Below are 72089 nucleotides of genomic sequence, written 5' to 3'. Positions count from 1 at the left end.
GGAATAATTTGAAACATAAACCACAGGGAGGACACTCCCACTTGTGGAAAAAGGCTGGAGTCTCCCCAGTAAATCCACACAAACATTCAGCTACAGTGAGGAGAAGGAAAGATATGAACAGAGCCAAGGGGAAAGTTTCAAAAGCTGATATACTGAACAATTTGAGGAGAGACTGGCTTTTCTTTCGCATCCATCCCTGTTGCCACAAAGTACACAAGACAAATTGTTTTCAGAAAAGGGAGAGATCCAGGACCATGCCTTTTCCCACCACTTAATTCATTTACTTAATTAAGAATTAATATCTTCATATTTCCATTATTTCGAATTTCCAAGTTAGCAAAGCCTGTGAGACTTCGCTATTAAGCTTGTCCATACTTCAACATGTACATTTGCATCTCTTTTTCTGGTACATTATTCATTAGCTTATTTATCTATCTTTTTAATTTTTATGCCCATCTGCTTAATTATCTTCTTAGAGAGATTATCAATGCCTTCCATTTTCTTTGATGTCAATTTGAAAAGGGACAATGAGCTTAGAGACAACCATCATTTCAGCCATTTTGATGACATGCCTTGTCCTTTGACCAGCTTGGCAATCATCTGACCCCCCTCCTGACCTTTGCATAATTACCTATCCAATTTCCTTATCACTATTCTCCCTTTCAGTTCCTAAAAGCAATATAGCTGTGGTCACTGTCAAAGTCATGGTGACCTTGTCAGGAATCCTTCTATTGCTCTAATGAGATAACCAATTAATCACTTATTCCTTTATCTCAATCTCAAGTAATTTCTAAAACTCCTGTTATGTCTTCTTTTTTGTTTTGACTAAATGTTAATTAACTTGACCAACTTTACCTCTTTTGCATTCACACTTAAAACAATAAAATATATCTGAATAGATTTATTCCTACATTTTCTCCGAGTGTTCAGAAAGATCAGTTACTTTCCAGATTAATTTTCTTCCTCTACAATGTACTCCTTAAATAAGCACAAAGTCTCAGGAAATTTTGTGGAAGAAAATTCTGTGAAGCTAATCCACAAATAATTTGCAATAGAAAATACCAAAGTTTTTTTCTGAAAAAAATATGTTTTAGCTTGCTTTCAAGTTAAGTTGGAGGATATTCTACCTGCCTTCCCTGCTGATTTCCTAAATCTTTCAAAAACTCCAGGAGAAACAGATGGACCACTCCTGGAGACCACTAGAGAAATCTATAACTGTCAGAAAAGTAAATTTGTTACAGATTTGTTCATTTGGCATCCCCAACTCTTCCTCTGCTTCTCAAACTTGCAGAAGTATGTTCCATACTTCTCAGAGGAATTTGCCTCCATACAAACACTGCCCCCATTTAAATGTATCAAGAACCAGTGCAGAATGGAAGCAGGAAATACCCACAGAGCCAGAGATTTATAAAATGGTTTGAGTTAGAAGGGTTACAGACCATCAAGTTCCAAACCCCTGCCAAGGCCAGGGATTCTCTCACTATTCTGGGTTGCTCAGAGCCCCATCCAGCCTGGCTTTGGACCTTTCCAGGGATGGGGCAGCCACAGCTTCTCTGGGAAACCAGTGCAGTAAAAAACTCTCTTCCTAATTTCTAACATAAACTCAAATTTTAAAACCATTTCCCCTTGTCCTATCACTACTTCTCCACATAAAAAAGTCACCCTCCCTCCTTTTTATAACCCCTGGAAAGCCACAGTGATGTCTCCCCAAAGCCTTCTCTTCTTAATGCTCAACAACCCCAGCCCTCTAAGCTTGTGTTCCAGCCATAAATATTGGACTAAAAAAAAAAAATAAATCTGTCAAGTCCATACAAATGCAACAGAGTGGGTTAAGGAGATCTTCATGCCAAGACAATCCCAGCTGTTGCTGTGCAGCATCAGTTCAGATATCTGTAGCCACAGCCATATTTATGCTGTTTTCAGCCTGAGTTGATAAGCTTTAAATGCACACATGTAAATTCAGTTCAGCTGTCCCTGGCCTGTATCTCCTCTCAGGTCTGATTCCAGGGGTAACTTGTGAGGAGCCAGCTCAGGTGTATGCAGCCACAGGATATGCATTCCTCAGGAGAAGCTGAATCAAGGATGAGAGTACAGGACCCAGCATGTTGTTGGGGATATCAGGCAAGCTGGCTTTCAGAGGAAAGACACTCATGGAAAGGAATATCTTCCAGGAGATGTCAGGTGAGACAGGCATTCAGGAGTCTTTTCATCTGAGTCCCAGACAAGTTATTACAATAAAAAAACTGAAGTGAAACCTTTTGATAGATATATATATATATATAAAAATTTTGAGTTCAAAAAGAACTATTCTGATTCTTCAGTCTGATCTATGAATAGCAGTGTTGTGGGCTCTTACTACACCCCCATCAGACTCTTTGCCATCCCAGAAAAAGCAGAAAACTCTCATCAACAAAATTTCTCTGCAGCAAGTACTCTTAATTTTGCCATGAATCTCTCCAAAACTGCACATAAACAAAGTCAACAGATGTTAAATGTATGATCAATAGGAAAAGGCTGTAACTGAACAGCATTCATCTCTCCTTCAAAACTGACATATTCGTGGAGGGAAACAGTGCCAAAACAAATACAAGCAAAGCAATAGCCTGGAAATACTTAAAACATATTATTTGAATTCTCAGAAGTATCATTTTTAACTTAAAGTAAACATTGGCATGCAAACCTAACAGTCTGCGTAATCCAGTCTTGAAGTGTAACTTTATTTGTTATGGGGATTTGCTCAAGGAAAGGAGGAGGGAGGGCGAGGTGGGAAAATAAAATAAAAACACCCCTCTTTCCAAAAAAACCTCCTCCTACTACAAAGAGGAACCAGTTTCTGCAGTGCTGCAGACATTTCACAAGGTCATGGAAGAGGCTGTTTCAAGCTGCTTTAGCAATCTGGGAGGGAGCAGGGATTGAATTGTTTTGCACTTGGATGTTCACTTGGCACACCAGGATGGGGAGCCTTTGTGGATGTTTTAATAGGAGTCAGAAGCTGGGATGTGCCAGCCAGATTCCCACCCTCAGGAGCACAGGAGCTGGGTTCTGGGGGATTACTCTTATGTGAGGAGGAAGGGCCACAACCCTCCTTCTTTGGGAACCTCTGGTGTCATGCTGCGGCCCACCGGCTTTTCCTGAAATCCTGCCGGCTTCTGGCAATCTCCAAATAAAGTCTTCAATTAACAGGGAAACAAAAGCCTCTGAGGACTCTAGCCAGGATGTGCTATTAAATGGGAGATGTTGCAGGCACCTTTTCCAGCTGAGAGAGAAATGAGGAGAAACATACCCAAAATATTTTAACAAGAGACAACTGGCAGAACAGCCCTCCCTTGCTGGGGACCAATTTTATGCACTAGGGGAAAAACCAGAAACTTTTATACAATAACAGAGTCATTAGGGTAGGAAAAGACCCCTAAGATCAAACCACTACCCAAGACTGTCCAGTCCATCACTAAGCCACTATGTCCCCAAGTGCCACATCTGCCCCTTTTTCAAAAACCTCCAGAGATGGTGCCCCAATTTTCCTGGTCAGACTGTTCCAAGGTTTGGCAACTCTTTCCATGAGGAATTTTTTTCTCGTAATATTCAGTCTTAATCTTGCCTGACTTAGCTTGAGGCTGTTTATGATTTTTTTCCCATCTGCATACTAGCCAATAATCTGAATTAACTAATAAAGTGGATGAGTCTTCTTGGCTATATATGCATTAATTCTTCATCTCAATTAAGTTATCTGACTTTCAGGACTCTATCTTCCTTGATCATACTTTCCTTTGACTGTGTCATATTCACTGCAAAGCTAAAACTTTATTTTATTATTAACTTAATGTTGTGGCTATTGGTATACTCTGGTAAACCATTTATACTTGCCACCTGAAAAATAGAGGCTTACTTTATATATCTAAGATTTAAATGCTTAGCTGAAGCTTATTATCTAGATTATGTCTCTGGACAGAGAACTGGAGACAAAATCTGAATTCATTCTGTCCTGAGGTATTTTAATAAAAAGAGAGGCAGCCACTGCTTAGGGACTGGCTGGGGATCAGTCAGCAGATGGTGGCAATTGCATGTGCATCACTTCTTTTCTATATTCTCTTATTCTCACTGTTATTTCCCCTCCCTTTTCTGTTATGTTAAATTTTATCACAACCCATGAGTTTTACCCTTTTTCCCATTCTCTCCCCCATCCCACAAAGGGGGAGTGTGGGAGCAGCTCTGTGGTGTTCAGCTGCCTGTTGGCTTAAGCCACAACACTGTTCCATACAGAAAATCAAAGAGAATTTGTCTCCAATTAATATTAAATAATTAAATATTCATCAGAACAAAGAGACAAACTGGTTAAGTAGTTAATGTTTTTGTATAGATCACATGCAAGATCATATTTTAAGTCTCTGCCTTAATGACTGTTTAAATATTTATAGAAAATTTAAAGAAAGCACTTCAATGGCAGGTTCAGAGAGACAGCTCCCTCTATACTGCCACTGTCACAGGAACTCAGCCAGTTCTCTGGTTATGTGGTTCTTATCTGGACTGTGGAAATTTGAGGCTGAGTTCTAGATCTCACAAGAGGACTTGAAGTTATATTCTTTCCATTCTTGGTGAGTCCCAGAAGGCATCATACATGTGCAGATGGACATCAACATTTTTCCTCCAAATTTCAAAACAATTTTCCCCAATGTAGAATAGAGAAGAGGGTGTGGGGGGAAAATCAAAACCAAAAATGAAATTTATATCCAGTGTTTTCAAATCTTGGCAGCTCCTGGTTTCAGTTTTAACGTGAGATTCTCAGCACTACTTTCAAACAGTGACATTTTCATAAGGTGAATGCAGCCTCACAAACTACTGACCAGAAGCATTTGCTATGATTAAAAGGATACAAGAGAAAATTATTTAAAGAAAAGGGGAAAAAATATTTTATATCCCACCCCTTATCCTCTTCCCCACTTTCTTAAAGAAAAAAAAAAGAAAAAAAAAGTATTAGGAGAGAAGAAAAGAAAAACTCAGCCTAAGTGAAAGCCAACTCACCTCAGGAAAATAATTTGGCATCAGCCTTTATCGACAGCTGCACTTCACTGCAGCACCTGTGTGTATCATTGCAAGTGATGAATGACTGAGGAGGCTGTTTTGTGTTACTGAAACACGTTGTGGCAAAGCTTGTATTTATATTTACAGGATAAACTTGAGTTGGACCTGTCTTTATGAGAGAGACTCAGATCATGGTGGTAAAGGTGGGATGTATTGGCTGTGTAGATGTTATTAAACTCAGGAATGCATCCAGATTTTAGGGTCTAGACCCATTGGTCATGTCCCAACTTGGTGTTAGGGTGAGACTGTCTCCACCCTATCCCAAAGTTCTGGTTTCATTGAACACAATGATTTTGATAAACAGATAATTGTGGGGGTCTATGGAAAAAAAAAAAAAAGGAAAACCATATGGGAAATAATAACCTCACTGAATAGAACAAAATTCTGTAGAATCAAAATACTGTTTGATACAAATTTAAAAATAACTTCAGGGAAGATAAGGTGGGGAGTGGAAAAGGAACTGAAAGGAAAAAAGTAAAGCAAATCATCTTATTATTGTGTTTCAAAATGGCACTTTCACAAAGGGATTAACTTGCATCAGGGAAGAATCTTAAAAGGAGGATAAATAATAAACAAGCCAAACATAAGGCATTGGACAAAACACTTGTCCACTAAAACTATACAATTGTTTCACACACAAAAAGAAAAGAAATTCTTTTGGATTAATCCAAGCTGAAAATACTTTTTCTGGAGATTTTTGTTTTTCTCATTAAATTGAAAGCTCTTCGCATTTGTACTGCTTTAAGATATTTATTTCCAGAAGCTTACTTCAAATCCCATTGAGATCAGCAAAAGACTATCAGGTGACATTAGTTATTGTTCATTTGAAGTCCATGAGATTAAACCTTTTCTTTTTTTTTTCTGTAACTTTGTGAAAGTTCTGTGCTGTCAAAGCCAGAGAATCTTCTACATCTGGTTCTTCTTTTTCTTTTCTTTATTGCATTTTGGAGAGATTATAAATGTTAATAGTTTCAAATGATTTACGAAAAACAAGACAAAACACACAAAAGCTTTCTTCTCTTCTCTCAGTAATACTTATTTTGGGGATATATTTGACTTAACATTATCATAATGCTGGAATTATGGATTCTTGGCTGGTGGAAATTGCAAAAATCTAATTGATGGAGCAACAACATTTAATGCTCTTTACAGTCTACTTCACCATTTCTTCCAAGGCAGATTGTCATAGAACACAGACCAGGCTGCAACAGGACTGAGTAATATTTACTTATCTAATGTGCACTGATTCCAAGATACAGGAATGAATTTGCTGTGCATCAGTTCTGTCACCCAAACTTTTCTCCAGACACCAGTATTTAGATTTTCTTTTTTAATGTTTCCACCAACATTTTTGGTGGAAATAATGTAATCACTTATTAATGGGTATTTATTTTCATTTTTCTACTTATTGATGAGGGTTTCAGTTGGTAAATATTGTTCATCAGTACAGGATAATATGCCCATAATAATTTTTTTATCAATTCCTGTTCATTTAAAATAATTATATATGTTATCAAGTACCAATTAAAAAATTCCTGAAATCTAAAATCCAGCAGGAAGTGCAATTTTTGACATGCACTAAGCTATCCCAAACACATCTTGACCTCCACTTATCTTCCAATTTACTCAGCTGAGGGGTTCAAATGCTCAACTGTTTGTCCCAGTTAAAATCTTATGCATATAAGGACATCTTTTTCTGTCATTAGAATTGTTTCTCCAATTTTCTCTTTATATACACAATTTTCTCTGTATACACACACACACAGATACGGGTATTTTAACTTGAAGGTTAATGAAGTTCTTTTAAATAAGGAATAAATTTATTTTTTCAACCTTAAAGAAAAACTCACTGGCAAAAAATACATTTTAAGCTGATCAAAATTTGATGTTTACTCTCTTTTACACTGTACACTTACAGTATACATATTGAAAAGAAATTAAAAATTAAAATTTAAAAAAAAGGAAAAATCTTTTATTCAGGAATTATAAAATTAAATTGTCATATTTACAGAAAAACACTTAATTTACAAATTAATTTCTGAAGAACATTGCTCTAGTCTATAAATCAATTTTCATGATGAAGTTCTCATGATGGAGTTACTCTTATCAAACTGTTGAATCCTAAGACCTAATTTCTGTCATTACTATTTAGGTTTATATTTGAAAAATAATGGAGATTATACCAATATTTTTACAAATGATCTTTCATTTTGTCCATTTTTTAAGGTAATCCTTGTGTTACACAAATAATTCCTTAGGAGGAACAGATAAATTTGCCTAAATACTACAGGTGTGATATTCACAAATGAAATGATTGCTTTAAAACGAGTCTGATACCTGCCATTGATGTCAAGGGAATTATATATTTGCCTGGATCTAATTATGTTGAAGGGAATCTCAAACTCAATTAGCTGTTTCTCCCTCTTTCATACAACAAGAGAAAATTAGCTGCTTAATTAGTAATGAACGCTTCTCGATTTTACCAATGAAAACTAAAAGTGTTGGTGCTTTAAATAATTAGGATATTTCAGGTTTGGTGTAAGTTTGTTTGCTTGCAGAATACTGTACTTGTTTTTATTAAAAGTCTGCATGCAATACTTGAGAGGGATATCATCCTCCCCAAGCATGAGCAATTTAGTCCAAGCCACTCATCAGAGACAGTCTTTGGGATTCAAGGAATAAAGGCAGGAATATGCCAAGCCAGTGGCTTCTGCGCTCTACCTTGAAAAATGGACAAAATAAAAGATTATTTGTAAAAATAATAGAATAATCTCAATTATTAGGACACACATGGAATAATACTTCAGTTAATGGTGAATGAAATAGGTTTGAGAGAAATTTGGATACATTGCTTTCAGAATCTGAACTTGAGTTTTAGCTAATTATGGTAATTCCCCCTACTCAGACCTGAGGCACCAATGTGTTCCCCAGCACTTGAGTATCTGAGCATCTTCTGTGGGCCAAACCATGGGTCAGCAGGGTTGTGATTTCTGCTTTATTGCAGGTAAGCTCGGATATTGGAATTCACATGACACAAACTATGCCAAACCTTCTCTGGTTTGACTGGTAAGACTGATTTGCACATGGAAGAGCAGTACAGATATAGAAGGAACCACTCAACTCTTTTTCTGTGACTTTTTTGAAACAGTCAGCTGCATGGCTGTTCACAACAACTCCCTGAGAAAGCAGAAAAGACAATGTTAATATAATTTTGTCCAAAATAAACCCTACTTTTGAGCACCAGTTTTACAGGATTTTCCTACTGTGTGTTATTCCTTGGGACTGATAATGATCTGCCAAGGCCCATTTCTGTCCATCACCTAAAGAGTTTTCTCTGCATTTCTCTGCATTTGCTTTTTCAGGTTGATTCTCTTTGAAATGTACACATTTATGCATTATTATACTTTGCAATTATTAACCCTTCTTGTTTTACACTGGAAATTTGTTTTGTTTTCAAGCTGTGATGCCAAGTCATCCTGTCACCTTTTAAATAAAAATCATGACATATGGCTCTTGCAGCATCACCACTTTGCAATCTCACATAAACAGAACTTTCACTGGGCTGTTCTTGATGAGGAGGTAAAAGGCCTTTGTGGTTGGTTGCAGTTTCTCAGCCAAGATTATCCACATAATTTTTTATCTTTTTTTTTTTTGTCTTGAATGTGTCCAGGATTTACCAAATTCATACAGATTTAACATATTTGTCTCTGACTTAAGTTATGTGTCTCTCACTGCTGCAAGAATTAATTATTTAAAACAAGAACATATCAGTATTTGATACAATTACCAGATATTTTAATGAAACCAAATTTCTATAAAAGAAATGAAAGTATCAGATGCAAAAACCAATCTTTTTATATATATACATATAATGTAAATATTTTTCAGTTACAATTTTTGTCTTCTGCTTCATCCTCGTTCCAATCCCTTTTGTATAAATTTTCAATTTGTTTCACTCTGTCTTTGTCTTTCTTTGTCCTCTTACTTATTCCATTCTTAATGATCAAACTATGTTCAACTTCAGGTGTGACACATATATACAGTCCTTTATGGTTTCATCAGATTTTGAAGAAGACAAAACAAGGTTCTTTGCTATTATTCCAATACCCTTACTTTACTGTTTCTTTTGAGGATGTTTGCTATATGACATAAACATTAAACTATTACTATTTTACTTTATAAGCACATCTTCTATCAAGGCTCTTTTCTTATCCATGAGGCAAACTGCAAATAGGTACAACTCAAGATGGTAAAACTGTCAATGTTCTTTGGGACACTGTAGCTGGTTACAGAAAACTTTTAAAAAATCCTCCATACCCTGGAGGTAGAATTTGTCAAGATGCTCACATAATTGAAATTTTCTATGGCTGTTAAGAACCAAGAGAATAGCAGTTCTTCCTTCCAAATGAAATCTCACTGCCAGATTTGTATGACATTTCATGATCCAAGCTTAATTTGTTATACATTGTTCCCAGAAGGTGAGATGAGATTACATGGAGCCATACATTAGTTAGAAGATTTATTTTACACTTACCCACTCAAAGTTCCTTTCTAGTTATTCAAGCAGAATAGAGAAATCTTGATTAGTTAATCTCTCTACATCAGCGTTTTTCCACAGAGCACTTCACAGAAATGTTTTAAAATTTCACAATTAAAAAAGCAATTAAAAAGGATTATCAAAATCAAAGTTGATCTTTAATTACTGCCTATATCTAGATCTTTATTCCATGATATACCAGATAAAATACTCTTAAAAATGCTTTGTTAATAGCTTTTTATTACTGAGAACATAGGAAATTTCAGTCTTTTGAGGCATGGCCCCTTTTAGATCAACTTCATTTTCAGGTTGTCATCTAAAACTTTATTTCCATCAATCTTGTCTTGCTCTAGCTGAGTAAGGCATTCCTTTATCTTCTGCCCACTGAGAACTGGCCACCTTGCAATGACTTGGGTAGTGTGGTCAAAGTACTGCTGTAATTTCTCCTGTGAAAAATTGATTTCTATCTCCCCCTTAGTGAGCAAATCTCTGCATCTGTTCAGTCAGGTCTGCCTCTGTGAATGCAATCAATTTTTGGGCATCTGGACTTCTAGAAATATTCAGGGAAATATTCAACTGCTCTTTTTCCTCAGACCAGGGCTGGCATAATGGTTTGCTGATATTCTTTAGTTTTACGGCTCTTGCTGGAAAATTGCTGTTGTTGAGCAGAAGCAATAGCAGAATACCAAAGGCTCTCCAAAGATGATTTCATCTTGACTAGCTGTAGCATTCAAATGAAAAGAAGGAAGAGAATTAAAAATTCTGGTACTCAGGACAGCTCTGTGTTTGAAAGTATTTAAGAATATTCTGAATAGGAAAGGAAGGATTTTTTTAAAACTGAAAAAATATTATCAACAAAAAGAGCATGCACATAAATATAGATATTACTGGATTGAAAATCTCACCATAGTGAAATTCCTGCTTGGTTCAATCAACATTTTTTTCTTGTTAACCTCAGATTGCCAGTGAATTATGGCTTCTCAAAAAGGACCTCATTTCACATAGCTTTAATGTGAAAAATAGTGAGGATGAGGCTTAGGTTCCCAAATTTCAGCAACATGAAAACTGCATCTTGTGTAATCAAGTCACGGAAGGCTTGAGTCGCTCACCTCACAGTGCTGAGAGTCACCTGAGGTGTGCTTGGAATCCAGTATCTATTTGGTCTCCAGCTGCTTCTCCAAAGGGAATCGCTTCCAACCTCATGTGAAAACCTCAGATTTATGGGGGCTTTCAAACAGTACTGAACACTTTCTTCAAGCAACCTGGAAGCAGACTTGGTTTCCGAAGTGTGGCACAAGGATGCAAAATTTTGAATAATTTTATCTTATTCAGGTATCTTAATCTACATGTCAGAGTCCCCAAATTTTAGATTTCTGTAAATAGGTCTGGATGTGAGTTGGGAGTTAGGGTTTGAGGTCAGCAAAGAGTTTGATAAATGCCAGGGAAAAAAACAGAATGAGGTCAGCATATAATAATAAGGATTTTATACATACATATATAGATACATAAATATATATATGTGTGTGCGTATATATATATATACATATAATGAAAGTTTTCTGAAGTTCTTCAGGGTGGAAAAGACAAATAAAACAATAATTCTCAAATTCCCTCCTCCCATGCTGGGACACCAGAGAACCTTCTGAATCATTGCATTATACTACATCCTATTACACAGAAGATCAAAAGCTCAACTTTTGCCCTTCTGTCCTTAGAGTTTGTGGGACCCTGAACCCAACTTGTTTGGACTAGTGCAAATTGATATATCCAAATCAATAAATCCCTTGTTGGCCTCTTTAACTCCATCTGAACTCCTTCAGGTCCCAGCCACACTGATCCCCTAAAAAGACACTAAAAGCACAAGGCAAGAAAATCTCAGGGCCAGGTGAGGCTTTTCTGAAGTGACAGCTGAGTGAGGACCTTGTCAAAGATCCTTATTAAAGTCACTTTCCTCTCCAGCACAAGCATTAGGCCATCGGGCCGTGTTTTCAGATTCTCCCTCACATGGGAATTTTATGCTGCAGTAAGACATGAAAACCCAATGTTCTCAAAATCTTTCCTTTTTAATATCTGGATTCTTTCCTAATTATTTTCAGATTAATTCCCAGCTAATACATAAGGATGAAATTTGGCTCATGACCTATAACCCTAAGCATGCTGTAACTCTGTTACCAATCTCCTGATTTCATGGGGGGCTTAACAAGCCCCATATGTGACACAGTGTGTTCCTGTGCATTACTGTGGCGTGATAATGATCCAGGGAATCCCTGGCACTATCCTGCCTTGCCACACCATCAGCAGCTGAACAATGGCAACACCAAGGTCTGATGAAATGGTTTTTTTCCATGTCTGTGTCCTCAAGGCTGGAAAGGACTCTCAGGCACCCTGTGCTAACCAGTGTGGGATTTGGTTTGTTTGCCTCTGGCTGGTGCCTCTCCTCAGGTGATGAACAATGTCAATGCCATTTTCCCCCAACGCTTGTGACTATGCACATGCTGTTCAACTCAGACACAGCTAACCAAGGATGCAGGAGCAACAAAATTCCCTGAACTGTGTTAAAAAGGTTCACACTGAAGGGGAATTCCTGGGAGTGCTTTGGAGAACAAGCTGGCCCAGGCCTGAGAGAGGAATTGTTAATGCTACTAATAAAGAGGTCAGCATACAATATCATATCAAATCAAAAGGTAGGAAGGATTTGGCATCTTAGCAGCCAAGTCAGAAAAGAGGCCAACATTCAGAGATGAACTCTACTGATCCAAGTGCATCCCTGGACACACATGCTTGACCCCAAGCCCAGAGACATCCATGGGAGAATTCCTACCAGCTTCAGTGGGATGTTTGGATTACATCTCATGGGCATGGAACCTTTCTTGCTGCTGGAAGAAAGTTTGGTTTCATGCAGTAGAAATGGTTGTTAAATCACAGGCTGTTCCCCCTCTGAATCATGACAGAATCAAAAAAGTGGCTTGGGTTGGAAGGGACCTTAAAGGCCATCTAATCCAGCCCCCTGCCATGGGAGGGAGTGCCACCCACTGGACAAGATTAAAGTGTTCCTCAGCCCTATCCTGGACCTGTTCCCTCCTTCAGGAAGGACTCCATTTTCCACTCTTGCTTCAGAGAAGAAGTTGTTGCTCCTTTCCTCCTTCTCTCTTTGTCATACGTTGTCCTCCTAATCTGTCCAAACCCCCACCAGCCACAAAACCCTGCAACACTAACTACACTATTAATCCTTTCTTAAACCTATATATGCAATGGCTCTTTCTTATAAACCACCATGGTTCTTGTGTATTGTCTGAAAATGAGCTTCAAATCTAAAGGTTTTCAGGCCTGTGGGGGAGAAAACCCATTACATGTGATAGCTCTCTGCAAATGTGGGCAATTACAGGTAGAAAAATCTTCCTTGCCACCTCTGAAACTCCCTGTGATCAGCTGCATTCACAATTGCAACCTATGGACTGTAGGACTGAAAAGGCTTCACTAATGATTTCTACACTGGACCAAATGATATCCTTGACAATAAGGTAATCCCAGGAACCTTCCCTCACTTCCAGCTGTCACCATCGGGGCCACAGGCTGGCACAGATGAGCCAGCATGCTCCTCCAGACCTGCACTTATGTTTCAATAATAAAAGACCAATGCAGAATGTTTTCTTCTCCCTCTCCTCCCTCCCAAATGCTACTGATCGTCCTATTACCATGGCAACCAACTCCTGCTGGCATGATCAAGAAAAAACCTGATTTGGGATTTTAATTAATTGCTTGGAAATGGAAATGTAACAGTGACTGGCAGTTCAACTAAGCACGTTTGCAAAGTGAATAAAAATAGAGTTTCTGAAATACTTGAAATTGTTTCACTGGATATAACCCACATTTTTTACGAGACACCTTAATTTATTCTACTTCATAAAATAAATCTGCCAAATGTACTAAGCCATTTTGTCAACACAAATCATTTTGGCAAATACTTTAATCCTTCTTCTTAACAAAATGTATTGTATTAAGAAAAAAAAAATCTAACCCATCAGTATAAACCCATAGGTTTGATCTGAAAGGATGCCTTTTTAACCAGTAGGTCATATTTATAAAAGGCTTTCATCTTGCCTTCACAAAAGAGGATGTTCTTCTTTCGATGCACGTGATCACTCATTAACATTGATGGCAGCTACACCCCCATATTCAGCAGAGAACGGAACAGAAATGGCTTTTGGTTGATTTTTATGACCCCCAGTCTTCCTGTTTCCAAAGAAAATAGAGTTGTCATTGTCTGGGTATGGCACTGCCCTCTCCTGCATGCTGCCAGGGTTGCTGAGGTGGTGTCATACGTCCTGCATTGCTCAGCCAAGAAAAAACCCATTTCTCTCCACATTTTTAGAGGATTAGGATATCCCTGTTGTCTCTATGCAGGTCCAGGTACCCATAGTTTCCATCATCATGCTAATTTTGTAGGCCTTGTAGTTTCACGTTATTCATTATATATATATATATGTGTGTGTGTGTGTGTGTAAATACATAAATCTAAAACTTCATCCTTTAAGAAATTAGAAGAGGTTATGAAGAATTCAGATGACCATCACACCTGAAACTGGAAGTAATCTTCATCAACTGCATGAAGTCCTCCCATTATCACTCCTGAAAATAATACTGTGATGGGGGTCAGTCTCTACCTCCAGGTAATAAGTGATAGGAAAAGTGGAAATGGCCTCAAGGCATGCCAACAGAAGTTTATATTGGGTTTTACAAAATATTTCTTCACTGAAAGGGTGGTCAGGTATTGGAAGAGGCTTCCCAGGGAAGTAGAGGAATTACCATCCCAAGATATTTTCAGAAAACACGTAAGTGAGGTATTTAGAGACAGAGTTTAGTGGTGAGCCTGGGTTAATGGTTGGACTTGATGATCTTAGAAGTCTTTTCTAACCTTGATTCCTTCCTTCCTACATGATTCTTTGATTCTCCACCTGGAGTTGTTGGCCTAATGGGAAAGCTGAAACATGGTTGTATTGTAAACATGCCATGGACACTTCTCAGTGACAGCACAATAATGCAGAGCCACATGGAGACAAAAAATTCCAAATTACTGCTAAAGGATTTCCTTATTCACAAGCAAGAGTCAGGGAACCTGAGTGGAATCAGGAGCCTTCACTACCAACCCCTGCCTTACCTTCCTCCTTTGAGATTTTATCTTTCCACTGGTTTTTCTTCTTCATAGGCCAGCGGCCTCCCTGACAATCAAACTTAAGAATAATTCTGCATTAACTCACTCATTTTCACATATTTACTGATTTTCCTCCAAGCAGATTTTGTCAGTTTTCCAGATGTAAAATACCTGCAGCTCCCACTGACAAAGTATTGATTCACATCACAGGATCACATGGCTGACCCAGAAGTTACTAAACTTCCTTACTCAGTGACTTAATTATATCTGAGAGGTGACTGGTTCTTGCCAGCTTTCACACATGGATAATGCTGCTCTTCAGTGAACACTGTTCATTCATCCCCTGGACTCAACTCCAGCCCAGGGTAGACAACCTCAGTGGGCAGATTGTGTTTAGTGATCTGAGTTGAGTTTAATCAACTATTTTTAAAGATTACACATAACAGGGTTGGAAGAGGCTCTGAAGAGGTAATTTTGTTTTCAAAATTTTATTATAGTTAATATATTCAATAAAAACATTTAATTTATTTAGTATTTATTCATCATCCCTCACCACTTTTCCTTTCTCTGTAACATCTTTAAAATACAGGTAATAATTTCCATTATTGGAAGATCTTTTAGAACCTAAATATCATTAAGCTAGTAGAAATTGTGAGACAAAATGAAAACACAGGAAATCTGGTGATTATCTATCTCATATGCTCTCTATTATCTATTGGTATTTCTAAGACAACTATCTTTGTGCTATCTAAGCACTGTAATATAATACAATCACTTGCAAGTTGTATTTAAGTGCAGTGGGTTTTACTTATTAATAACGTAGCACTTATCTTCAAAGTGCTTCACAAACTAATTAATTCTCCCAGCACCTTCTCCCTGTCAGGCAGGTGAGACAACTATTCTTCCCATTAAACATATCATGCTGATTATTACTTGAGGAAATAAGGTTAAGTTACTCCTCCTATCTCCCAGAACAGACAGTGAGTGCTTGGAAGAGCACCTGAGCTCAGTTATTAAGGAACAGGGTTTTTGACCTGATTTGAGACCACCTCAAGGTCTCTCATGCCTGGCCAACATCACTGGTAACAAAATAATTATGTACCTCTTTAAAAATTAGCATGGCAAAGCACGATGGGATTCTTTGTCTGAGACTGACTATTTTTTGTTTGTTTGTTTTTAAAAAGGGCCCTGACCAACCAGCTCCAATCTGCTGTGTGAGTTATCCACATGCATAGAGTTTGTGAAATGACTTACAGTGACTTGGGCTGCTTCAGTTTTATGTGCTCCATTATATTGGCATTATTCCTCAGCCAAGCAATTCCTGCATTTGAGTTTCTGCATCTTCCAGGTGAGAAAAACACATGGGAAAGATATTTAACAACCATGGGAAAAAAAAAAAAAATTAGGGCCTACCTGTTTAATCATTCTAATTCCTTGATCATTCAAAAGCATTTCTGCCTCATCAGACTGTTCACAGCTCTATCACTCTGTTTTATCTGAAGGTATGGATGTCTCAGGCCATGTGAATACACATTTAAGAACTATTTCCACTCCTCAGAGCTTCACTGGCTAGTTTGGAATTAGGATCATGCCATGGGATATTGCATAACTATTGGCAATAGCTAATGACAATCATCAGAGGAGGTAGTTCCAGGAGGTAAACAAAGATAAAGGCGTAACAGTTGCCTAAGTGAAGGAGGTCTTAATATTAATTATCTCCATACAACACAGCAGCCTCATCAAGCTGTAGGGTGGCCTAAAAGCTCCTTAAGCTCCAATTCGTTGTGTAAGCATGGCAGAGTGGGCAGAAATCCACCAGCTGCCTCCTTGGAGGAGAGCACCTTCCTCAGGGTCCCTGCCAACAGAAACATTATGCAGCAGGATTAAAATGTGTTTTAATTATTTGCTGAAGGTCAACATGACAGTGTAGCCATTAAGTATATACAGACACATAGAGACACACATAACTTTATTCCTACAGAATTAAAAACATGGGAAATTGGATATTGGCACACCTGTGTTCTATAAGGATGAAGAGGGAACTTCAAAAGGCTGGTTTGAGTTTCAGGAAAACACTCCAAGCCTTTGAGGTAAAATTCATCTGCCCTAACTTGGATGTCTTAAAACTAAACAACTGAGTCTGAGCTCGTCACTCCAAGCTCCCTTCGTGGGGAGAAATGGGCACCTGCAGAGTGTAATTCAGCTTATCCCATCACAGGTGTCTGAGAGAGACTGGATGAGCCACTCCCTGGAGGTCCCCATTTGTCTCTGCTGCCTCCGAGGAGAGCCCAGCTCAGGTTTAGACATTTAACTTTTTGCTACATAACATTGTGTGAGATGAATTCCATCCTTGTATCCTCCTTTCAGGCTTGGTTCCAGCCCATTTACAACCAGTTGGTGGTGACATGGAAAATGTAGAACGGGGTCAGTGAGTACCTGGGGCTTTTCTGCTACTTTTCCCTCTAGAAGGACAGAATTCCAGAAATAAAGTGGCACAAGAATAGGAAGGAAAAGAACAACTTCTTCCTCCCAAAAACCAGGCAGAATTTGTGACATCCTGTAATTTATTAAATGAGGGGCTTGCTGGCAGGACCTTCTCCATTTGATATTTCCTCACTGAACCTCAGTTCACAGACTCTGTTTTAGCAGGTGAGTAATGTCTTTGACTCCAGGAAGATCACAGGGCCAGTGAAAGTTGAGTACATACATAAATGTTTTCAGGATCAGGCACATATAAATTAATTAGAATTACGTATTTAAAAAGCTTTGTGGATCTTGGCCTTTGTTCCTGACCTTCATCATCTGAGGCCTGAGTCTGCAACCTTCATAGAACACAATACCAGACGTTCATTTTCTGTTTGGAAGGGTGATGCTGAGGAGGAAGGGGAGAAGGAAGCAAGACACTTTTACAGTTTTGACTGGACATTTTGATCATGATTTTAGTGGCAAGACTTTTAGATTGTTCCTGAGATGTTTCTATTTATGCAAAAATGCTGGAAACTTTATTTCAGGGGGAAAAAAAATAAAAAAGGAAAAGTATTTGCCAGAGGAGGTCTGAGCTTTGAAAGGAGATGAGGGTACTCTTTGCATTTCTATGCATTTATTTGCATAAATACACAGAAACTGGGGGGAACACATGGCAACTTTCAGCCTATTTCTAGTCAAGCTGTTAAGTCACTCATGAATCTGCTTTAACTGCAATAAATTTTAACTGTATAGAATTAGCTATTAGCTTTGCATAGACTTCTCCCGTAAAGACTATTCCTGTTCTGTTTGCACAGCACTTAGAATAAAAAAAAATAATAAAAGTAAGAGCACAGGCACAAACACAAAATTTATTTTCTGTGCCCAGATCAATGGAAAGTAGAGAAACCACAATAATTCACCCACTTTCATCTCACAGAAAACCCTTTTCTCCACATTTCAGGAGAGTTAGGTCTTGCAAAGAGTCCCTCTCTACCACTTTCCTATGTCTCAATTTAAAATGAGAACTTCAAGGTCAGTGGAAACAGCAACATAAAAGCACCCAATTCTTGCTAAGGCAGCCTGGAATAGTGGGTGGGCCATCTCTCAGGTGAGAAAAGGCATGCTGCAAAGCAAATACCTGAGGTGACTTCTCCTTGTTTGAGTCTGCTACCCTTAGGGCTGTGTTCTTTTGGCTGGGGATATCTGTTGATCTTACCTCTTAACAGTAATTATGCCAGACAGCTTTTTGGCTTTCAGTTCTGCTCCATAGGTAACATAAATCATACAAATTATTACCACAATGCTAAACTGTAATTACCCACAGACCCTGACATGCTAAAAGGTGTATTAATTTGATAATTTAATAAATACGTTACTGCATAAAACTATAATTATTACTTCAAAATTGACACTTATACCAGCTTGACTTTTTTTTTCCCCCAGCAGGCAACTCAATTGTACATTGACCAATACCAGAAATGCTATTTGAATTCAGTGAGACATATTGAAGTGTAATTTGGTAACATGTGGGAGGACTCTCTTAAAGGAAAATGTCACTACACTTAGTTTGGGTTTTAGAAGTTATAATTCCATGAAGCAATAAATTACTCTGTAGTTCAAGAGGAAAAATATATCTGACAAATAGCCCAGGAAATGGGAATAATATCAACATATCTATCAAATATCCCAGGAAATGGGGACAATATCAACAAAATACCTAAAATGTTACCAATGGGGAAAATAATTCACATAATAATGTAAATAAACACCCTTATTTATGTTTCTTCAAATGCTGCTGGGGGGAAAAAGTGACTGATACTATAGGAGGAAATTCTACTTTTTTTTGCATGGAAAAACTGACAAACACATCTGTGGGAAAGACTGAGGTCCCAATTCTGCAACTGTTTGGGTGTGGACAAGCCCTGGCACAGCTCCCAGGTTTATTTTATTCAGTGACTGCCTAATGTAAAATGCATAAACAAGCCTGGGAACAGAGGTTGTAATCCGGACCTGCTCCTGCTCAGCTCAGAAGCCCAACTGCTGTAACACCAACTCAGGATCCTGTTTCCCATTTTCTTTATATTCTGTGTCTTCCACGTGGTCAATATAAACTTTTAGGAAGTGAGTCTTATATGTTCAAGCCTTCTTAAACTCAGGATAAAGATGAGCTCACTTCTTGCTCCTGGCTGACCCCTTTAACTGCTGGTGAATGTGCAGGAAGCAGTCATACACATCTCTGGTGGGATATATGGAATTAATATTTATACACTGAGTGGTTTCTGTCACAGTTCTTAAGTTTCTTATTGGGATCTTAAAATGTGTAGCTAAAGGAAATCTTCAATCTTATTCCCAAGTTTTCTTTTTAAAAGCCTGAATACTGGTGATTTTTCAAGTTCTTCCCTCATTTTTTATCCCCATTTATACTTTGGCTTGCAGAAGAAAGGGGGAAAAAAGTTTCAAAGGAGAAGGGAATATCAAGTTTATTTCAAGTTTTTATTTCTGGGTGGTATTGCTATCATTTAACTTTGTGTATTTACACTTACACCAGTTGCCATAGGCATACTCTGTATTCAAAGGACAGCTATAGGCATCTTTGGAAGAGCTAAATCAGAGGATCTTCCTTCTGCAGGTGTTTCCATTACAAAAAAGTGAGACTGATGATTAACTCAATAAGACTCATCCAAAGTTTCTAGTGTTTTTTTCATTACCAGTGTAGAAATAAAAGTAGGGGAAGAATTGCTCAGAAGGAAGTGAAAACTGGAGGAGAAATTAAGAATAAAAGTACTAGAATATTAATATAACACAAGTACTTGAAAACAGCTCTGTCTTTTTTCTTTGGCAAAAGAAATATGTAAATGTTTTTGTTGAAAGACCTTAAAGTGTCCCTCATATGCATTTTTTTTAGAATACTTGAAAAATAAAATCCAATAAAATCTTATTGGGGGAAGGTTAGTTTGGTATCAAAAACATTTGCCACAGAACCAGAAAACCTCATTTCTGTACCCTTGACCACTGTTAAGAAGGGATTTATTCTCTACATACTTGCAAGATAAGTATATTTCCAAATGTGAGGGATGGTGGGATGATACCTATTTTGAAGAATTTTCATTATGATGCTTGAGGCCATACAAAGGAGTGAAAAGGCCCCGATTCTCTTTATGCAAATCTCTGTTCAACTTCTCTGCAAATAGTCTTAACAAGGTGAGTTCCTGGGTTGCACTTAAAGGTCAGTGAAAATGAATGTTGTGCAGCTTTATCATTACCTTTAGCTGTTGCTCCTCCACTGACCAGGTTGAATGATGCAAACAGGTCACTGAAACTCCTCGGCAGACACTCTTCACCTGGCTGAGTGAAAGTATTGTATAGGGCTTTATTGACGTGGTTCTCCCCAAATTCCAGTTTGGAATGTGTTAATAGCTTTGGCAGAGCTTCTGGTGACTTTCATCCAGTGGGAACAAAAGGTGAACCTGTGTCGGGAGAGCAGGAAGAGAAGATTTCCACAGTATCATCACTATTTTCAATGAAACATGAGCTGAAAAACCACCATGTTGGTGCTGAGATCTGGGTAGAATTATTGGCCAAAACTGAAAAAAAACATTGGGACAAAAGAAAAAAAAATAGTAAAAAAATTCCATAAAAGTATATGGTAGTTTGGTACAGAAGACATGAAACAGGCTGTAGGAAGTTGCCTAACTTGGAAAAAAATATTAGGACTTAAACCTGGAGGTATAAAGACTGTGTTAACTTGGGTGTTAACTTCTTAGAGAACAGCTACTGCAGGCTGGAGCCTGGAGAATCCTGGAATCACAGAATCAATTAGTTTGAAAAAACCCTTCTAACAGCCCAATTATTGACCAGCATTGCCAAGCACACAATGTCCCCAAGTGTCACATCTACATGTCTTAAACACCTCTGGGGATAGTGACTCAACTGCTTCCTGGGCACCCTGTACCAATGCCTGGCAACCCTTTTGGTGAAGAAATTATCCCTATTATCCAATATAAACCTCCCCTGGCACTACTTGGGGCCATTTAGTCCTATGGCTTGTTTTTTGGGAGAAGAGCCTGGCCCCAGTGTGTCTACATCCTCCTGGCAGGCAGTTGTAGAGAGCACGAAAGTCCCCCCCAAACCTCCTTCCCTCCAGGCTAAATAAAGTGAATTCTAATAATTTTCCAAATTACAGATACATGAATGTGGTTTTTTTGACTGAATTTTTAATTCCTTCTACTCATAGATATTTTTGGCCTCGGCAGATTGCTTACTTGAATTCACATGCTGACAATAAATATGATGTTACAGAAAGCCTTAAACATGTTTACCTGTCTTAGGTTTTTCCTATGTAAGTGATTATTGCAATCATTTTGATGAATCATGTTGTTTGATAGAAATAACAGCTTACATACACAACTGGAATTTCCTTGTCCTCTTACAGCACTTTGGGGGAAGGAGGGAAGAAAATAAAAAGGTAGTTGTGATTACTTAAATCTACCTTTTTAATAATGAGGTAGACAGCAATGATGATGTGATTCATTACTTGCCTATAATGCTAATTATACATTATTAGCTGTTTCACTGTATGATAGCTGGCAATTGGTGATATGATTCATGAAGTGCTATTGTTAAGCCAATCTGAAAATCTGTTTGATTTAGGTTAAAAGAAAGGGCGATAGGTCATAAGAAGTTGAAAAAAAAAAGAGAGAGAGAGAGAGAGAGAGAATAAAGAAAAGACACTGACATAATTTGCGGTTCTCTTTTTATATGAACAACAAGGTTTACAGTGAAGAGCTGTTGGATACAGTTTCGGTGAGCAAGGATTTTGCAGAGAGATTAGATCAGTTACAAATTGCTAAATCTGATGACTTAGATAAAAATTTAACCAGAGGCTTTGAAAGAGGTAGAACATGTTTCTGTGGAGAAGTGATTGCCCCGTGCTTCCGAGATAGAGCTAATCAGAGAAGGCCGCACTGGCTGCATCCTCAGTAAAAACTGAACAGGGGAGAAATTGTTCATTTCAGAATGGAGATGGTTTCCAGGCTGAAAACTGCATTTCACCCTCCAAATGCACCCTATATTTTGGGGAACCCCCCAAGGCAGTCCTACAATTGTAGTACAACATGTTCCCTTCCTAAGTATCTCTATCACATCTGTGTTACCAGCTGAATAAACTAAATAAAACAATTGTTCCCTCCTCCACATTCTTTGTAAGATTCCAAAACCTTTTCCCATTTCCACAGAAAAACCACCAACTTTAACCAACCACTTAAAAAACCCAAAGAAAACAGATTTTGCCCAGAGATAGCAAATACTCCCAAGGTTAAACATTCATTCCAGACTGGTTCATATCTGCACTTTATCTGAGCTAGCAAGAGGAATTGAAGCTTCATCCTTCTTGCTCCAGCAGGCACCAGCTCAGGCAGAATGGACCTCATCCTTTCTCTCATGTAAGTCAAAAGTGAGTTATAGATCTGAACCTCTTCTTCCCAGCAAGGGCGCTGTCCATAAATGCTCATCTCACAAACAGATTTCAGTTCCTAGGAGTAAATACTACCTGGTTAGGAACAATTTGTTAACAAAAGTAATAAATCCACAAAAAAAAAAAAACAAAAAAAAAAAACCAACAAAAAACAAAAAAGCAAAACAAAACAAAAAACAAAAACAAAAAAAAACCCAACAAAACAAAACAAAAAAGAACCAAAAAACAATCAAAGTCATAAAGTCATAAAGCAATGCAAACAAGTATTTTTCCTTCATTCATTTTATTATCCCTGTAAGTCTTAGGGGAAAGAGTTAAGATGAATGTTATATCACATTATTCTCAAAGGGATTTATGTCTTCTCTTATCCCAGATAAGGCTCCTAAGGAATGAGATAAATCACACTGACCACACAGTTCTCTCATCCATTTCCTCACATACCCAGCTCTTCTGTGCAGCAACAACCCTTAAAACAATCTTTTCAGAGAGGGGAAGTGCTGTGTTTCCAGAACTTCAATTGCATTAAAATACAGGACCTAGAAATGCTTCATGGAAACTTTTAAGACTATTTGCTGCTATTAAGGCAATAGTTGTGTAGGACAAAGATAGGCCTGGGAGCTAGGAATTCCTGAGTACTGTCTCTAGCACTGTCTTGACTGTCTATTGCCTACATATCACAGTGACTGTGTGATTTATTTATAAAACATAGATTAGATTAACCCAAACAAGATTAAATTAGATAGAACGAGTCACTTAAACTCTCACTGACTATTTCCTCATCTGTAAACCAGTGATATCTGTATTTACCCATTACATGGTGACTGTGAGGATTACTTAATCTCCCTAAAGAATTATTATGATTATCATTAATCTGGAACACACAAAACAAGTCCCGATAAGGAAACAAGCTAGTGAATCAGCTGAGGTGGAGTAAAGGTACCAAAGCAATTCTTCTGCTGATCTGATAGCCAAGCATTCTTGATAAAGGTTTTGGGATGGCTTCATTTCATATTAGGCATCTAAAATATAATCTTTAATATAAGATAGCTGTCTAATTTCCCTCTGGAGTCCAAAGGTGGATGTAGATGGACGTCATGCATTAAATGAGTCAACAATGTCATAATTCTGGGATGAATCACCTAATGGATTTTTCTTCATTATCTGTAGAGGGAGCCTGGACAATTAGACAAGATATATTTTAGATAGCTAATGTTATGTGAGACCAAACGGAAGGGTTTAGTAACTTGCTTGAAGGACTACAGCCACATGACACGTTCTGCCCACACAAGAGCAGAGTAACAGTCAGTACCAGTTTACTCCTAAATTCTTATCACCACATTCCTGCATCCTAAAATTTACCGTCCCTTCTGTAGTTCATGAGACCTCTTGATAGTTTTGAGAAATACAAATTGAAAATTTCTGTTAAATAAGGCAAAGTATCAAAATGTTGTCCTATAGTACAACATGGTTAAATATTTTGCACAAGGAGCCCTTCTATGTAGGGGCAGGGAGGGCAGAGGGGAACAGTTTGGAGTAATTTGTGTTTTGTAGCTGATCTGTTCTTTTGGGAAGGAGCAGGAGTTGTTCTGGTAGAAGTCACTCCCTTTTGGAATCTTACACACAAGAGATGATTAAGAATCATTTCTTCCCTCTGGAATTCCTTTTCTGCTCCACAAAGAAGTACAGGACCTCCTATAAGACTTTTCACCACATCTGTTCTCTTCTGAAGACTAATGTCCCTCTTGTGAAAACAGCTTGGGTTTGTTCCAGAGTTAACCCAAGAGCAGAACATCCTGCCTCTGTCAGAAAGAAACAAGGAGCATCTCCCACAGTGGCTCCTGCTCTAAAAGAGAGGCCAAAGGATGTAGAAGCAAAGGCAGAGGATGTGAGGCTGCAGTGTGGGGCTGAGAGGAGCCTGGTTGCACAGGCTGAGGCAGAGCTGGGCTCGGGTTGGTGTCACAAACCCTGCAGTGAAACCAGAGCCTGAATTGCTGTGGGCAGTTTGGTTTCACACAAATGCAGAGCTGCAGCAGTGTCGTGGTGCAGCTGCATCACCTCCCAGGTCTGCTCAAAAGCAGGAAGGAATTTCTCCTCCAGAGCACTTTAACAAAGCCTGGTCAGGCAGCTGCTGCCCTGGTGACACAGTTTGTATGCGTGTGTTGAGGGCCAGAAGTGAGAAATACCTTCCTAGCAAGGGTAGGGGCTGGAAGAAAACACTGAATATAAGCAGGTGGGAACAGGCTAAGATTTACCTCCCCTAAGCAAGGCTCAGCTGAAGAAAGGCTTTTAGGTTAGATCTAAAGCTTTTCTGAGTCAAGAGGAAAGCTGCTATTGATGTAAAGCAAAATACGTGGGTGAAGGTTATAGGAATGTTCCTTATAAAAAAAAAACATAATGCAAAAATCTACATACATATATATATTTAGAAGCTCTTTAAAAGCCAGTATTTCTTCTTAAGAACAATGGCAAAAAAGAGCAATAGGATTGAGCAGACTTTTAGAAGTTTTTGAAGTCAAAACAGGGATAGCCTTTAATTTGTTATAATTTTAGAATAGGGGAGGAAAAAAATCTTTCTAAGCCTAAACTATCTCTTTGTTTTTCTTAGGAAAAGGAAAACTATTTCAGATAAAATAGAAACCACCCTGAAAAGCCATCTGGAATTTGAAATTAATCCAGACTACCTGTGGGTAAGATGTGCAAGGAAGGGTCTGCTTTCAGTCGTGTCTTGTACTGAACTGAGAATGCTGTCAGCACTTAATAATGTTAGTAGTAATAGCTCTTCTCACACACCTTTTCACTTCTTGGTGTTGGCTGGGACTGGAAAGAGCAGAGCCTTTCCAAATGGAAACAGAGAGCACTAAAAATTACATTTTAAAAACAAAAACAAAAGAAAACCAAACAAACTGAAGCTATGCTGAAGTTTTCAGTCCTTCAGTCCAACTTTGAAAACTCATTAGTGGTAGATAATTCAGATAAGGTATGAATCCAGATGTTACTGTGTTTATCTACAGCAATACCCGGTTCAAAATTTTACTGAAAAAGAAATGGCTAGGCTCCTAAATCTGAAATTAAACATGTAAGAAAATGCCTTGATGGGTAAGAGCATGAAGACATGCAGCTTTTCTTGACCTTAATGAGATGTTCAAGGTACTTAACACTTTTGAAAATCAGGCCACAATTCAGCAAAGCATTTCAACATGTGTTTAACATTAAACACATATTTAATCAGATTAAAGCATATACTTAAGCACATTCCTGAACCAGGATCAATTTAAACATGTGCTTATGATCTTTGCTAAATAAGGTTCTCACTTAAGTTTCTATATAAGGTTTTGAGAGCCTAAATTTAGATTTTTGATGTTATAAAAACCTCAGTCTGTTTTGTGTGAAATAAAAAATTAGGTGAAGGAGAAAATTTTTAATGCCCCTATTTGTTTTGCTAATCATGTTTATCAGTGCTTGACAGACACCAGGTCAGAAAAAATTTGACTCATTAAGGAGAAGTAAAATATATATTGCAGGAAAATGTGGATTTTTCATATGGAATCCAATTTTGACTCCTTAAAATGATTTCATATCAGATATATAATTTCACCCTATATTATCCAAAATTAGAGACGAAAATTAATTTTCACTGCGTTTTCTCTAATTTTATCCATAGTGTGTCTATTGCTAATATTGGTGTAAGGAACAAAAGAATTATTTCTCTCTCTTTATTTAATTTCCTTCTATTTTCCTTCAGCTTCTCTTTACTTATTTTTTCTTGCTCTTGTAGCAGAACAAGCCACATTCCATCCCTTTCTGTTAACACCCCTGCATACATTTGAGTTTCCATCAACCTCCTGTCAGCCTACCAGTTGTGCAATTAGTTGTGTTAAGACAAAAGCAGTGTTGATGGCCACAATTTTGATTAGGGCAGGAGTGACTCACTGGGACAGCAGCAATCCAGAGCGTGTCCATGCACACGTTTGCATGGATGCAAGGCAGCCAAGGCAGCACACAGACACACAAATAAGATTGAGCAAGAAGGGTGAATTTGAAGTTTGATAGCAGTTAGACACGCACCATTCAAGCTGGATGGTGGCCAACCCTGCTCCATCCTCTCTGGCATTCCTGCAAGGTAGAGGACTACAGTCAAGCTGTGGGATAGTCCTTCCCTAAATATATTCCCTTTTTCTTCCATTCCCATTGGGAATATATCAAGTCCTGACTTGATATGGGGCTCTGAGCAATGTGGTCTAGTGGAAGGTATCCCTGCCCATGGCAGAAGGGGTGGAACACAACGATCTTGAAGGTTCCTTCCAAACCAAAACTACTCCATGACCTTATGATTTAACACATGCAAGGTTTCACCCTGTTTTGAATAGGGTGGTATTTGCAGGTAGGTTATCTCTGGATTAAAATTAAGTTTTTTGGAGAGGAGGTGCTCAGGGTCAAGTGCATAGCAGGAACTGCTTATCATTTGCAAGCTGTAAATTCATTTTCTAGCTTGTGCCATGATAACTTGTGTTCAAATTCATGGCCTTGCTTAAACTAGAACAAATCCCCGTGTGGACACACTAATTTCAGTTTTAGAGTGCTTTATCTCAGTTTATCATAAACTTGTTCTGAATCATCTTATGGCAAACTGGAATAAGCTTAATTTAAAATTAAAATAAAAGGATTAGGATAAATGAAATTGGTGTAAAATCACACCTTTATTTAAGCCAATAACTCTGTATGCAGATAAAAACCTAGGACTTGTGTTTATTCAAAAGTGAGTGTTAAAGAAAATAGAAGAATACAATGAATAGGGTAAATAATTCCAAGCCCTGTTGAGAGAATATTAGAACAACAAAGAGTTAAAAATAATGCAATTTGAAAAGAACTATTCTAAAATTGCCTAATCTCCATGGTTCAGAGCCTCTCCCATTCAGCCACATTAGACAGCAAGACCCTGCAGGCACTTAATAATACTTTTATATAGTAGCACTTTACATTTTCTGTGCTGTAAAAGCATTAACTAATTAATCTTCACAACAACCATCTGAGGTTGAGAAGTGAGGACTAATATCCCTTCCCTAAAGATAGAGAAGATAAAATACCAGGCATGTCAAGGGCCCATGTTCCTAACTATTGTGTGTTTTGTTTTGCAAGTGAGAAGGCCTCTGACACCAAATATGATGGGATAAAGTTGGATATCCAGAGCTGAAGTCTCCCTCCTTCCCTCCCCCATGACAGGCTGCTGTTGAAAATTTGGCTTCAGGAGATATTTTTTTCAGACTCCAAGCTAGGAAGGCCCTTAAGCTTATGCTTAACATATGAATCACAAATAACATGGGAAAGCCAATGTTCTCCTGTGAAAAAATATCAGAGTGTGTGTATCTCAGTGCTTTGGGGGCTTATGTCCAGAGACATGGATTTCTAAAGAGGCTTAAGTGCCTAAGTCCCACTGGGAAGATGAGGAGTCAAAATCCCAAACTCTTGGGCCTTGATTTCCAGAGCCTGATCAGAAACTCAGAAGATTCCTGGTTCACATTTTAGTTTCAGAATTTGAATCCTGTGAACTCACATGGGGGATGAGGCATTCACAAAAGCCCCTGGTCTTCTAGAAATGTCAGTCCCTCTAAGGCAGTGAAAATATTCTTAACCACCTTGAGGTATTCTGTCCTGAACCATCCCGTGGCCCAAATTAGTCACTCAGCCTAAGCCACACAGTCTCATAAATATAGAATCATAGAATCATTAAGCTTGGAAAACACCCCCAAGATCAAGTCCAACCTTCTCTTGGAAGACATAGGCAATTGCATAAAATGGTGAATTTCCTCAAGTGAGTGAGTGACATTTCTTTATTTCTTCACACAGGTATTTCCCTAACATCCCTAGGAGGGCACATCTATTTGTGTATTTGTGCTTCACTGCAGGGAGTGGGATATTCTCATCACGAGACTGCATTTGTCTCAAAATTCAACAGCTGATTTTTCATAACTGCACCTTCCTGGAGGTGCTGGATGGAGCTCTGAGCAAACTGCTCTGAGGGCAAGTGTCCCTGCCCAATGCAAAAGGAATGAGATGGTTTTTAGGGTCACCTCCAGCCCAAACCATTCTATGGTTCTGTCTATGATTCTATGATTCCATTAGCTCAGCTTCAAAACTAAGCATATTGATTCCCGGAGGTTTTGTGATGGATACACCTTAGAATCTTAGAATGGTTTGCATTGCAAGGTGTCCCTCTCTGTGTCTCTCACCTGTAGAGGCCCTTTGGATAGCTAGTTTAGATTAAATATCCAAATTTAAGATAGCTTAAATTAGATCAGGCAAATGTGTCTGTGGGTTGTATGCTATTCTATCTTACAGGAGGCTAAAAAATCATTCCTGACAAACTTACACGATGGTTTCTAGTGATGGTAAATGGTAATGTGGTTAATGTCAGCTGGAGCAGGACTGACTTGAAACCTTTTCTTTCCTTGGAAACAGGCACATTCCTCAGCCTCATTCTAATCCTGGTGCACTATTCCAGTTATTGCTCTGTGAATTTCCTCCTCAGTATTTATTTTAAAGCATAACTTAGATAAAAAATCCTCTTTTTTTTACCATTAGTTGAATACAATACGAGAACCTTGCCCAGCAAAGCAAAGGTGGCTGCAAGGAGAGCTCTGATCACGTTCTAGCATGCCAAGTTGAGATTTTGGCTGGCACTAACCAGCATTGCAACATTTATTAATTCATTACTTGGGAAATTGTCTCACCCAATTTCTTCAGGCTGCACCTCACTCATTGCTACACGTTTGGAGAATAAGTTAAAGATGCCTCATGTTATTTCAGAGTCTTAGTCACTGTTGTTTGGGTGTGGGCACTCCTTAACCTGGGCTTCAGAAATTGAAAATAAATGAGAGGTGGAGGTACAGAAACTATTCTCATCAAAACCAAAAGGAAATTAAGAAGCAGAAAGATGAACCCTCAAGTAATTAAAAAAAAAAAAAAAAAAGAAGCTGTCTCCTTAATTCAAAAGGTACAAAAGAATCTATGTTGGATACTGGAAATCCTGAATAAGTGATATTCTGGGATCTCACTCCCAGAATATTCTATGTTACTGAAATATAGACCAGTACAGTGCATGTGTTATCTAAGGAACATCATTATCAGATCATTTGATATGCATCAGTATTTTGGCATTCTTTTCAATGTATAAAAATGCCAATGGAAAATAAATAGGTAGTTATTTAGGCAGACTAGGCCTTTAAATTGATGCAGACAATTTCATTTATGTGATGTTTTTCTGGTGTGTCTTCTTTTACCAGAGTCCTACAGATTTGGGAATATTTTATCCAAGCAACTACTTCTTCTGAATGTCTGCAAGCATTTTCAGGGTTCACAGTCTAGACTCACAAATGGCAAAATCTTAACTTAGGAGAGATAAAGAGGAAATTCTTCCCTGTGAGGGTGTTGAGCCACTGGCACATGTTGCCTTGAGTAGCTGTGGATGTGAACATGAAAAAAGTGCCACATGGAGAGATAGGAACAAGATCTACTGAAATAGTTGCAAATCCTTACTCCTCAGCTGTTAAGTTCAAGTCTTCCCTTGTCCATTCCCTGAGGTTCAGACTTCAGAAAACTGAGATTCCTCATTGTGAGGAATTTTGAGACTCAGTAATGAGACTCAGTATAAAAATAGCCAAGGAAAATTTAATAGTCGGTATTACACAGAACATCAGTATAACATCTAGTTCTCAGTTACACATTGCCTTTAATGTTTAATGAACCTTTAGGAGTTTTTTAAATGTGATTTTGCAATATCAATAAAATTTTGGGAGTCTAGCAAACTAAATTAAGCATGTGCAGTATTCTAAATAAAACAACCTTAACAGGTTAAAGCATAAGAATAACTAAACTGACTTTCTTTAGACAAATAATGGAGTATGTAAATTGCTAATCTAGACTTAGTCTAAGCTAGTTCATATTAAAAATAAATTGAAAAACATTGCAGACATTGTTAATTTAGCATGAAGGCAAAAACATTGCTGAAAGATTACTGTAATGGAGTATAGTTAATTCCATTCAATTCTTTTTCATGGTTCTTAAGGATAGGTCAGAATAAATATTAAATCCACAGGAGATTTATTGCTTCCTTGGGAAATCAATATGCCGTGAATCAACATTAACATGAACTTTGGACATTCTGTGTGTTTTCTTTCCTGGGAAATTTTTGGTAAGCCTGGCTGAATCCATGGATATTCTCACCACAACTCATGAAAAACTGTATGCAGCATCATGCCAGCTAACTGTGATTAATACATGGATTTAGCTGGGTTTGAGGCTGGTGAGATCTGAGAACATTCTTAAGGAAGGTGGAGAATCGAGAGCTAAGCCTTGAACGCAACTGAGCTTGGTTAAAACTTACTTGAAGTCACGGTCAACATTGTGCAAGTGACTCAGGCTTCACCAACATGTTAAACACAGCCAACATTTGTAATGGATACTGCCCCACCTGCCCAGCCTTTGCTAATATGGCACATAATTATATGTCATCAATATTACCAGCCTCCTTTTCTGGTATCGCCCTTTCCATCTACTCTTTCTGTCTGTTGCCATCACTGATTAAAATTTTGCTTAGCTGCTGTTGGAATGTAGGTTGGGTAGGTGTTCAACTCCCCAGCACTTCATACAAGGTTGGCATATCCGGGCAACCTGTTTGGACCAAAAGTCAGGAATCTGGGCCACTATTTCTCACTGAGTGTGGCCTGCATGACTGAAGTGTACTAAAGTTTGATTTTGGTTTTTTTTTGGTTGTTGGGTTTTTTTGCCCTGAAAAATCTTCTGTCAGAGATCGCTTCAGCACAAGGCTGATTTTATTCAGCTTTATATTCAGACACCTAAATTTAGAGGTATAATTACACAAATATAGACTTGACTCGGTTGCCCACACAGATATTTAGTGCCACTTGAGTAACCATGACATATCTGATATGCTTGTAGACCTTACATATTTTACATGGGACTTATAAGACACCCTCAGGCCCTCTCTGACCCTTCCTGATACCCCAGGAAGGGGTGCTGCCACAAATGCCAGAAAGAGCCCATGGTTAGGAAGGTGGACCACACGCATTTGGTCAGTTGAATCTCTCTCATGTGAACAAAAATAGGAGTTTAATCACCAGCTGATACAGCCATCTGCATGGAGACACTTAATTTGGGTAAGGGAGCCTGGACTCAAGATATTCTTCACCTGGGCTGGTTTCTGTTACTTAAATAAAAAGGTCATACTGGAACCCCTTTCCCACCCCTCTGCCTTCCCCATCTATTCCTAGTCCATACAGCCTCCATCCCTGGTCCTACACCACAAGGCTGGGCAGCTTTGCAGACCTTGGCAAAGGCTGATGTAGCCCACAGGTTTTTTGATCACGCTGCAGGTGAGAGTTCTGCAAATTGTCTCCAGTGGGAAGAGGTTGGATCTTTGATTCTTGTTATCAGAGATAATGCGCTGCATGCCTGATGAAATTCCTTAAATAATCTCACTGTTGTATCTTGTTATACAGAAATGAATCATGTTTGGGAACAGATTTACTTGCAGGTTAAGCGAATGAGGAGGAAAGGTGAACTGTGAGATATTTAGCTCTTCTAAGTGACATCTCTTACTCCACCACCAAGACATTTTCTAGCATTCATATTCCTAATCCAGTGCAGCACCAAACTTTCAGTTGCCCTCACACAGCTATAGGTAACGAGGGAAAAAACTTACATAACAAATGCAAAGGATCTGTCAGGGGAGATGGATTTTCTACCTTGGTCCACCACCTGAAAGCTTGGCTATCTTTTTCTACCCCCTGAAACTCTCCTCTTTCTATGCATTTTACTTTTTGATTGTGAAACTTGTCAAACTCATTCAGGGTTAACAAACTGATTATGAAACTGGTATTGGCTTGAATGGGAACTAAATAGAAACAGTTTCTATTTAAACTACAATGGAATTGAAAAATACTTTGCTAAACTCTCCTGGACAGGGTTTACCTCTTACCACTGAAATGAAAAGTCATACAGCAATTGGCCTTCAAGATGTGTCCACATTGCAAGTAATGGTAAAAATAATAACTACAATGATGCTGATGTTATTGACAATATAATAATGATAATAGAAGATACTGTTGTATTAATTGAGGTGACCTACTATCTGAAAGTACAGAGCATGACATTCCAGTATAATTTTTATTTTTTAATATAATTCAACATTTTTATAATTACTAATGGCTTTTTGGTTATCCATCAGCACATGGTGGGTGGAAATAACTTGGGGTGTAACTAATGAAGCTAGTTGTTCTTTTTTTTTTTCTTTTATTTTCTTTTTTTCCTTGCTGAATTTCTTGATGTGTATGCTTTTCCACACAGATGGCACCTTTGGCAACAGCCTACCTGGCAGGATTTCAGGGCACCATTAATCTATCAAAGCAATGCTAATGAAGTTGGACTCTTAACAGTTTACTCACCATCTGCTTCTAACCGTCATCCTTCCCTATGCTGCCCCTAATGCTCCTCTCGTGGAGGATGGGAACTCTCAACAGCACTGATTCATGTGTTTTACTGGTACAGCTACTGCCTTCATGCTTTTGTTGAGAAACGGTATTAAAAAGTCAAAGCCACAGTTTTAGAAAAATTTCACAGAAGCCAAAGGTGAAGTTTTAGACCCTCAAATTTTGCCTGACCCTGTAGACACCTAGGCTTCCTTAAGTTTCTGTCTTTCCTTTAGACTGGATTACACAACAAAAGTTATTAAATTTAGACTAACACAGAATACTATAGTTTGCTATTAACATGAAATATTTCTGAGTTTGTTGCAAGCCTGAAAAAAAAAATTTGGGGGCTTATTGTCTAAAATACCTACCTATTTTTTCCATTTATATTACTTGGTCTAAATAAAGCTACTGATTGTCCAAAAACCTCACCTCACATTATATTTCCAGACCAAAAGAGTTACCACAGCCACCATTCTTCCAGTAAAACCCTCTTCTGCAATAGGCTCATGCTGCCAAGGTGTTCCACACCTATTCCCATTCCACTATGGACTGGATTTGCAAACTAGGTGGTTTCCCTGCCTATCTGGCTCGCAGGACCTAAGCCAGAAACATTCTCAGAGCACAGAGAAACTCGTCCAAGAAAAGGAGATTTATAACCCTCTTGCTGACTCCTTTATATTCAAAAGTCTGATGGCTTCACCTGGAACAGGCCAGTGCCAGGTGCAAGTTTCTCTTTCTCCTGAGGGGGTTTGAAATGACATCTCTATTTCTCTACCTCCCAGGAGAATACCCTAACCACCAAGAGATAGTCCAGGAGATTGTGGGTCTCACAATCTCTTCCAGTAAATCTGTTCCACTTTAATTAAATATTCCTTGTGCTTTTGGAAGAGAAAATAACTCCAGACAAAGGCAGAATGGAAAAACTTGGGTTTCTAATCCCATAGCTAACAGATATGCTCAGCATGATGCTCTGGGTTTGTTAAACTAATTTTAGGAGTCGCATGCCTCATTCCATGAGTTTGCCCAGGGAGAGCACAGACTCCCTTTGAAGAGTCATACCCAGCCAGCAGCCAAAGTCAGACACTACAGCAATGAGCAAAGTTCTAGTCTTTCTGCACCTCTAGTGGCTAATACATAACTACCTGAATTATTTGCTTTTCATTTGAAAAGGGAAATAATAACAACAACTCCCCAATGTCGTAATTGTAGACACACAGTGATTTAATAACAATTGCTGCAAACACATGGGCTAAGCAACTTAGGGCAGTGAGTAAAACCTTCAATTATAACTGCTGCAACATTTATAAGACTAGCCAATGACAGTGACATTACAATTTACGTGATTATCAATAAAATGATGAGAAAAATAGTGGAATTCTGAGCCTAACTTACTATCACCATCAAAACAGAGGAAAGCAAGGGCTTGGCCATGAAGACTAGAACAGTCTGAGGGACCAAAAAATGTTTATAATGACAAATAGACCAGGAAAAAAAGAAGATAAATAAACAAGAGGGATGTGATAGAGATCATGAAATTGGTTGTTCGCAATTACCCCATTTCATAATACAAGAATAATGAAGCATCCTATGGAATGGGATGGCAAGACATGGAGAGAGGATAAAGGGGAAGACATTTTTTCACAATAGATAATTGACCTGTGGAACTGATTGCCACATGATAGCTGCAAGTCCAAGAGCTTAGCAGGTTTTAAAAAGGATTAAACATGTATAGGGATAATTAGTTCATCCATTATTAAACAAGATAAGTTTTATTAGTCACTAGTTATATTAAACAAGATAAAGACCTTGTAGGAAACTTTAATTCTTACCCAGTGAGAAATTCCTGAATATCAATTCCAACAGAATTTTCAAAAATAAATATTTTTCTACCCTATTTCCTGGGAAATTTTAAATTTTAGTTTCACAAAAGCCAGCATGCCTCTGCCTAATATAATTAACAAATAATGTGATTTCATCTTTTCCTGAAAATGGATTAGCACTGACATGTCCTGGCTAATAATTGGTATCTGCACTGAAGTAACTCCTGTAAGATGAAATGGATATCAAGCTTTTTTTCTGTAGAAAAGCAAGGAGAGCTCAAATATCTTCTCAAAGTGTTCTCAACTGAGATTAATTTTAGTTTCTAGAAGGCATTTCTACCCAAAGAAAATCACATCCTATATACTTTTAGGGTAATTGGATACCGTGCATTCTAGAGTGACAGTGCTCACTTGAGGACTCCACCTATGTGCAATCAACCACTTTTCTTTGTCACTCATTCTGAAAATATTCCTTTTTCTTGGCTCAGGTTCTATCATATACTGGAATTTACCAGAATCATCCCGCAGGAAGGTATTCCTCCTTAGCATTCCAGTCAGTGGAGAGAGGGGCTGCATCCAGATGTGGTTCTAAGAATCGTGAGACCACACAGACACTTCAGCTAGAAGGGACCTTTGGAGGTCATCAAGTCTCAGCAGAGCTTACAGTGAAATTAGACCAGGCTTTGAAGGGATTTTTAACTTCTGAATCACTCTATGGAAATGGGTATCTCTCTTTTTCCAGGAAATTCTGGTAACAACAGAAGGAACCCAGAAGAGGCCTAAATGAACAGCTCAATGTAATTGGGTAAATCCAGGCCATTCTCAGATTTTCTCTCTCTCCTGTATGTTGTATCCTTTCCATACTCCTAGCTCATTTGTCCAAATTTTTCATTAATCACTAAATGAGCATTTTCTAAGAGACAACAACAAAAGAAGAGCTGTCCTGACATGACTGCTCTGTTCCTTTCTGGCCCTGTTCCCTGATAACTTATTACAAATAGATTTCAGCTCATTCCTGAAGTACATCCTGTCCCTTGTGCTTCTTTTCTCTCTCCCTCTTACTCACCTGGTCACATTTCCCTCCCTTTATCTTACACAGTCTATTGCTCATAACTGGGGCTAAAACAGGTTTGGAATCAACCTGTACCAAAGAATGTTCCTTTAAAAAGTAAGCTATAATTGAGGAACCATATTTTCTTTGGTGCTTTTCCTACTAAACTAATACTTTTGCCCACAATTTTTCACCTTGGTTATACCTTGCTTAGAGCTCTGTGTTGAAGGATTAGGCCGGTACTCTGCTTAAATCTAACACAGGTATCCCAACACTCTGCTTGCAACTAAAGTGGAGACATACCTTACACACAGCTCTTGATGGCAATCTTGTCAACCATTAATGTAAAAGAAACCAGAATCCTGTTCCAAGAATTCATGAGATTGACATCGAATTGTTTCCTTCATTTGGTTTTTGATTATTGTGCCCTTAGGGTTATTCAGGTCCAGGCACATCATCAAACTTAATTTCATTTGTCCTGTGTTAATAATTTTTTTATGGCAGTCAAGTATGCCATGGATTATTGGAGCACTGCATGTTTTTGAATGTATTTATCTTCACATCACTTTTATGAGGAAATCAAGTACACTCATTCCCCTTTCACAGATTAGGAACTAAAGCACAGAAAGGAAAAAACAACTTGCTGAACAATTGTGTCCATGGCAGAGCAAGGACTCCAAAAACCAAACCAACCCTTCACTTCAGGGATTCATTTCTACTGTACTGAAATTTGAGATCACATGAGATCCATAATCACATGCTTCCAGGAGCTGAGTCAAAGCACAACCTATAATAAAAATTCCCCTGAAAATCTAAGAAATTAGGTTTCTGTAGGTTTCTATAGAAAACTATAGACTGCGACACTTCAATTCTTTTTTTTGGTCCAACTCAGTATTTCCTTTTAAGAATGAAATGCTCCACATGTGTTCCCAAGACACCAACAACAAAAGGCAGATGTTGCTCTAAAAAATGGCTGCGTACCTCAAAGTGCCACCTTTCCCCCAGTTCTTAGTCTGACAACTCATTTTCAGACAGAAGTACCTCTTGCTCATCCTTATTTCTTTATCCCAAACAACCTCAACATCCACCTCAATCCCAGCGCTCTTTTTCCCATTACACTTCTTTTCTTTATCCCCCTCCCTGCCCCATAAAAAGTTCTGTTGTGCTTGTAAGGTTTTGTTTTTAAATTCACACTGCTGTGGGTTATTCCCACAAGCTCTGGAAAAATCATTCCTACATTGCAGGATGTGTGAACAAACTGGCCAGGTTACAGAGCAGCAGCTCATGCTTAAGTCACAATGTGTTCCCAAAACACCTGCTAGAGCTCTCCAAAACATTTCACTTGCAGCAACATGCTGCAACACATAGACACCTTTCCAGAAACATGTTCACCTGGGAACTTCCTGGTGCTGCTACTGTGGCTTTCTCTGCAATGCTAAACTTTATCTCTGAATGTTTCGACAATGATGTACAATACTAAAAAAAAAAAAAAAAAAAACAAACTAAAAAGGCTGGATTCTGTTATTTAGTTTGAATTTATTTTTTGCTATAGATGGACTGTGGATAGGTGGGTTAATCTGGAGATATCTCCAGGCGGTTGGTAATACCAATTTAATATGTCTCTGTCTGCATTTTATCTCAGCTGAGATGCTAAATTAAGCATGCATTTAAAAATAATGGCATCTGAACAGGGTGTCTCGTTCTATTTCAGCTGGCTGCAGTATTTTGTTATGTTTGCATGTTACTCTGTAAATGTTTGTGTTCCTTATCCTGATTACAGATGCAATTTTACAGCCTGTTTATTGATTTTAAAACTTTAGAATACTATTGACATCAGCCATAAGGAACCTCATTTGTCTGGCAAGAGATTGCAGAAGGAATTTTAGACCTGATTAATTTGGTCATGTGTCGCTTTTCCACTTGAACTTGTAATAGGAAGGCTACATATTCATTGTATTCTTTGTATTTGTAAAAAGCCAATGCATCACATTGGTGTATTTAAACACATGCAAGATTTTTTTCCTTTCTTATTCATTTTAGTTATCTTGTATAAACAGTTTGAAATAAATAAGTGTACACATGAAAATAGATAAGAATTCACAAGGTTCTGTTAAAGAAACACACAGAGCTCAATATGTATTTCTGCCTGTAAATAACAAGTCTAAATAATAGTGCATTTTGATATTCAGTTATAACCACAGGAGTTAAGTCACTTTAAATTTTGCCTGAGTGAAGGGGTCATGATCTGACCTAAGAATTAGCATAATATTCAGCACTAACAGCAAAAAAAAAAAAAAAAGAAAAAAAAAAGGAAAAAAAAAAGAAAAAAAAAGACTTCTTCAAGGACACATCTCAGGCTGGAGTCTAAGCCAAGAATAACAACTGATTTAGACTTCACAGTAATCCTGTGGACTAAAAATCATCCCACTTTACAGAGAAGAAAGACAATACCCCACAGTTAAAAACTCCCTTGCCAACACCTACAAATTCATTGTTACCATTGAATGAATGAATCGTTCACAAATTCTTTACAGCAGCCACAAAAGCAGCAAACAGCACATCGTGCTCAAGGATATTGGTCCCATGTTAAATTGGCATTGCAGGATATTTGATACAATAAATGACATATAAATATTTATCTGGAAAACTTTTATGTGGTTTTGAGCACATTATTCTCCAAACCACAGCCTGGACTGCAGTACTATTATAGGTAAATTGAGTTGGAAATTCATGAGGTCGGGGGGTGCTGTGAGGTGCAAGATCTCTTGGCTACCTAATGCTAGAGAAGTTCTCCTGTGGCTGAATACTTCTTCTTAGTTCAGTGCTTATGTGCTGGAAACCCCATCACTGGAAAAAATATAAGGGATTAAAACTGTTTCCAAATTTTCTTAGACAAAACTGACTGGTTTTTAAAGGATTTCATATTCACCCTAGACAAGCTGGCCAACTGACTTGTCCAGTGCCATGAAAAAAAAAAAAATTTCAAGAATGAACATTATTAAATGATAGACAATATTTTCAATTAGCATTACCTAGAAATGTTTAAAATTTTTATATTAAAACTGACTGATATGTCAGTCATTATGAAGAGAAACAAAAGTTTTCTGAAGAGAAGAAAACAAGGGAGATTGAAATTATTTCAGAAGCTGAATTTGTTGTAGAAATTACCATAAAATTAAAAAAAAAACCCTTTTATCTGAGATTAATCACAACTTAATGCAATATCATTCCAGAATTCAGTCTGAAATAGAATGATATTTCTAAGAAAAATGAAAATTTCCTCTATTACTTTGTAAACTGAGTGTGTTTTCTTTGATTATAGCAAAGAGGTATCATTCCATCTTAGCATGGTCTTAAAAAACTGAAAATCACTCTGTTGAGCAGCAGTCCAATGTGCCTGCTTTTCAAAGATGAGATAACCCACACTTTGGCCATTTTAGGACATGTTTTGAAAATCATCCTATGATGAAATCCATACCTAGTGAGCCTTCCATAGAATCCAGCCTTTTAGTTCCATAAAGTCCAGTTGGAGACCAAAAAGGCTGAAGTTGTCAGCTCTGTGCAGAGTTCACAGATTGAAGAGTCTCTCCAATGCCCAAGCATGCAACCTGATTTAGCAGCAAATACAGCACTGTACATTGATTTTCTGTTGCCTTCTTAATTGGCAGCTTTAACAAAGGTTTTTAATGCGAAAACTCAGGGGTCGTTGAAAGCCAATATTCTCATTTTGTCAACAATTTCTGTTTCTGGAGAGATTAATGTATCAACTTCACCTTGAGCAAAGAAGATCCTTTTGAGTAGTCTCAGAAATCATCAGGCTCTAAACAAGGGTCTGTGAGGTGCTACCAAACAAAACAGGAAAAATTACTCAGAAGCGAAGGGCAGAGTGACATAGAGAGTGATGGGAAAGAATAAAGTGATGAATAGTGGGGAGAAGTATATCCTAGTGCTGAGCACTAAAACTAAACTCTTGCATAAAGCACTGGGCAGAGTAGAACAGTAAGCAGAGGAATCCTCCATAATCTGGAGTATTTCTATGAGCCTAGAAAAAGGTCTACACCAGCAAAAAGAAGAAAAATTTGGGTCAAGGTGACATGTGGTCAAAAACAGATAAAAGTCAAAAGGGATCCAATGGTTGTGGAGTCTTCATCATTGGAGAGAGTCAAAACCTAACTGGACACATCCTCAGCAACCTGCTCTGAGCTTGAAGTTGGATGGAAAATTTCCAGAGGTTCTCTCCAACCTCAACCACCATGGACTTCTGTGATTGACCTGATAACTCGACATGTTTTACTTTTGTTTTATTTCCCATCAAGACCAATCTCTCCACACTGAAGACCTGCATTCCCTTTGGGCAGGGGTTTCCATCTGCCTTTAATTGTGTGGACAGGAGGGGTGAAGCTCCTTTAAAAGTGCAGTGACTCTGGCAATACTTAGGTAGAAGCACATTTTTCATGAATATGGGATCTGGAATTAAACCAAGATATTCTAGAGGCAGGCTTGGCTTCATTCTTCTCTGCAAATGGTGCAAGTGACACTAGTAGATAAGTATCAGGCCTGGCATATTTTCAAACACTCTGATAGTGATAATAAGAATGTAGTATAACCCAAACCTCCTGGTATAACTTCACTGAAATCAATGAGATTTATAATACAGACACAATCCTGTGAGGAGGAGCCTCAAATCTGAAATGTAACAACATTCCTGACATCAGGAATCAAAACAAATGGGTCCCTTTTCCCAGAGCTTCATAGGCAGAGCTTCCCCATCACAATCACAGAGGATGTTTCAGTGAAGGTGATGTTGGACACCACCCACCAAAATGCTCATTCATGTTCTATAACCATGGCTCAGACTTGAAATGAGACACAAAATAATGTTGCTGTCATCATGGATTTGCTGTCGTGGCATTCAAACATCAGATCCTTTCAAAAAGGAGATACTGCTACATTCCACATGATGGCAGGAGATCTGTTTTTCTTACTGCAAAACCAGAGCTTGCAGTTTAAGATTGTCCTATTAAACATAGCAAGATAAGCAATCTCCCATATTCTCCTAGCTGTTTTATAATAATGTGTTCTCAAGACATACTCAAAAGGGACAATTCTACTTTGTATATTAAAAAAAAAAAAACAAAACAAAACAAACATGCTGAAATAGTTTTGTGAAGTTTACCTAAATTATTAAATAAGTGCTTTGTAAAATAATACATACAAGTCAACTGGTATTTCTGGGCAAATTTACAATGCTTACCTTGTTTTTCTTGTTGTACATAATTAGATTAGCTCAATATAGGATTTTCTATACATTGTTCTTTATGCTGTCCTTGTTTTTGTTAAGAAAGAGGAACTTTCAGGAGCAATTTAGTGAAAGTGATTTTAGATTTTTTTAATACAAGCATTTTCTGCTTATTTTTTTTTTAACTGAAGAAATGCTGGAAACACTAGGATTGTTTTTTCCTGGAGGTTGATGGGCTTTAGTATGACTGGAGTGCTTTTGGAGCCCTTTAATTAAAACACTGAACATGGTGTTTTGTTATAAATATATAACAAAGATGCTCAAGTGTTTAGTAGGCAGTGGAATGCGAAGAAATATTCGTTAAAACATTAATTTCAAGTACTTGTCCTTAACTTTCTTGAGTTGGATTATATTATTTTTTTTATGATTCTGTATCAGTCATCTCCAATTTACACATATGAAAAATAAATACAAAATCAAAACAAAAAATTTATATTTAACAGTATGCTTCATTGTTTGCTTATGTATTGCAACAAAGCAGGAAAAAAATCTCACATGATTTCTTGTTTTTCTCTCATATGCAGCTCATCTTTAAGCAATATATATGAATCATTAAATAATTATGCAAGGGTATGTTCTGCTAAAAAAGTGCGCCAGGTTCATCCTGTGTTTTTCTCTACCAGGGAATACCCAATTCTTTTGGCACATTACTCTTTATTAACTTGATTTTAGGGCCAGAGAACAATCATAATATCTTGATATCACTTCATGGTCCCATTACCTGTATTGAGTTTTTTACAACACTTTGTTTACGAGACTGGTTAATGAGACAACAAAATCAGATGATGGGCAGCCACTGGCAGAAATTATTTAGATACTAAAGATACTTAAGAAACAGGTTGAATACATAATTCCATCTTTTTCATGTAGGAAATAAACTTTCATGGACTTTTTTTCTGCTTCAAATACCAGCCCCATACGTGGCTGATGCTGAAGCTGTGGGTGCAGCAGAGGCAGTGGTGGTTCCACAGCTCCTCCTGACACAGTGAGGGGGAGGAGCAAGTTTTCAGCAAGTTTCCAGGTAAAACACCCAGAATAGGTGTCAGCAGCAGTTTGGACAGGGTGACATCCCCTGACCAGGCAGAGAAAGGCAGGAGACAAACCCCAGGCTGGGAGCTCTGCTGGGCTTGTGTTGGTCAGGAGCTGCACAATGGTCATTCCTTCCCTCTGGTATCCCCAGCTTTTGGGCTATGGAAATGTACAGAGTTCTGGGGATTATTTGGTGCTTGGGAAAACACAGAGCCAATATTCTTAAAATTTACCTTTAATGGCTCTAAACCTATCCTCTCAAATCCAACAAAAGAGGAGATATCCCCCTTTGGTTTTATAACACAGCCAGCAGAGAGTGAAGCACGCTGCTTAAAGTATAAGTCCATCAAAGGCTGGCACCTCCTTGCTTAATAAACCTTTCTCTTTGTGTATTTGACTCATATTAGATCATTTTAACTGCATTTGAGTACTGTTAGCTCTGGGGAGACAACTCAGCTTTTGGCTCAGAGATCAGGAACGGAACTGTAGGATAAATTTCAATTATAATATCTCTCGTATTGATGATGAATGATACTCAAGAAAGAAAACAAAAACCTGAGCATGATAGCATAGTTTTAACTTGTAACCTGAACAGATGTAGTCTGTGAACTTTGAGACTTAATAGCAATGGAATGCCACATTATTATTTTCCAATACTTTCTGAAGAAGAATTTCCCTGAATGAGGGCTGATGACAATTTAGAAAAACATTTTTGGACTGATCATTTTTGGACTCTAAAATGCAGTATCAGCTAGCCAAGCACGTTCACTTTGCAACTCTTCCTTGTTTGGTGCTCTGTAGCTTTCTTTCAGCACATCTTTTAATTTGGGAGGAAAAACAATTATTATTTTCATAAAAGATTCTAGTCTGTTTCATGTCCCTTCACTCAGGAACTACTACAAAATTTCTGTGATTAAGTCGTGAGAACTTGAAGGTAAGTCTTAAGTTTGAACTCCTTTTATCCCCTCATCTACTTTGTTTTATATATCTTTACTTGATTTTGTTTCTGAAAAATCAAATTAAAAAACAAACAAAAAACCAAACTAAATTTGAGCAAAAATAGTCCCAGCCTTGTCCCTTTAGTAAAAGTGAGAGGGAATTTTGGAGAAACTGGAGCAGCTATTTCTTTTCTCAGGATGAATGTGATCTGGAAAAATCCACAAATCAAAATTCTTATCTTGTGTTGGTGCCAGCACATAACACATGACTCCTTGGTAGATGAATGTCTACTGTAGGATGCTTTATTAGTCTATTCAGCCTCATATGCTGTGCTGACCTACTTTAACTTCTTCATAATGCACAGCACTGAAGCAACATTGACTCATATTCTCATTTCTCATATACAATGAGGCATTAATAATACATTGGATTTTTTTTCTTTCTTCCAAAGCAAAGATATGGTTAAATCAAATGGATCCTGATGTGAACATCAACAAATGAAACAGATTGGCCCTTGTACAAGCAAAATGATGTTTTATAGGGAAGGCATTTTATTCTGCTTCCCCTAACAGATGTTTCCTTAAATATGCTACTGCTATTTTTATGCTGGACAAGGTGAGGTTTTAGGTTTTGTTGGGTTTTACTATAACTTTTCATGGTAGTTTTTCTTACCTGCAACTAGAAAGCAAACCAAAATAAAACAGAAAGATTGAGCATGTTTTAAAATGCATTGACAAATCCTTCCAGAAAAACAGAACCTACAAAAATCCCTTGAAATAAATATTGTTAAAAGAAGCTATGCGACAAACAGGAGCCAATTCTGAGACAGTAAAAGCAAAAATCAACATAATTTATGTAAAATGAATCATTTACTCCAAGGAGCTTGTTACCTCTTGAGACTAATGAGACCAAATTCCTGATGAGGGAAAATAAAGAAGAGACAAATTAATATCACAGATTTTTTTTAATATATTTATGGCAAACAAGAGCACAAATATTTTTCTACAAACAAATCTTGCAAGTGAACTTGCTTATTTGGTTGAATCATTTTAAAAAGTTCTCTGTCCCTTGCTATACTGCTTTTCACTTTTTTTATTTTCTAGGGTAAACCAGCAGATTCTGGTTCATGACTGGACAGACTGCAGTGCTGAAATGCAAGAACTCAGAGTTTCTACTTTCCTTTTGTATCAGGGTGACTTGCATCTAGAAAGCAGCAACAATACAATCCATCAGTCCCTGGACATACAAAACTAAATTCGGACATTTAAAACACAACATTTAACTTTTGATTTCAAAGCAGGCTGTGCTTGTTTTGAAGACATACACTGAAAATGTCACTGAAGCTGCTCCTCTTTGCAAAATGAAACTCAAATGTAAGAAGGTCTATTAGCATCCTTAATTCCTATCTGTTTTATTATTTTTATAATTTTAAAGCCCAATTCACTCAGGTAAAAGAAGAGTATTAGACAAGATTCAAATAAGGGAGCTTGGGATAAGGATCAACTCAGATAATCTAAGTTTATATGGATGTATTTTAAAAGACATTGCTTTATATAATTAATTAAAGGGTACAACAGTTCTGCTGTACTGAAATAATTAACAAGCTCTGTTAAGTGCTAATAATTTGGCCTTTTTTAATAAATGAAACCTTCTCCAACTTTTGAGCTTTAAGCTTTGGATAATACTTCAATTTTCTGTAGAGTTTCAAGAAAATTAGCTAATTAGTTTTTCAGAGATATAATCAGTTGGATATTGGCCTTCAAAAATGTTTGTACATGTACTATCATGACTTTTAAATCTCCATCAGTTTTAAAAGCCATCAGTAGCAGAAAATAATTTCTTTTTTCAAATAGCAGAATCAAGAAGTTGTTCTTACTGAAAAATGGTAATATTTTGTCAATAGCCCACCAGGAAACAATATTTCTAGTATTATGTGAATATAAACTTCTCAAACAAAGGGAAAATACTTTGGCAGTTTTCTTCAGGCATAGTATTGAGTAATGTTCTGAATGTTCAAAAAAATTTTTTTTTTGTTAAACCAGTTGTTCAGTATTTTCTTTCACTGATATTTAAAGGCATAAAAACCAGAATTTTGATTATTTGCAGGAACTTCCAAAGGATAGGACAGGGTCTTTATCAGTTATACTTTATTTGATTAGACTGTGCCTCTGATTTAAATGCCCAGTTGCTGAAGTAATGGCACAAATACCTGGAAGCACCTGTGCTTGCACATCCTTGCCAAGGGCATCTAATGAGTCAGATGAGTGGCCACTCTCTGATTCACTCAGGAGAAAACACTCAAGGCTCCTTGAGATTCCATGCTCTTCTTCTGGTGCCCCATCTCCTTCCCCAGTGAACCCACAAGTCACTAAAATGTGTGAATGTTCCTGGGTCCCAAGGAAGGTCTGTCTTGGAGGACTTATACATGGGGGACTGGGAAGGTCCCAACGGGAACAGCAGAAGCTGTTAAAGGGCAGGAGAGGTGGGTTGCATGGGGACTTCAGTCATCTTTTAGCCTCCAAAGGAAAATTATGCCTGGCTCTACATGAATTGTGGGCTACAACAATACTACCTGTAGGATGCTTTTACCTGCACATGCTCACAGGAATGTGCAATTATAGAAAGCACCTCTCCCTAATGTCATGTGAAAAATATTTGCAATATTAAGGATGGGGGGGAGAGGAGTAGGAGGAAGAGGCTGTATTTTATTCCACAACAGAAGTGTTCAGTTTCTGTCTCTTTTCCAAAAAAAAAATCAATTGAAAGGCTCAAATCTATTCTGGTTTTAGAAAGCTGCATCCCTGTGTGATTCAGAGCAGGGACTCAAAAAAGCTTCTTCCCAGTCTATGATTGTGAACAGCATGTGATTGACATTGTCTTTGCCCTACTCCATCTTCCCTTAGACTAACAATTCCTTAGACCTTAGACAAAAATAGCTCCTTAGGAAAAAAAAAAACCAACAACAAAAAAAAAAAAAAAACCACTCACATGACTTGGCACTTTTTGCACCATGAAGTATCCTACTGGAAAAATTCCTGAGCAGCTCCCCCTGTAGATGTTCACGCTATCAGTATGTGGATACAGTTTATTTCATTGTACCATTATTGACATTGACACAGAATCTCTTATCTCTAGCTTCTGAAGATCAAGCAGACATCAACAAGGTTTCTCTCCAGCCAGGCACGCTAGCACATGATGAAGTTAGTTTGCACATTGAGAGTTCATTAAAGGTGCTGTTCCAAGAAAGATACATAGCCAGGGTTTTGCCAGCTAATAAATGACCTTGGATTTTTTTCTTATTGTATATTACGTTTGGAATTGCTGCATAAATTGTGAGGACCTGTTTTCATAAGATATAGGCATGTGCACTCTTGTTCTCTGTTTCTAGCAGACAATATCTCCAGGTCATGCTGTGTTACAGGAGCTCACAGTCTCAATATTCTTTGAGATCAATATAATCTTTCCCTTTCCCATCATCATGTGCAGTAGCAAACACAGGATTTTCTGACCTGGGTTTTCACAAACCAAAGGGTATGGGGAAGGTATTGAGGAAGAAGGGTTTTAAGAATCAGGATCAGACTAATTTTTGTCCATATACCTGTATATTGGCATTCTAAGAATGGATTTAACTGGATGTGGGAAGGATCATATGGGTTATTTACACACCACTTGTCCCATGGCACATGCAGTGCCTTGATCCTCTCTCTCCAACAATCTGAACCTGAATTTGCATAGTCTTCTAAAACAAAACAAACAAACAAAAATACTGACATGGAAAGAACCATCCACACTTTTACTGCTCTAATATACATATTGAGATTTCTACCTACAGCTCAATCTCATAATGATCAGGAAAATCTTCCAGTTTAATGACTACATTCATTTTTCCTTCCTTGAACTAAATGCACAGTTATTAAAGCCAGAAGGATCACTTACAGTTTCTCCCAGCTTTCACTGTAAGCTGAAAACAGCATTCTCATCGCAGAATTAATTAATGTTCTTGATGCAAAGAGATAGAGAATAGATTTACGTTCCACATGTTATTGAATAACTCCCACACGTAATTTTGCTTTGGCACGTTTTATGTTCCTGGAGTTAAAGTGCACATCAATAGCTCAATGCATTGATAACCTGAGTGTCAGTGCAGCTATAAAACCTGATTCTCCTTGAATTTTGCAGCTGTCAGTGCACCAGTCTCCTGGTCCTTGTTGCTGCTGTGGAAGTGGCACAAAAATTAAAGAAGCTGAATGATATAAACCAGATTTTTTTGGGGTTTGTTTTCATTTTTTTGTTTTTTTGTGGGTTTTTTGTTTTTTTTTTGTTTTGTTGGCCTAATTTCATCTTGCTGAAGTGTCTTCAGAAGGATTAAAAATTACACTTTGCTTTCATTTTTCCACTGCTTGGAGTGTGTCCCCTCTTGGGTGAACCAGACACTTTCAAACTCAGTTCAGGTCTTTATGGGGTTCAATGGGACATCACTGCCTTTAAGGCACAATATTAATTACTGGAAATTAATAATATGACAGATTAGAAAATGAATAGAATAGAATAGAACAGAATAGAATAGAATAGAATAGAATAGAATAGAATAGAATAGAATAGAATAGAATAGTTGAAAACGACCTACAATGAACATTGAGTTCAACAGCTGTTCCTTCCTCTGTTTTAGTTCAAAGGGCTGGAAAAAGTGCTATGATTATTGCACAACCCCTCCAAGTGGGTTTTTTTTCACTACAGTGATAAATGCTTTGGACAGCACAAAAAAGGCATGTGAAGGCATTTGGAGGTGCCAGATTTGTTGGGCTTTTGTCAAGGCATTATTACATAGGACAGATGGAGAGGGTTGAATGTGGTTTCAACATTGCTTGCTTAATCTCACTTACAGCAATTTTATATATACAGGTTTAAAGTTAATTATTTCCTTTACTCTCTTATTTCCTTCTTTCCATGCAAACTGGAAGATATTTTACCACTCAACAAGCTCTCAAATAGGCTTCATGCTTTTTCTGGAGAAAGAACAAAGATGTGAATGTGCATCTAGCTCTAGTTACGTGGTGATATCATACCAGCAGAATCTCCATTCAAATTTTTGAGCTAAATGCAGTAAAACTGGTGTGTCATCAGACTCAGTTCCATACTTAATCAGCCTGCTCTCCTGGTAAGATATGATCTAATATAATTTGAAAAGAGATAACATCAGCTGGGAGGAAAGTTTGTGTCAATAAGCTTAGAAAGGGTTTTATTGTTGTAGCAGCACATCATTTTACTTGTTATTTGATTTGTAAAATCAAATAGACTAAAGTATGAATTGTGGTTTTGTAGCAAAAAAAAAAAACCCCAAAAAATTAAAATCCACTATTTTCCAAGTAGTGGACCTTACCAGTGGGTAAGGCTTTTTACACCTGAGACATTGAAGAACAGAAAATATAATTTATTTAATTAAATAATTAAACAATTTATTTAATTAAATTAATTTGAGCAGATTTCAGGTATTCCTATGCATTTTTGGCATCTTTAAATGGACCCTTCTGCTCTGGTCCTCTTTGCAGTTAGGGGAGAAAAACAGGCACTTTCTAGGCATGCTTCATATGATCTGGTTGAATGTTTGAGAATGAGATAAATAGTTCTGGGCTTCACAGGATATATCAGCCAGATTTACCCTGACTGTAAAGAGAAACTGGATTGATTTTCGTGGATGTAGATGTGTCTTTTGTCAACATCTATCTTTGCTAAGATGCATCCAACCCTTTTTGAGAGACAGCTCAGGAAGTCTGCGATGGAACAGCATTTCTCCAGGGTGAAAATCATGACCACCTCTCAGAAACTTGAAAATCAGGTTCTGTCAAATGCACTGCTGGTATAACTCTCCCTCCATACCTCCCAGCCTTTATCCCAAGCTATCCTACTTATCACATGGCCTTCAGCAGAGTTGCTAAGAAAAGAAATGTGTGCTGGCCTGCAAATTTTGCGTTATTTGCTACCTAAGCAAAAGGTGCTGCACCACTCTATTGAACAATTAAAAGGCCAACAGAGCCCATTACCAAAGTCCTTATGCTAAAAGCTGAGGACAAAAAGAGTATAAAAACAACTCCAGGTCATCTCAGATCCTTCCTCTACATGAACTTAATCTCTGTTGGAATCAGCCTGACTCATTGTTATGCATTTAGTCCATGGTGTGCATGAAGCAACAGAGAAGGATGTCCAAGCTGTGGCCCTTGAGTCACAGGCAGCTCATCCATGACAGTTGTCACGTTGTGCCGGGTCAGTGTCATGGCTGAGGGACAATTTGCACCTGGGGCAGGAGCTTACAAGCTAAGCCAAACTCTTGGATAAGGGAGGAAGTCAGGCAGGGCTGCTGAGACAGGATCCAGCCCCCATCCATTGGGACACGGTGTGAGTTTGACAAAACCAGCATCTCTCCCTTGGCTGTGAAACATGGCAGGAATTCCCTCCATGGTTGCCGCCCCATGTTTCCTGCCTCTCTCCCCCCCACAGGGATTTTGGAAGGTGACCCACAGAATTGGGGAGGTGGGAGGAGAACAATGGTGTCCAAAGAACATGGATAATTGCTTATAATTAATACTGACAATTGCACAATCACATGTGAAAGAGTTACATTACACAATCTCTTACATAACACCTAATCTTAACCTAATTCTGCTCCACTGCATATGCCTTGTACTAAAATACTGTTGTCATTTAGAAGGAAGAATATCCCCATTTCAGTAAAATTTAAAAGTGGATGTTACAGCTCTTGAATTATTCAAGAATCTGATGATAAAGCAACATTTTGGGTTTTACTGAGGTTTATTTTATTTAAGACATTTTTGCCATAATATCATTTGCTATCTTAACTCTCGGGAAACTGATGTAGATTATTAAATTGTGCCAGAAGTAATTTTGAATGGTTCTAAAAGAAGGCGAAAAATGAGCTTCTTAACAGAAAATGACAGTACATTTCCCCTTCCTAACTCTTTGATTTTCTTTTTCAACAGTATATTCCCAAAAGGCTTAAAGCCATTTTATATTTCAACAGGCACTTTTCCCAGTTTCAGCAACCCCAAGGGTTATCCTACCCCTGTTAAGGAATGTACCTCATTTTTGAATATTTTCACAAGGTCCCAATTCTGTGTCCATGAAATATAACCTGATGTTTAAAAAAAAAAACCCAAAAAACAAGAATCTCAAATATATGTGCTTGGGTTGGATACTAGTTGCTGTCTTTAGTAGTAGTATTGAGTGTACTTAAAATGCATTATTGCACACATTTAATGAGCACTCATCCCATAAGATCTGGAACCACTTGACTCTTTCTAATGTCCATCATGTTTTCTAATGGCAAACAAGGTCTGCTCTAACTTCTGGTGGCAAATTATCAAAGGTTACGAGGAAGAGAGGTGAATTCCTTAAGAAATTGCTCATAAGTCTCACTAGAGAGGGAGCTGTTGAAGCAGATTTGTACACAGTCAGACTTGGCTGAATTTCTGCTGGGAAGTCAGTCTGTAACTGTGGTCTCTAGAATTTTACCCCATGTCCTACAAAATGCAACCCCAAGGAATACTAGAGCATTCTCCTGAAGGGTCATGCAATATCCAGCTTCTGCTCCAGAGTTTAGAGGAGGCACCCAGAGGGACACTGTGTTTCTGTAACCCAGAATACAGCAAACAGTCCTTTAAATGGTCTTGTCATGGGACAGTGAGCACAAAGGCTCAGGATAACAGTCTCACTTTGTTAGGCTGGATGTTGATTGCTTTAAGAAGTTAAACTTCTCCCTGGCTATCATTAGATATAATTTGTCCTGGAAGTGATAACAAGGTTGGCCTTTGGGGCTGCAGCACCCTCTTCCTTACAGTTATTGAAAGATAACACTGTTGTTAGCTGAGGCTGGAAGATTTAAGAAAGTAAGAAAGCAAATAAGAATCTGTCTTGGAAAACAATCTGCTGATGACGATTGTGAATTGTACATTTATGAATTGTATGTTCCTGTAACGTTATTTTTTCTATTGCTATAGAACTTATTGCTGCAGTACATTTTAAAGTCAAAAGAGATAAATTAATCAAATTAGCAGAATAGTCTATCAAAGTTACCCCACATTATGCTCCAAATAGTTTCAGCTGACATGATGTAAATCACTGATTATCAAAGCATTAATTATTCTTATTCTCTTTTCCTCAAAATTTTCTATCATTCACTGTTAAAAAGGGATTCTGGGGAAAGATTCATTTTGATCTGATCCTGGATGTTGGACTTATGCTCCTGTACTTTAAAACAGTACCATCATCTGAGAAGATGACAGCAAATAGAAAGGGCTCCTACATCCTGGAGAACAAGATCACAAATTCATAGAACCAAAGAATGGTTTGGTCTGGAATGTGACCTTAAAGATCCTCTTGTTCCAACCCTCTGCCATGGTCAGGGACACCTTCCACCATCTCAGGTTACTCCAGAGCCCCATCCAACCTGACCTTGCAGACTTCCAGGAGTGGAGCAGCCACAGCTGCTCTGAGCAACCTGTGTCAGTGCCTCAACACCCTCACAAGGAAAAATTTCTTCCTAATCCAAACCTACTCTCTTTCAGTTTAATTCTTCTTCAAGGGACAGTGCACTTCAAAAGCAATACAGCACCCTTACATTTTCAGCTTGCATTTTAAAAGACATGTGAGCCTGGAATGCTGAAATGTTTTTTATTGTGGAAAAGTAGTCTCATATGAAATGCGACAAGTGAATATTGCTCGGCTCTTTTCAGCTGAGAATGTGCTAAAGGACTACCAGGTCTTCAAAGTTCCATGCTTGCCATCATCACTTCCATCATACTTATATGGCTGCAGTTGTCATTCTCATAAGCATCCTACCAGAGATCCCCACACTCTCCTGAGCTAAAATCTGGAGCAATAAGAATCTCTGTATCAATATTTTACCAGTGACAGAGTTATCATTGGAAGGATGAAAATTATGCTGGACATTTCTTGGTTAAATGCATGTTCCATGACTTATGTGAATATACATTAATTTAGTTTCACTCTGTGTGAATTTATGTCACTCGGTTACAGGAGTAACACAGGCTTTGGTTAAAAAGAAAAAAAAGCATTGGGACAGCAGCTATTATAAGGCACACACACTATCTCTGTGCCTTGTAGATTTTTCTAACGTAAAGGCAAACTTCAATTAGCTCAGCATGATATTCAGACCAGAACTGTCATAATGAAAGGATGAATCATTTTCCATTTCAGGGAGAGGGTAACAAAAAGAGTCTATAATCGGTGACGTAAGTTCGACTTGTTGATATATTGAGAAGGACTTTCATTCCAATTGTTTAGGTTTCAATCAGCTTTATTACTTTATTAATCAGACTAAATTGATGTTATTACCCTGCCTTTTTAATCACTGCTGTTCTCATGGTACCTGTTGACAGGGGCCATGCAGGAGGGAGAAGGCTGATAATTACAATAATTTTTTTCAGCCACAATGAGTCCTTAAATTATTCCAACCCTGTTGCCAAGCTCTGGAAATTTGTATTCCTACTTCTTCAAGAAACAGCCACCCTGTTTCACTGTTGTATGACTGTATGAGGACACTTTCTATCACTCTGAAGTTTCTATCACTCCATTTGGCAATAGAGTGATCATGTACCATTCTCTTTACATCAGTAGAGGAAAGGGGGACATGTTGCAAGTCTGAATTAAACCCAGTTTCCCTTTGTGAAGGCAAGCAGCAAAACACTCCTCTTCAGCATGCAGAAAAGCTCCTCTTGCACTGAGGTGCTTCACCTGCCACTTGTGATTAATTTCCCATTCTGCCCAATGTCTCACTGTGATTATTAATGATAATGCTTTGATGGATGACGGGTGTCTGCTAAATACTTTATTGCCAAACAGGCAACAATGCTCTTGTTCAAACAGATACATGGTGGAGGGGACCAGCGCAACAGGCAGATGAGCCCATATCCTCTTGGGAAAGGGCTTGAATCCACCTCATGCCAGGATCTTTACCTCCCAGCAGATGACTTTGGTGGTACCTTTGGAATGGGCTACAAATTCCTCACAATAAGCAGGAACGACAACCATTAAAGAGCTAATCTTCAAAGTCAACGTGTGTGGCAATGTCCACGAAATATCAGACCAAGGAAACAGCTGATAGCTTTCCTCTCTTCCCTTCTTGAAACACTCCAGCATTGTTACTAGGTTACCAGTGAATAGCTAACACGTGTTAATTTTCCCACCACAAGGCACTGGTGGGACCAGGCATTGCAATTTTATCTGTTGTTAACCAAGGTGAGGTCAACCCTGGGCTGGAGGGAAGGGAGGGGAGAAAGCTTGAAGTGCTGACCTCATTTAACTACTTTGCAGAAAAAACAACAGGTGTCTACTTTCCAATCAGATTTTACACTAAGATCATTATCACACATTAAGTATATCATTACTAAAAAATAAAATGCACTTTAAAGGCTCCTATCTGAAAACTAATCGGTATCTTACTATTGCCTCTGCTTATCTCTGATGTCCATTACACTCTTAACTTTTATTTTTGCAGAAGAGCCTAGAAGCTTAAACTGGGTCGTACTAAGGCATTTTACAACATATACAAAGTAAACAACGTACCATCCCCAAACAACTTGCAATCTAGAAGGCAAGATGCAACAGGTGGGTGAAGTAAAGGAGCAGGTGGGAGTGTAGAAATCATAATGACAGGATGTGTTAACACTTGTACAGTTCATAGATGATTCATCAAAATAGTTGAATTACAGCTGTCTTTCCTCTCTGTCACATAAGACAAATATTGAAATTAGCATTCAGTCTTGTTTTGGGTTTTATTCAGAAAAATATCCTGTACAGGTCAAGAGTGAAATGATTTAAATGAGGTCTAAGCCTGTCAAAGGACAATAAATTGAATACTTGCAATGGATAGGCAAGTCCATAGGATAGGACATATTTCCACAACTTCCTAATTCATCTGCCCTCATACAAGGATTCTCACAACTGATTAATTATGCAGCATGAGTTTGGTGAAGAGCTGTGCACTGATCTAAACTGAGAACCTGCAACTATGGTGAAAACACAAATCAGAGCAACTCTTAGGGAAGAGGGAATCCAAGTGTCCATGTCTGAGTATCAGACATATCTCAATTTCATTAATTATTGCTGCTGATGAGACATAAAGGACACCAATTCAGTGTGACCAGGAAACAGAGAGAAGAAGGATCACAATGAATACAGAGCTCTAAAAAATGGGGAAATGGCAAGGAGAAGTGAAGGGAACCTTGGCAACTGAAGGAGCTCTGAGAGTGAAAGGATCCTGCCGAACCTTGGGAATGTGGAAGGAAGCTGATAAGGGAATTGTGTTGATGTCAAAATATGACTCTGCAGAGAGACATCTGAACGCATAAAGGAAACATTTGGTAGTCTTACACCATGTTTTCTCAGCACAGGAGAAGAATCCAATGCCTTCAGCTCCCTTCTATCACCTGGGTAGGATGATCCTCATGCCAGTACCTTTTATAGGCACTGAAGAGAAGTAAATGCCTAAAAGCCAAAGTTGCCCTGTTTATTTAACCCTGACTGCAGTGTGCCACACACCACATCTAAGTGCAGTTAATCCCTTAATGTTGTAGAGTCTTTGTTGCTCAAAGTCTATGAATCAAGAGGTAAAAGGATCTGAAATAAATTTCCCTTTGAGACAGTTACAGGATGAATTCTCCAGCTCATGCCACATGCAGGGTAAAATCTGTTAGTCATCAGAAGGTGTTTTTTGACACTTTGTGATGTAGGAATACAATCTGTTCCCATAAATAAACCCTGAGCTTCAATGTCTCCAGCTGCATTATCCATGAAGCAAAACCTGATGCTTGTTTCTGTATTTTGTGTTGTACAGTTCTGAGTTATCAAGCAATGTCCAACAAATTAACCACTAAAAAAATGCTTAAATTAAAATTTACCACATCCCAAATAAACAGCAACAGTGTGGAACAGGGAAGAATTTGGGCTGAGATTAACATGAGGATCCTTTGGAAAAATAGGGTAAACTGCATCTCAGAACATCTCTGCAAAGTAAAGAAATCCCCATCATATCACCTAGACAAAACCCTTTTAATTATGCTGTGGCAGATGATGTCTTTGTGGGAATCAGATGTCCCATCTTTGGGTTTTTGTCTTTTACAATGAACGTGTCCAGTGTGAGAAAGCTGTAGGTTTGTGGGCACGCATGTAAATGAATGACAGACATATTAGAATTAAAAAATTAGTACCCCAAAACACTCAGTGAACCAGAGAAATCCACAGATATGTTTAATAAACAAGTCTTTTGTAGTTATGTGTTGCCATAGAAAGAAACTACCCATGTCATCAGAATTTATAAATGCAGTGTTCAGAAACGGGTTGTAAGATTTGAGATAAATTTTGCATCTCAGAGGGAAATAAATTCTTTGAAACTAACCCACAACTTAGTCCTACCCTGATATTCATATTTTATCGACAATCTCACTTGACGTACATGTTTTTGCTTGGGATTTTGATAAAGATAGTTATCATTCTTGCAGTAGGCTTTGTAGACCTTGGCGGGTTTAATCTCAGTTTGGCATCTTGTGCATTGAGCACATTTTTTTAAATTTTTTTTTTTTGGGTCTGAATAACCATGTCTTTCAGAAGCAAAGCTGTTAGCACTGTGGACATTTTGGGGCCAAATGAAGTTGTATTAGTAATTAAAGTTTAACCTGAATGAAAATTTACCTGAAGAATATTAAGGAAGCAAGGCAGTTAAACTCTGTCACATCATATAATTAAACTATTATCATCCTAGATATTATTGATAAGCTTTCATTGTTGCATTTCATAATTCAAGGGCTAAGCTCCAAATATCTGAAAATAATAAGGGATTTTGGTAAAGCCTTGTAATATCCCACAGAGACACGATGTGATTGGTCAGAGCTGCCAAAAGTACTGATTGGGGTGTCAGAGGCAGGAAGAACATGAGTTAAAAATTGCTGTATGGATGGCTAAAAAGAAAAAAGAAAAGCTGAAAAACTGCCATTGTAAACTAAGGAAAAAGTAAAAATCTGCATTAGAACCTTACTGGTAACTAATTTTAGATATATCAATGTCACAATAACCTGTTAACGAACATTTAACATTGCTCACTGGGAGAACCTGCAGGAATTTTTGGTCCCACATAAGAAATGGTCAAGTGAAATCACAAATTCTGGTATTTCCAGCTGTTTACTCCTGCTATGAGTACAAAAACCTCTAGACTGCTCCAAAGCTTCTCTGCTGCTGAGGCCTGGGGTGATGGATGGTACTGAGCACCAGGTAAGCATCTCTGAGAGCCAAGGCTACCTCCATAATCAGGCTGAAAACAAGCAAAAGACAGGAACAGCCTCCTCAGCTTGGTTCTTAAGATATTAGGGTGTATTAAAAGTTTTTCTAAACACATCAGAGGGAAATGTTTATGTTTGTTTGATACACTGAAAAGTCTAATTAAAAACTAACAATCTGAACCAAACCCAAAGCGGATCTGTCTTTGAAAGCCAAACATTCTGGCTGAAAACTGAAGAAAATGTATTTTCACATTAAAATTAGGTGTTTCTCTTTAAAGATATTGCCTCATTGTAAGCAAGTTTTCACATCCAAGCTCGTTTTGACAGAAGAATTTTAGCCAAGTTGCAACTTAGAAAATACTTCCGTATACTGAGGCATAAGTCCTAAAAACAAATGAGACAATTAAATTCACGAAGCTTCACTTTTTTTCAGAGCATGGTCTTTCACCTCTCAGCACTTTCATCATAACTTTTGAATGAGCTCTAGCCTGGACAGCCAATCCTTGTGGCCTTTCTGTACATCAAAATCATCACATTGCCAAAGGCCACCCCAGACAGGTCAGGGAGGAGCAGCCTGGAGGTAACAACTGCTTCCAAGGACCCAACCTCTTCCTCCACTCTGGGATGGGACAGAAGTTTGGTGCATCCTGGGACACCTCACACTCAGCAATCCTGGCTGATCACTCTCTTGTTTGCCGAGCTCAGCCAAAGCCTTTACACCAAAGAACAAATAAATAAAGGACCTGTGTTCAACTACATGGATTCCAATGTAAAGCACATACTAAAGACTTTGCAAAAAACAAGTCAGCTTTCACTCTTTCAGTAGATTTCTATGAAATACATGCCAATGAAAGAAGTACTTGTATAGCAGCTATTTAGCTTTAAATAGCAAAGGCAATGTTTGTGGACAGGTTTATATTTTGGATACAAAACAGCCTCCATATAACCCAGCTACATCAGGATTAGAACTCTCAGACATAAGCTTTGTCAAGTGCAGGGGACAGCATAAATGACTGTTGATTCATATTCTTTTAGGCCTGTAAAGTTATAACTATGTAATATGAACACAGGCTCTTTAGGGTAGTTTAGAGCCAACCTGGAACCCTTCCAGCCTGCATTGAAGGATTTAATGGCATAGTTTTTATTTTCTGCTTAGTGCAGTGTACCATTAATTGAAGGTAATTGTCAAGAGGAGACTGGCTTTCAAAAACTACATAGCTCTCGACTGTTCTGGTGCAGAATGGATGCCCTGAGTTTAGGATCACATTTCCCCTGTGCTCTACATTACATTTGTCTTGTCACACAATTGTGTGATTGTGTTCAACTAAATAGTTATTCGGTGCTATTACGGCATTTGAAAATGAGGACTCAAGTAACACTGCAGGGAAAGACAGAGAGAGGGGGAGAGCCAAGTTTGTGCTGGGATGAGGACTTGTCTGCTTGAGCTTAACAAAAACCTGAAAGGTATTACAGGTCTGAAGCATTTAATGAAGCAGCTCGTTTGATTTCCTGAAGAAGGAAGTAGTTTGTGGCAGAATAGATAAAAGGGAAGAATTAGCGTGTTTGCAGTCACAGAATGTCCTCATCTGGCAGGGTTTGCCTGCTCCCAGAGTGACATGTGAACTTGAGCCATCTCTCTGCACCCTCTGCTTTTCTCTGCATGAGGGAAGGAGAAAATCATGATGAGCTCCACCATGTTCTCCAGCTTGGAGAGTCAGAAGAGCAGGACCACAGGTGCCTGTACAATAGAGGGACAAATTTGCCCTGCTAACCCCAGCCCTACTGCTGTGTGTGAAAGAGTTACCATAATTCATTAAGGGATGTAATACTGCTTTTTAATATCTTTACTGCAGCAATCCCCAGGAATCTCAGGCATGATCCATGAACCACATCATGCCAGGCACGACGCAGATGAAGGGAAGAGCCCTTGCCCCAGACTGGAGGCCATTTGTATCTCAGGGTGTAACCTGGCCCCAAACCTAGAACTTAATTAACATTGATGTTGATGAGCTGTGAGGGAGAATGGAATCTGGTCCATCCTTCCACAGCTGCATCAGCTTTGCAATGTGAAAACCCAAGATGAGCCAAAAGTGATTAAGAAATTATTTTTGAAACTGGAGTCAGCACATGTAACCACAGTTAGACAACAGGGATCAGCAGATCTGCAATGTAAGGAGGTTTGAGTCTTACAAAGCTGCTTTAAAAGTAATGTTCCCCTGTGAAAGTCCCTCCAGGTTTTATCAGCAAATTTATCAGCAGCATCAGCTGAGGAGTGTGATCAGCCATGGGGGAAGAACTTCTCTCTTGTATCTCTCTTCTTAGAAATCATTTATTTGGGTTTTGTAAAAAGCATGTTGTTTCTCAGAGGCATTCTTTGGATGAATATGGGGATAGTCATTTGAATACAGATAGCATGAATGCACCTGTTTCTAGCAGAAATGACACATACCATAATTTAACTGAAATTATGAGTGATCTAAAAATATCACTGTATGAGCTTCATAGGTGGTCTCTATGCTTGTGCATGTACAGGTGGTTAAATGATGAATAAGATCAAAATGGAAATTCCAGTTGATACTGTCAAACACTATCTGAATGAGCAATTGCTCTTTAAGTGTTCAAACTTAAACATATGGTGAAACAGTGTTTCACCACACACACACATATATATATCTTTATGTATACACAATTAAAGGGAGACTCAGATATATAGATGCTGCACAATCTGTAATTGATTAGTAAATAACCTCCTGATATTTCTGAGCCACTAGTGATAGAAGTAATACTTTACCTGGTCAAGCTATCCAGAAGAATAAGAATCTTTTTTTTTATATGTTGTTGAAGGGAAGAAAAAAATCAAGTTATGCTGGGTGAAACATAAGACTTCCCTGTGATGGTTTTGTTTTTCCCTTCACTAGATTCATAATCTCCCTCTCATTTCCAAAATGAAAATTAGACCATCCAGGGGTCCCCCAAAACCCATTACTGATCAAATATGTAGAGCATACCCATGCAAAAAGAAAGACTAAAGGCACATTTGCAAACACATATCCCACCCAAACATGGGACACTCATTAGCTTCAGAAGGGTTTCATCTGCCTTGGGTGAACTGTTGGACTCAGTGGATCAGGGCCTGAAATGGTTTGTGTTGTTTTTGCCATCCTTCAGCTACCGCTCTCAATCACTTTTACGTTTTTTGGACCTTAAGGGTCATATTCAGGCAGGATGTGCCAATGCTTTCATCAGACTTGAATGCACAGAGGCGACTCTGAGACCAAGCAGAAAGTTCACACAGCACTGATCTCCCTAAACTCAATATGAAAGAAGATTTTTATATGATTGTGTGTGTTCTCTCACACATAGGAAATGATATTGCACTTTGTGTATGTGTATATGTTTACATATAAAATTATCACCACCGATAATTTTCTAGACACATCCTGTGCTATTCTGAAAACTCTTGGATAAAATGGCACCTTCAGAACTGTTCTGGCCACTTGTTCCCATGACACTGAAGGGCTCTAGGTAAAAAAAAATTACCTCTATAATGAATTATATAGTACAGCTTCATAAATCATCAATGATTGAAAGATGTTGAACTGATTCTGTATACTTTTAAACAAATTACAAAAACAAATCTCCATTTTCTTCTTCTTTCTTCCTCAACCAAAACAAATGGTGCCAACCAGTAGCTTTTAGTAATGTTTAGAGCTGCGTAGCATTTGGGCTCTTTTGGTGATTAATCTAAGATATAGAAATAGGTAAACACAGTGCTATTAGCTTGTCTCCTATTCTGATACAGACCAAGCTTTGCATAACCCAAAGAACACAAAACTCTTAAAAGTTCAGTGTTTGGGAATTTAAGTCATTGAGGAAAGTAATAGCTCTAATGGATTTTGCCACTTGCCATGTACTTTTGGGGAAAACATTGGCAGTCTGGAAAAATGCTCAGAAGGAAAAAAAAAAGAATTTGTACTGAGGAGGAAAAAAAGACAGGAGAGAAAGGGTTTTTTTAAATAAGGATAATAGTCACCATAATTTTTATTCTTATAATGAAAAGAAAAAAATAGTGGTAAAATTATTTAGCAAAATGTTGCAACTCCATTCTGACTTGCTCATCTGCTGCATTTATGAGTTTATAAAACATTTTATGAAAATAGGAACTCTCTTGTACACCTTTATAGATGATTCATTTACTGTTTCTGAAGAAACCGCAATTTATTGGCAGATTATGTAGTTCATTTACAGAATGTTTCCACATTTGTCACCTACCAGCCTCTTTCTCTGAAAAGCAATAATGGAAATGGAAATGTGAAAAGAACCAGTTAAAATCAATGGAGCAGAATCAGAAAAAAATGTCAGTAAATGTATTGAAATAAGAAACAGAGAAGATGCATGTTTATCATTTTAGCACGGAAGAAACAGATATATACGTTTGTGTGTGCATATAAATATGTATATATATGTGAATATACATTAGATTTTTCAAATGAAACAAACTGGAGACATCCAGAGATGTGTGCTGATATGTCAGTTTTGCTGACATTTCCTTTCAAGACACCACTTATAAGTTCAAATATGGACTGAACACCTTCCTTTTTATCGGTGTGCACATGATCAACCCTTAGAAGATCCCTGGGTCAGCTTTTTGAAGAATTGGGCTCTATCTTCAGCTCTTATCCTTTGTGAATGTGGAGAAGCCTCCTCAGAAACCAAGATCTCTACTTTCCATGATAAAATTTATAGGTACTCTTTGATTAAATCTTAAAGTCTTTGGACTCTATGTGCCTGTGAAGCAGAATTTTGCTTTAGTGGACTTTTATCTGGGCCTTCTGCTTGTCAACCGAATGCAAAAATGAGGAAAGCAAAACAAGTCCTTCATTCTCCTATATACCCTACACTTCCCAAACTCCAGATTATTGTCTGTACCCCAGATAGGCATTTAAAAAAGATAAGATTTCTTTTGACATCTACTACAATATATTACTAAGCAAGTGTAATTATCACACGCTGGTAAGTTGATGAGATGCAATCCAATAAAAGAAGAAAATAAAATTGAAGGAACAGGAATAAAAGAGAAATAATGGAATAAAGTTATATTATAAATTTTATCTAAATAGATTAACCTCTGAAAATTAATAGTGATCTTCCCGGCCTAGGTCAAAGACTGTAGGAAATTATTGTTTGTAGCCAAACATTCCCAATATGGTTGGTAGCGTGAATATATGAAACAAACAATTTCAAATTCATTGCTTAATTGGACTGAGTTTAATGAAGTGTGGGGAAACTGTAGCAATGGAAAAACTGACTCAACAACTAACACAATCAACAAGATAGACAAAAATAAATAAATATCTAGATGTAGGGTTTCCGTTCACTTCATTCTCAGAAATGATGGAACATCCGTACTAAAACAAAATTCTTTGAATTTTGACATGAGATCTATTGTAGGGCTGATCAATAGCCAATTGTGGCAAGTAGGAGCTTTTCCACTGGTTTATGTAGTTTTTCAAATGTAGAATGAAGTATTGCTAAGACAAAATTTGTGGTGTCCAAGAAAATAATTGCCAAAATGGAAAGGCTAGCTAAGAAATAATATAGCTGGCCAAAAAAAGACTGTATCTTGATATGAAAAATGTAATGGAAAGGGTCCCTGAAGAGATTTTCAAGCAGCTCTAAAAAACAGTAATTACGTCTGTGCAGGATTTCCAATGAGATATACTTTTTAAAAAAGAAAATAAAAAGCATCTGGTATATTTCTAATATTACAGTTCTACTTGAAGAAAAATTGAATCAGGGCCTGTTCTCAACTTAATGTGAATATATGACTCCCATTAGTGATAAAGGAACTTCACATGCATTCCAGAAGGAAATCAATGGCTATTACAGCTATGAAATGAACCATCTAATTCCATGCAACAGGAATAAATACACAGAAAAAGTGTCTCTTTGTGATATCATTAGCTCAAAAATATCTTCATAGACTGGACAAAACATTTTTGGAGTTATTAATAAGGACTTTAATTAGTCGAGTATCTGAAATGTATATTTATCTATAAGAAGAAAGAATTGATAAGTATCATAACATCTCTTTGTATGGGAAATGCTCATCAATTATTCTTCATGTACCACAGCTGTTCCTAAAAATAGCATTGAAATGTGCTGTGGTTTAGGAATGGTATTCCCCAATTTAATGTTCTCACTGAAACACACCAAAGTGTTCTGCTTGCTCACTGCCCCCTCACCCTCCACCTGTGGCAGGATGGGGAGGAGAACTGGAGGCACAAAAGGTAAAGATCATGGTTTGAGATGACAATTTTCTGGAAAGAGCAATGAGATAAGAAAATGAACAGTGACAGCAACAGTGCCAATGATTAAAGAAATGAACAATTTGCATGTGACTGCTCATCCCTGACAATTCCCAACCACTCCCTCTGACATCCTTCCAACCCACAAGAGCCTCCTTTCCTCCCAGCTGCCTGGAACCAGGACAAAGCAACACTCCCCATCCCTGGAGGTGTTCAAGGCTGGGCTCAGTGGGTCTCTGAGCAACCTGGGCTTGTGGAAGGTATCCCTGCCTGTGGCAGGGAGGTTGGGATGAGATGATCTTTAAGGTCTCTTCCAACCCAAGCCATTCTTTGAGTCTAAAATTATTTCCATTAGTGAACACAAATATGAATTTAGTATTCCAAATCCTACATTAACCTGTCACATAGAAGTACCTGGATATTAAAAAGCAGCATAAGAAAGCAGGGATTCAGTGAAGTGGGTGCAGAGTGAGCTCCACAAACGTTACCTTGTTCAACAGACAGGAGAAAGTATTTGTGACATGATTCTTCATGACAAAAACTTGTCAGTGCATTGAGAATCTAGTTTTATTCTTGTGTGTAGCAGTGAAAACCTTTAGTAAGATGGCTAAACTCAATTGATTTAAATTGTAGTGAGAGTACAATTGGATTTATCCTTTGCAAATAAGCTGCCTTCCCCACCTTATGAGTGTAAAACAACTCTCTGCTCTCCAGTTGCTTAAAATTAAGAAATATATTTGAAAAATGCTTATGAAAAGTTCATCTGAACCCAAACCAAAACTCCAAAATCATCTTGAACACGAATACAAAATACTTGTTTCCAAACACTACTTTTCACTTTTTCTCTTAAGAATGATACAAATCTTATCTGTTTTGTAGCTTCTTTTTCTATTCCAATACTGCTGCAGGGAGAAAATTCAATGCATGCAAGCAAGAGTTAGATGGATATTATCAAAACATATTCTGCTCATTCAAGGACCAATCTAAGCTGGTATCCAACCTAATATATTTTGTGATCTTTTTCACACACTTTTTTTCTTTTTCTCTTTTTTTTTTTTTTTTGACAGAGACTGTGCTCCCAGTCATAACTGTGCTTCAAACCTACCAGAAAAGTCTTTCCCTCGCTGTTCAGCATTTCTTCTGGGAATTCAAAAGAATGGCAAAAATCCTTCCAGAAGGGAAACTGCATGGAGACTTGCTGCTTGAGAACAAGGAAAGATGATCACTCATAAAATGCAGGTAGGAAATGAAACAGGAAAGCTATCAGATCCAGACTTCCTCCATGAACAGAGGTTACCAAAACAAGAACTCCAAAATAAAAAAGGAAATCATTGACATTTGGTCAATCGGGACTGAACTGGCTGGAGTTGTTCCGGACAGAGACTGAATTGCTGTGACTCAGACAACCAGGCAGGAAAGTTGCTGAGGGCCAAATGCCAGCAAAAACATGGGAAATGTGTTACTCCACCAACCTTAAAGCAACTTCCCACCCTTGCTCCCTTTTACTCTCCCCTCTTCCTGGTGAAACTAGACTTGGGCAAAGCTCTTCAGATGGCTCCTACTGAAGGCCTGAATTTTCCTTTCTACCTGGCTGTCCCTTCCGACCTGCCAGCCTTACCCCTTCCTTCAAAACCACACCTTTTAGATACCACAGCTGCTTTCCACCATTCTCCCGTGGAGAAAATCCTGTCTTGCCACCCTTTCTCAACTCCAGCACACAACTGTAGCGCTGTTTCTAGGACTCCTTGATGGAACAAATGAGTCAAATGAGTTTTAAGAGGCCAGGTCAGGGTGAGGGGTTCACCTGAACACATTAACACCCCCAAGGACTATTATCACCAAATCATCTGACTCCTGCCTGATGTTGTTAATGGAATTTCAACAGTGACTAGTTTACTGAGCCCCCCTGAATTGCTCTGACGCTTGAGGGTATTTTTCACAATGATATTCAGCCCAGATTTTAGAATTAAAAAGGGTTGAGAATTTACTTCTCTTGATATGCTTCAAAAATTATAAACTACTCACATGTAAAAAGAAAAAAAAAAGAAATAGAAACTCTACACACACCCTCACATGGCGTATAGGAAGAATTTTAGAGTTCAGAAATTCATCTGAGGTCATTCCTGCGTAACTCCCTTAGTCCTAAGAAACATTTGTGGATTATTTTAAATCTTTCTGTTTCAGAGTCCAGCTTTTATGTCATTCTTAAATTCCTTCTCATAGGCATTAATATTTTTTGATGATATAGAGTTTGAGTTGAGTTTTGAGACTACAGTTTTATATAATCAATACCAGGCATTGACAGACCACTTACATCCTCATATTTTTACCACACAGCTCTTTTAATTAAAGTTATGGTATTATTAATGTCTTTTTTTACTATATAATGTCTTTTAAACGATATATTAATACAATAAATTAATGTAATGTTTGTAATGTTTCTACACCAGTTATGATGAAGGAGTTTTGGCTGAGCTAGTCTCAGGAAAAAAAACCAGAAATGTGAAGTAAAATGAATTTTGATACAGATACAGTGCAATATTGACAAATCTGAATCTTGAACACTTCACTGAAACTGATACAGATATGAAAGCATGCACATCAGACTTAGAAGGTATAAGTAGTTGATAGAAGAGAAGACTTTTAATCTTCTCTGTAACTATGATTTTAACATAGTCATTGACTCACACTTTCCTATGTATGTATTTAAGATCCTAATCCTTAAATGTGGAATGCAACCCGAGAAGGGAATAAGGTGAAATGCATGTATTGCTATTCTGGGCTTGTACTGTGCATAAGAGTATTCATAATAAAGGGAGTATACAGTTTTGAGATAGATAGATACATAGATACACAAACTGATAAAAAGTGGATTCTCATTTGCAGAACTCCTCAAATAGCTGCATTATTTAGTTCTCTTTTATCTATTCAGATATCTCTCTTCAGGAGGGAAAAATTGCCTAAGAATTAATTCCCTTTGAAAGTTTAACTCTTTCTCAAAACTTATCCAATGAGATGAAATTTCCCAAAGGTTCATAGGTTACTCTGGGCATCTCACAGATAAAGAGTGAGGGTTCACAGAGTCCTCATGTCCTTACAAAATCAGACTTGAAAGCCCACATTTGTAAATCTTTCTACAAAGATGACTCAAACATGGATGGAGCAGAGATCAAGGAGAGCTTCATGATCCAGAGAGTAACTCCAGATTTTAAGGTTAAAGTAAGAGATGTGAAAATGCTGTAGACCTTTTTCTCTCTCTTTACTATTGGGCTCTTACCCTTCCCTTCTTCCTGTCCCTGCCAGGACTGGACATTGTGTTTTTTCCCCAGAACAGAGCTCTAGGAATGAGGCATTTTTATTACATGGATGCTGTCACGCTTGCCACACTCCTCTACAAAAAAATCAGAAAACTTCAGCATCAGTCAAGCTTCAAGTGACCTTTGGATATCTCCACTTCAATATCTTGCTTCCACAGTAGGTTGCTCAGAGCCTTGCCTATAAAAGTTTTTTGAATCTCTAAGAAATTAAGATCCCACAGCCTCTCCAGGGAGACTTCCAGCTCTTAGCCACAATAAACACAGTCCTTGTGGTAAAGGTCCTGTCTTGCAACATCAGCACTGCCTCTGGACCTATTGTAGAACACATTTGGCAAGAGTCTGGGCTCATCTTTCCATGCCATCCTTTAGGCAGTAAAAGCGGGTTTTACAGAGCCTCCCCCTCTCTAAAGTTTTTTTCTCTTTGTATGAGAACCTACATGTAAGGTTACAAGATGGAAATACAGAGCAAATACATCACAGAAGAGGCTTGTCTGACCATGTTTGAGGCAGTCATGGGGTGTGTTAATCCTTTGATAGAGAAGAGGCCATCCATCAAGCTGTATGTGGGGAGTGCCCTTTCTTATGGGGTTCCTCCCAATGCAGGATCCCACTATGGGCTGTTGCACCCACTTTTGAAACCAAGAGCCAAGCAGATCTGATCCTTTGTCCTCATTTCTCAAGACCAGATCATGAGAAAATATAAAATCTCCCCTAATGCAACTTGTCACAACAGGGATCTCTGTGACTCTGAAAGGGTGTAAAAGGCACCTAAATGAGCTGATCACTTGGAGCTCTCTAATATCACGAGAGAGAGAAAGAAGCACATGGAGGGAATAACTCAGATCATTGAAAATCCAAGGCCATGGATTTTTCCCTCTAAAAATATTTTTTCATTTCCACTCAGAGCCTGATGTGATTAAAATAAGTGCAGAGAAAAATTTCAAAGTGTTTGTGAGGTTCTCTTCACATGAAGACATTATCTGCATCATGAGGAAGTTCAAGAAATTTTGAGTCAGGAGGACTAATTTCTGTACATCATCAGAAAGTTGGCTTTGACAGTGGCTGGTCTGGTCTGTCAAAACACCAATAGCAACTTTTTCCAATACTTTGTACATTTGCTGTAAAATATTTGCCACATATCCTTTTCAAGCAACATTTTGTCATTTTGTTTCTGACTAAACCCTGTTACATTATTGTCCAGGGTTGAATTTTTGCTGTGGAATGAAGGTTTCAAAAAGTAAATATCTGAGGAACTTGTAAAAAAAAAAAAAAAAAAAAAAAACCGCCCAAAAGCCCAGCATTAGCAAGAAATACACCTGCCCATGAAAATAATAAAGAAAAATAGGAAGTGTTTGAAGCAAATTTAGGGCTAACTGATTTTTATGTAGTCAAGGTCTGTAAATACTCAAGTCCTGTTGAAAACTCTGCCTTTCTTTTTGCAGATGGAAAAAGGAAGGCGTTTTTAAAAAATAAAGTAGTTCTGAAAAGATGTTGAGGTGGGCTTTTAAGAACTGGAAGCTTTGAAGAGTTAAAGAAAAACCTGAAACTTCAAGGTCTCATCATTTTGTCTCGTCCTGAATTCCTGACCGACTTCAATTCAATCACTGATTGAACTTAGAGGTGGCTCTGCTCTAGTCGTGGTCCTTGAACTGGACAGAAGTCCAGCATGCCTTTGAAACAATGAGCATCATATCATTGTGGTGTGCAAGAGCTGAAATGACTCAAAGAGGCCTCATCACCCAGTGCTAAGCTCAGAACTTTGCAAAGCAAGTCCATAAATCAGGGAGTTGACAGTAAATTTTTAACAGTGTGTATTCACTGCCATGAGCAAGAGCCCAGTTTACTTTACAGGCATGATGACAGCAGCGAAGAATGCTGCAGTGATATGGGTAACGTGGTGGCACACCTGTAACCTCCAGGTCTGAAGAGAGAACTGTTTGCACTTCATCATTCCAGGAAGAAAAACCACCCAGACCTCCTGCCACAACACACCCTCAGTGGAGCCTTACTGTCCCAAGGAAAAAAAAAAACAAAAAACATAATGTACAAAGTATACCTTGTCAATGTTATTCTCAGTGATTATATACTTCCATGGTATGTGGAAGTTTTATAGAGCAATTACATCCTTTGTGACTTTGTAATTACAGTATTGGGAGGTCACAGACAGAGAAATTTTTGCCACCTCTATTGATTTTCAAGGCTAGACTGAACAGGATATAGATTTTTCTCTGGACTTGTAAGTTCTCAATATGTACACAAAGTGCTGTATACTCACCAGATGAGCACTGGCAAGTGATGTTCATGCCAGCCATGGGCCAGAGTCTGATCTCCAGTGCTCTTTCAACACAAATCTGCATGATCACTCCAGAAAAATAAAAGTATCTTTGTGGGAATAAGTAATTAGGGAGAAGTTCTAGAGATTGGAGGAAATAGTTAAAAGCCATTTAGCAACTACTATCAACCTTCCCAACTACCAGCATGGTTTGGATTGTGTTTCCAGACCTTAGCTATTTACTTTTTGACTTTCTGACTTTTTTAACTGTTTGCTTTTTGAACCATCCATCCTACAGCAAAAATTCCATTCTGGACAATAATGTAACAGAAGACCTGATTGATTTTTTTAAGCTCTACAGTGCAGTTTCACTAGAGAAGAAAAGCCAAGAAAGAAAGAGTTTTTATCAAGTAAGGGACAAAATTGCTTGAGTTATTGAACTGAATAAGGTTGAACTGATCTTACTTAAGTAGATAAGAGCTGTGTTCACAGAGCATGGTGGACCCCTACCACACCACTATTTGTGAGAATAATGGGCAACCTCACCCATTCCACAGAGCACACATTCCTTAATAAAAATTTAGGCACAGAGCTTCTTGTCAGAATGGGTACCTGCAAAATTAATTTTCTGAAGAATGTAAAAACTATTTGAACAAAAATTGTGGGTGTTGATGGGATTTTGTTGCTCTTTTTGTTTGGTTGGTTTTGTGGGTTTTTTCAGGGTAATAAATCAAAACTAAATTATTTATTTTAAATCAAAGGAAAATGTATGGTTTTAAAAAAAACCCAGGGTCTTTAGAATGCTTCCCACTCATTCTGATACGATGCATCCTAGATTTCTTTCAAGCATGAAAGATTTCTTCCACATGTTGTCTTTAATAAATATGCAGAACATTTATAGAAAAAAAAGAGCTCTCTGAAAAGAGCATTTCCATAGAAAATACTGAAATGCAGTGCTCCACTAATATATTGCTAGGACAAGAGGGAATGGCTTTAAGCTGAAAGAGGGCAGGTTTAGATCAGATATTCGGAAGAAATTCTTTATTGTAAAGGTGGTGAGGCCCTGGCACAGGTTGCCCTGAGAAGCTGTGGCTGCCCCTGGATCCCTGGAAGTGTCCAAGGTCAGGTTGGATGGGGCTTGGAGCAACCTGGGTTAGTGGAAATTGTCCCTACCCATATCAGGCTGGTTGGAATGAAATGATCTTTAAGGTCCCTTCCAACCCAAACCAATCTATAATTCAACTATGGGATTTCTATTTTACTAATCAGGATCCTTTTTTTTTTTTTCAATTAAGTGAAAATTTGGCAAACTGTGGGTGGCAACATTGAACATTTTGGTACAACTGACTGCTTTTTCCACAGAAATGTTAGACACTCCAAAGCGTTCAAAAATATCAATATTAAAATATCACAATGTCCCAGCAACTACTGAGAAACATTAAACAGCCTTTTGAACAAACTTCCTTCACAATATGCTTATGACAAGTCTATACTTTTTAAAATCCTATTTGGGATAATTTTGATGGATGAAATGAGGATCGATCCCCCTTTTGTTTCCTATTGGCTTCCTATTCTTGTTGTCATCTTATTGCAAAAGCCCCATACCTTCTCAGTGATTTCTCATGGACATCTCCTCACAGCACTGACTCCTTCTTCACACACAGCCAACTCCAACTCTCTTCACAGCACAGCCAGCCAACTCCAACTCTCTTCTTAACCTCCTAACCCACTCTTTTGTAGCACTGTCTCCTTACTGGACACAGCTGTGGCCTGTTAAAGGCAGGCCTGTTCCTAATTTTGGTGATCAGTACAGCTGCAACTCCTCAGGTGTGAGACTACCTTCTGCACTATTTTCTTACATTCTATCCCTCCACACATCCTGGCACATGCATGCTCTAGATTGATCTGAAAATTACCTCTGCCTAAAATCTGACCCATACGAATGAATTTTAAAGTTGTTTGAAAAAAGTACTTTCAAGGAACAGAAATATCACAATGGAGATAATGAATCAATGAAATTTCCTTCTTTAAGAGAGCAGAGTGTGGGAGAGAACCTTTAACTGTGGACACGACTGCCTTTTACACCAGGGTTACTGAGCACTGCTCTGTGTAATATAATGGGGATGTTAAATAAGGGTAAGTGTAATTAATACGTAACATTAGTAAGAGTCAATTTTCTTTCTCTTCTTGAGGCCGACTGGCATTATCATTATTTTATTTTTTAATTTCCTGCTGATATCGCCATCTTTACCAGCCTTCTCATATGACTGAGATAAGCTGTTGCACGTTTTGATTTGAAAGCAAGAGGAATGGTAATTAAGTAATTTGAAAATGAAAAGGGCTTAATCAAAGGGGCTTGTACAGTATGAAACTGTGCAGAATCTCCATCTACCTTTGAGAGAGACCCTTCTTCAAAATCTGTCCTGGCAAAACAACCACGTCCTGATCCAGATCTCATTTAGTTCAAGAGGAAAGCCTTCACTGACATGTCTAACATGACACCTCAAAATGTCATTAAGGGGTGCAATCCAGTTTTAAATGGATATTTTAGGGCTTGGAATACCAAAGAAGCTCAATTGACTCTGGATCCAATGTGTAGATTAGATCTACAGGGCTTCCCAGGCACACCTGGTTGCTCTCTGAGTTGGTCACACCACTCACATCATCCAATGTGATTCTGTGATCATAACAAAGGCTTCACTGACACTCAGCAACACTAAAAAAAAAAAAAAAAGCAGCAGCAATACTAAAAAAAGAAGAGGGGAAATTGCATTTTGGTTTTAACACCACAGAGTTTGCTCATCCCATAACTTGCAAAATAATAAATGATAATAAACTGTGAACCAAAACTCAAGATTGTTTCCTTTTATTTGAATATCACAACTTGAGCCACAGACACAGAGAATCAGAGAGTCCTCTTAGCATGAACCCCCAACACTATTCTCCACAGCAAAACCCAAAAACCCCACTGCTTTTTCTGAGTTCTGATATAACCCGGTGATTTGGCAATGCCTGTGGAAAAAAGATGATGGAAGTCTGAAGACCCTATGCATAAAGAAAAAGTGACTTGTGGGTCATCCACACGCTGGACAAACAATCTTGTATACATAATGCCTAGATAAGGGAGAAAAGAACCAGGTCATGTGTTTCCTTTCCAGCTAATATATGAGTGTGTGTGTGTGTGTAGTGAGATGCAGATTGTCATGGCCATTTTTCTCTACAGATTATGGTAATGATTAAATGAGCATGAATACGGACTTCTGAAAATGATAACAAGTAGGGGAAATTCCATCCTATTTTGTATCTCTATCTTTTCTGTGAACATTACTTTGTTATCTGCAATATGCAAGTCTTTGAATAGGTGCTATTAATTTAATATGCATTTATTCTTTCTGATCTCTCTTTAATTTTAAATTAAGTGAAGTCAATGATCAAAGAAAGGCCAGAATAATAACCCTGTAGGATGATTTTATTTTTTTTTATCTTTTCTTTTGGTCACAGAAAGCAATGAGAAGTAGCACTGTCTGTTTTTTTTTCTAGGCCAGTTCTGCAA

The sequence above is a fragment of the Molothrus ater genome, chromosome 5 (assembly GCF_012460135.2).
Source record: "Molothrus ater isolate BHLD 08-10-18 breed brown headed cowbird chromosome 5, BPBGC_Mater_1.1, whole genome shotgun sequence".
NCBI lineage: Eukaryota > Metazoa > Chordata > Aves > Passeriformes > Icteridae > Molothrus > Molothrus ater.
This window is presented reverse-complemented; position numbering follows the sequence as displayed.